The sequence below is a fragment of the Diabrotica virgifera genome, chromosome 2 (assembly GCF_917563875.1).
Source record: "Diabrotica virgifera virgifera chromosome 2, PGI_DIABVI_V3a".
In the NCBI taxonomy this organism is placed as follows: Eukaryota; Metazoa; Arthropoda; class Insecta; order Coleoptera; family Chrysomelidae; genus Diabrotica; species Diabrotica virgifera.
In genome coordinates, this window is record NC_065444.1 from 37,157,331 (window position 1) to 37,229,419 (window position 72,089).

The window sequence follows — 72,089 nt, forward strand, 5'->3', positions numbered from 1 at the left end:
AGAGCCCAATTTGAAAAATATATTAATATGTGGAAATTACTCTGTAATTAAATATACAATATTAAAAAAACGAGCCTGTACCGCCATTAAGAAGAACAAAAAAATACACTTTCTTCAAATAAACTTTTTTATCCGATGCCTAGATTTTGTGTCATTTTGGAACTACTAAAATTTTTTATTTCATTAGTAGTTCCAAAATGACACAAAATCTAGGCATCGGATAAAAAAGTTTTTTTGAAGAAAGTGTATTTTTTTGTTCTTCTTAATGGCGGTACAGGCTCGTTTTTTTAATCTTGTATTTAATTACAGAGTAATTTCCACATATTAATATATTTTTCAAATTGGGCTCTGTACCGCCATTCTTTATTATATTACGAATACGTGTGCCAAATATCTCGAAAAAATATTCAAAATTACAGCCACAATCTTATAACGCGTTTTGGCTACCTGTTGATCGCTACTGTATCACCTTAACACGTTAAGCGCCATGACGGACCCTAAGGAACAATGTTGGCCGCGTCCCACCATCAAATAATTTGAGCAAACTGAAAGTGACAAGAGAGTGACAATTAGTGACGTCACATCCTGAGTGTTCATTGTGGATAATAATGAAAAATTTTAATTTTAAATAAAGTACAAACAAGTTAGACAACTCAATACAAAAAATTTGATCAAACTAGACTGATAGTGAGAGCACAGATTTTTAGAATTTCAAAAAAACTGCAATTGTGACGTCACTTTGACGTACTTCCTCAAGTACGTCAAGTTTGCTCATACTGTTTGATCAAATTATTTGATGGTGAGACGCGGTCTTAAGAAGTTCCCCTTATGCCATGATGGGACGTAGGGCCCGTATTGACGAAACTGCTATGACAAAATGCCTTGGCCCGGGGGCATTATTTCAATATTGTGTCTGGCGATGAACGTGTTAAAAGTAAGCCCCATTATGGTTGTGATAGACGGATCCAGCTGCAGTGAACGTGTTAAAACGACTGTCAGTCAGTATTCAAATTTAATATGACGATCCTGAAGTTAGGCAGAAAATATAAAAATACTCTAGTTATGAGTTATCCTTAGACAAGGAAAGAAGAAGAGTGATCCATTGATTGAGGTTATGTTATATTTGACAGACTAAAGAATAATATAAAAGTGTTTAAAGTTTAATTTATTTTAGTTGATTGATATAATGTTTTGAATATATGACGGGAAGCATTTTATAAGGTAAGCAAATTTCTCCATTTGTCTGTTTATAGGAATAACTTTTTACAAACTAAATTGAATTATACCTTCTTAAATCATCAGAACCACTTTCTAAATGGTAAAACTGGGGTGTCTAGTCTTTGGCGAGAGTGCCACACTGTCCTCTAAAATAAATTAATGAATTTTCCATTTAGTTCAATGAGTAAACCTCCAAAATGCCTTAAGCAATTGGTATGACAGCTGAACATCAAGATCACAAGAAGACAGGTGGAAAAAAATGATAGTACCCCATCGTATTACAAGAAGGAGAAGAAAGATAAATTGTATGAATGTAACATAAGATAAAGGACACTATAATGCCTGTGTTAATTAACATGTTCCATGTCACTGTTCAAAACTGTTCCTGTTAATTCACATACTTTATTTGATAGCTTGTCTTATTGAAGTACATAGAAAGGCATATTATTTGAAACTTAAAAAAACAACAAAATCAACAACAATATTCTGATATCTCTTTTGAACTGCTACAGTGATTCCACAGTTATATACACAGACGCATCTAAATTGATAGAAGGGATGACTATGCTTATTTTTACCCTCAGGAGGTTCCAAATTCAAGTACAAACTTTCCAATGAGTTTTCAATTTTTTCTGCAGAATCATTAGCCATACTTGAAGCTTTAAGATATGTTACAAACTCTTGTATTAAAAAACGTTACTTAATTCTCTCAGATTGCCTTTCAGTTCTGCAGAACATAATAATACTTATTTACCAAAAACATTTATTAATCCTTATATACACACACCAGCAAAATTAAAGGAACACCTTAAAAATGGGACATGTTTGATGTCTGGTATTTCCTAAACCTGTTGTCCGATTTTAGTGATTTTTTAGTATGTTGTAGCCTTATTACTTAAGAATATCGGTGTAGTAATATTGTTGCTAGACAAGTAAATGTCATTTTATATCGGGTGTAAAAATCATACTGTGTTTTTTCCTTAAAGCTTGGAACACCCGATGGAATATTCTAGTATAATATATAAAATATTGAAATTAAAACTCAATTGTAGCCTTAGGCTTTCTTAAAATTTTCTTTTTTGATTCATTCGCTTAAGTTGGATAATAAAAAAGTTTGGTTCTTTAACAACTAGCCATGTTCTTCATCAATACATGGTGTTTCTAAATAAGTGCGACAAACTTTAAAGGGTAATTCTGCATGAAAAATTAATGACGGTTTGTTTTTAAACATATGTCAGTAAATGCTTCATTTCCGAGATATGGGATGTTGAATTTTTTATTACAAACTGACGATTTATTTATTGCTCTAAAACCGGTTAAGATATGCAAATGAAATCTGGTAGGTTTTAAGAGGAAGTTATTGTGCATTTTTTGACATACAATTAATCGTGCCGTTCAATCACCATTGGCGTGCATGCGGGATAGATCTAAAATGTATATACTTACCTGTTTGCACGCCAGTGGTGAATATAAAATTCTTAATTGTATGTCAAAAAACGCGCAATCACTACCTCTTATAACTTACCAAATTTCATTTGCATATCTCAACCGGTTTTAGAGCAATAAATAAATCGTCAGTTTGTAAGAAAAAATTCAACATCCCGTATCTCGGAAACGAAGCATTTGCGGACATATGTTTATAAAGCAAACAGTCATTATTGTTTTATACAGAATTACCCCTTAGACTTTGTCGCACTTATTTAGAAACACCCTGTACTAATGAATAACATGACTAGTTGTTAAAGTACCTAACTTTTTTATTATCCAACATAAACGAATGAATCAAAAAAGAAAATGTTAAGAAAGCCTAAGGCTACAATTGAGTTTTAATTTCAATATTTTATATATTTATGCTAGAATATTCCACAGGGAGTTCCAAACTTTAAGGAAAAAACATAGTATGATTGTTACACCCGGTATAAAAGAACATTTACTTGTCTAGCAACAATATTATTACACCGATATTCTTAAAGAATAAGGCTACAACATACTAAAAAAATCACTCAAATCAGACAACTGGTTTAGGAAATACGAGACATCAAACAGGTCCCATTTTTAAGTGTTCCTTTAATTTTGCCGGTGTGTGTAGTTTAAATGAAGGGTCAGTTAAAGGATTTAGCAGACTCTGGCTTCAATATAAAATTTAATTGGGTTAAGGCACATTAGGACTCAAAAATAATGAATATGTGGGCTACTTACATAAGACCACTGTAACATCAGGCACTTTAGTGTCATAGTCTTTATGTGCATCAGTTGCCATTACAATTAAAAAAAAACAGATTTCGACATGGAAAGATCAATGGAATCTTTACTGCTTCACAAACCATACAAGATACACCAATTTACAACCAGTTATTCCACAAACTACTTAGTTTAAGAGTCGTAAAGCTCTACGTAAATATGTAAGAATCATAAATCGCCTATGCACATGCATGTTATCCAAGTCATTTATTTGAAATAAATGCAATTGCAGACGTTAATTCCAAACACTGTGAAAATACACCAATTTACAACCAGTTATTCCACAAACTACTTAGTTTAAGAGTCTTAAAGCTCTACGTAAATATGTAAGAATCATAAATCGCCTATGCACGTGCATGTTATCCAAGTCATTTATTTAAAATAAATGCAATTGCAGACGTTAATTCCAAACACTGTGAAAATACACCAATTTACAACCAGTTATTCCACAAACTACTTAGTTTAAGAGTCTTAAAGCTCTACGTAAATATGTAAGAATCATAAATCGCCTATGCATGTGCATGTTATCCAAGTCATTTATTTAAAATAAATGTAATTGCACACGTTAATTCCAAACACTGTGAAAATACACCAATTTACAACCAGTTATTCCACAAACTACTTAGTTTAAGATACGTAAATATGTAAAAATCATAAATCGCCTATGCACATGCATGTTATCCAAGTCATTTATTTAAAATAAATGCAATTGCAGACGTTAATTCCAAACACTGTGAAAATACACCAATTTACAACCAGTTATTCAACAAACTACTTAGTTTAAGAGTCTTAAAGCTCTACGTAAATATGTAAGAATCATAAATCGCCTATGCATGTGCATGTTATCCAAGTCATTTATTTAAAATAAATGTAATTGCACACGTTAATTCCAAACACTGTGAAAATACACCAATTTACAACCAGTTATTCCACAAACTACTTAGTTTAAGAGTCTTAAAGCTCTACATAAATATGTAAAAATCATAAATCGCCTATGCACATGCATGTTATCCAAGTCATTTATTTAAAATAAATGTAATTGCACACGTTAATTCCAAACACTGTGAAAAACTGGGTGATCTTGATCATATATTTTTTGAATGTACTAAGTTTCAACAACATTCAAAACTCCCCTTCCATAGCCAATCTCTGCTGGCTACGGGCTTACAACACATATTAGATTTCTTGTCAGACACATGCACAGTTCTATAAGATTTTTAAGCTTGAAATTTTTCATGATCGTGTGGAAGTTTAGGTAAATTTGCATCCTTCGTTTATCGTAGATGTTATAATACTTTATCCGTGTTCCAGTATTGTTTGTGGATAAAAGTATTGATGAGCCCCTAGACGAGAAGCAAGTACTTCCATATGTTCCTTATCATATTTTCTTCTGTTAATTATCCTATTTTCTTCTATTAGGGATAGGATTGTGTATTTATCTGACTGGAGAATCTATTACAACTGGCTGAATGACTAATGTATATGCCAATTTAAAAAAACTTAGATATTAGTATTATGAGGATATGTTACTAAGTACTATGTAAAATATACTACATATTCAATATTTATGTCTATAATAATTTAATCACTTTACTTATATCTAATGACAAATAAGATCTTGATTAATAAAGGTTATTACTTTCAGAGCTTTTCAAGAATTTCAACAATAAAATCGAAGATAAAACATCAGTTCTTAGGAAACAATGGCTATTAACGAAGGAATGAAAATTGAATAGCCTGAGAATTGACAGGCAGAGATTGATCCTAATCAAGTGTTGCTAAGAAGTGCTAAAAAGTGATGAGCTCGACATCTAATTGTGAAGATCAAACCAACCAAGATGCAGCCAGTGATTTGTCCGATGAATCAAAAAGGATAAATTTAGATCTATGGGAGGAGTCCCTGTCTCCGGAGAATGATGATGTCTTGCCAGAAGTGTTGAAGTTCTCAGAATTGTATGAAGAAGACAATAGCCGCGACAGTCATGTAGTAAATGAGGTATTTATGTCTGATGTACCTAGTGATGAACTAAGTATCCTAGCAAGCAATGCCGATAAAGACAGTTTGCCAAAAACCAAAGAAAATGAGCAAGATGTAGAAAACGTTGAAGTAGACAAATGTGAAAATGGTGAGGCATTCACTAGTGATTATGAGCGAGATGTAGAAAACATAGAAGTAGAAAAACGAGAAAAGAGTGAGGGATTCGCCAGTAAGTACAAGACAGATGTAGAAAATGTAGAAGTAGATAAACATGAAAAGAGTGAGGCATTTGCCAGTGAGAATAATCCTTTCAAATCTAACACAGATAGCAAAAAACTGTTTACTCCTGGAAATAACTGGGCAGTTCCTGGTGAGTACAACCCCTTTAACACTACTGCAGATCGTTCCTTAAAAGAAAGGAATCAATTAAATTGTGACACCGTTAGAAAAAAATTCGCTGTTAGTAGTAGAAGTCAATTGATAGACTATGGAGAAATAAAACTACGGTTTGATCCCACTGAAATAAATCCTTTTGCCAATAAAAATAGTCAATGTAGTGAAGATACCTCCAGAAACAATTCCGTTGTTCGTGAGAGGAGTCAATTGATAGACTACGGAGAAATAAAACTACGGTTCATTCCCTCTGAAATAAATCCTTTTCAATGCATTATGGACCAATTGCATTATGGATCCCAAGGAAGAAGCCCTTTAACAAGTGGAAAACGTCAGTTGCATGGTGAAACCAAAGAAAGAAGACCTTTCATTACTGAAAAAAATCAATTGCGTCCTGAATTCCATGAAGACAACCGTTTGGGAAGTAAAAAAAGTCGCTTTTCAAGTGAAACCGAAAGAAGCTCTTTTGGGGAAAGCCAAAGAAGAGGACCTTTCAGCACTGAAAAGAATCAATATAGTCCTAAATTCGATGAAGACAAACGTTTGGGAAGTAATGGAAGTCGTTTTTTAAGTGAAACTGGGAAAAGCACTTTTAGCAGTGATAAAATTGAATTTCGGCAAGAATTAAATGTATTTAAGAGTGTCATGAATCGCCCAGAAATGCGTTGTGACGAAGAGGACACCGATAGAACGACATTGATTGTTCCTGAAGGATATCCAAGGAAAAAATTCACTAGATTAGAAGTTACAGTTTTAAAGGCGTTGCTACAGAATCACGTTGCACATATTACTCAGGAGGGTGCCGTGGGGCTAACGCTTGTACGCACTAAAATCCAAAACGGAACATGTTTGGTGCTATGTAAAGACCGGTACACGAAACAGTGGCTAGATAATCTAGTCCCGCAGTTAAAGCGATATAATGGAGAGCCAATGAGAACTTGGACAGTTGAAGGAAATTTGAAGGAATCTCGTACCACGATAAACAAGGGTAATTTAGTTAGAGCTAAGATTTGGTTTCCTCGTTCATGTATGATGCCAGCAGCTGTTGTTCTTCTACAAATAGCAGCTTTAAATCCTGGTATAGAGACAAATCATTGGAATATACTCAACAAGACTCCAAAGTATATACGCTTAGCAATAACTCAGAAAGACGTTGTTTGTCTTAAGAAGTACAACATGCAAGTGCGAGCTGCTGAAGGCCTGTTGAAAATAGAATTATACCAATAATAATTGGTAAGCTATTTTCTGCATTACAAAATATAGACTAATAGCCCATTAAATGACTGTTTTGGCGTGTATTTTTCAATGTCACGACAGATTTGCTTGAAAATTTGAATTCAAGTTCTACTTACCCTCCACTTCAAAGTTGGGCTTGTGCCGTTGGTTGCTTTTACTTGAGGTCTAAAAGTCACACCTTCTCGGGGGTGAAAAAACATTTTAAATTAAGCCCGGAAATGGATAACTTTTATTTTATAGAGTTTTTTGTCAATACTTTTCGAGTTTTTGCTAGTGAAAATATTTATTTTTCAACAAAAAAAAACATGGTTTCAGGCGGTTTTTCGCAAATAAGCTTTTGTCGAAAAAAAAATATTCCTTAAATGTAGAAAAAAATGTAGCTTATAAAAAAATGAAAAAATGGTGTAGGTATTTATGAAGTTTATCGATTCAGTAAAAGCAAAGTCATCATCATCATCAATGGCGTTACAACTCTTTGTGAGTCTTTGCCGCGTTTACTATTGCCTTCCATGTTTGTCGGTCCTGCGCCACTAATTCTCATTAGGTCTTTTCGCGGTGCACATCCTGAATGTACTCTGAACTTAACCCGGATACAAATATATGCGCAAGCGTGTCTCCGAATATATTCTGAATTTGTTTCTGCACGAACATTTTCCGGATGTTTTTTAGGTTGCCTATGCCAATTGCCTAATTCTTTATCTTTATCTACAACATAACATCGACAATCGACACCTTCGAGACAGGAAAAGTAATTTTACATAGGTATTTTAAAAAAAATTTGCATTTTTGGAACATTTAAAAGTCCTACAATCTCTTCCAAATCTTCATCACTTGAACTGAGGTTCATCATCTAAAAAGGTTTTAAAAATAAGAAACTGAAATACATAATACAATTTAAAAAATCTTACCTTTTACAAAATTTTTATGATAACACAACAATTTAAAATCTGTTAGGTTAGAAATAGAATCTCGAATCTCTAAACAAAATAAATAAATTCGTCAAATCAACTTCTGCACACATGTGCGGACAATAAATCCTCTCTTTAATCCCAGAACTTGTTGAACGCATTCCGAATACGTTCAGGACAAGTTGTTGCGCTCCGCGAACAGAGAACTTTTTATTCAGAGAAGGATTTTTCAACACTGCGAACAGCCAAACTTCTAATGCGCAAGCGTTCTTCCTCTGAACACGTTCAGGATGTGCACCACGAAAACACCTATTGTAGCACTCCCATTTTCTCTAGATCTTCTTTGACTGCATCTTTCCACCTTTTTCAAGGCTGCCCTACAGACCTTCTTTCATCTGGCCTTTCTCAGAACACATTGTTTATAAGGCGATTGTCGTTACTGCGTATTACATGCCCTGCACATCTGAGTCTATTGGCCTTTATAATATATATGACTAGATTTTCTTTTCCGAATAGAACCCTAGCTCTAGCTCGTTATTGTATTCCGAATAGAGCTCTAGCTCGTTATTGTATCTGCGCCTCCATTCATTTCTCACGCTGTCTCTGCAAGGGCTATAGACCATTCGAAAGATTTTACGTTCCCAAACCATCAATTTATTTACTTCTCTTTTTGTTATCGTCCATGTTTCGCTTCCATACGCCACTGCTGGTTGTATTATGGTCTTATAAATCTGGATTTTTGCACCTCGTGAAAGAAGTTTTGACTTCATTAGATGTTGCATTGCAAAGAAAGATCTGTTTCCTGCCATTATTCGCGTTTCAACTTCTCGCTCTAATTTGTTTTCATTTGTGATTGTTGCTCCTAGATATTTAAATTCTTTAACCACTTCGAAGTTATGATCGTTTATAGTAATATTTAGCCTTATTCGCCGTCGTTCTTGTTTTGAGACGACCATGTATTTTGTTTTGTCTTCATTTATTTTTAGACCGATGTTTAGTGCAGCTTCTTCAAAGCTCGAGAAAATATCGTTAATTTCTAATGTTGATTGTGCCTCTGCGTCTACGTCATCGGCAAAGGCGACTATGATTTTGCTCCCGAGCAGTTATGTCCGGTTAGGGTTAGATTTTTGAAGTTATACTTCTTTACTGGCGATAGAGGGTGATTTTTTTATATGTTAAAACCTATCAGCCCGGCGCATGGGCATTATAACTTTGTTCTGATTGGATGTTCAAATGACATGTCAAAAATTATCCGATATGGCAGCTGTGGTTTGGAGGTAAAGGTAAACAAATGTATAATATATTAGTTTTATTGTTGTGAGGACAGAAACAAAAAAGTTTATAATATTGTAGTGACTTTTAAATAGTTTTTAAAAGCAACAGGTACGTAATAATTGTTAATGTATCATGGGTATAAACCTACCTATTTGATCTGCCAAAATACATAGTATGTAATACTTTTATTTATATAATTTGATTACCATCAAAATTTCTATCAATATTCACCTAATATATTGTTTTTTTACTCTATGTTTTGTTGTATTTTTTCAATTCAAAATCATTTCAATTCAAAATTAAAATAATTTGATCAATTTTCAAAATATCAAAATATCACAAGTTTAATCCGTTTAGTTAGTCGATCTTCGTAAATAATGACACATAGTGTCCGTGGCTAAGCGGAGAAGGCGAATGAATTCCAATATCAACCGCTCTTATCAGCGCTGGTTCGAGTCCCAATAGAAACTTTCTTTTTTGTTTTTTTTAATACATTTTATGATTGTAAGTATATTTATTATATAATTGTATTTTCAGAAAATACGTATTTAGTTAAAAAAAATTTCGACAATTAATGTTCAGACATCATTTGTGGCTTGTTTAATGTGTTTGTGTGTGTTTTATTCTTTTATTATTTTAATTTTTGGCACTGTTCTAATAAAAATGTTTGAGAAGTAGTAAGTATAAATTAGTTTAATATTTAAACAAAATATAAATAAAAAGTATATTAATTTCGTTTAAATCATATAATAGAAGTATAACTTCTTACGTGCGTACAAAGTACACACACATTCTTTTTGGATACATTTTTCGCATGACATATTCTAAGGCCAGGTTACAACAATGGGAACAACGGATCTCCCTGTCTCATTCCAGAATTTACGCAGAAAGCATTTGATATTCCCCCCCCCCCCCTATTCCAACTTGTGCAAAGGAGTTACTTAAACACATTTGTGTTACCGCAGTTAGTTTCTTGGGTAAGGTAAAAGCAAAGTACACCTTCATAAAAAATTGTTTTATTCGTCAAATTCCAAATCGAATATTTCAACGTGAAATAACTAAAAAATGAAGCACTTTTCAGGAAAACTCATTAGAACTTTTTAAAATGTTAAAAGAAGCTTTATTTTTATTTTTTATAAAAGTTTCTTGCAACAAGACTAAGCGAGTTACGCCCAAAGTAAAGTTGGCCCCTTTCATTTTTTTGTTATTACACGTTGGAATTTCGATTTAGAATTTGACGAATAAGAACAATTTTTCATGAGCTACAACTTTGCTTTTACTGGGTCGATCGTCGATAGACTTCATGAGTACGCCTTTTTTCATTTTTTAAGATGCATTTTTGCCACATTTGAGGAATATTTTTCCGATAAAATACTTTTTGAGTTATTTGCGTAAAACCGCCTGGAAACATGTTTATTTTTGTTGAAAAATAAATATTTTCACTCGCAAATGAATCGAAAAGTAATGACTTAGGTAAAAAAAAGAATGTGTGTGTACTTTGTACGCACGTAAGAAGTTATACTTCTATTATATGATTTAAACGAAATTAATATACTTTTTATTTATATTTTATTTAAATATTAAACTAATTTATACTTACTATTTCTCAAACATTTTTATTAAACCAGTGCCAAAAATTAAAATAATAAAAGAATAAAACACACACAAACACATTAAAAATGCCACAAATGATTTCTGAACATTAATTGTCGGAAATTTTTTTAACTAAATACGTATTTTCTGAAAATAAAATTATATAATAAATATACTTACAATCATAAAATGTATAAAAAAAAAATAAAAGTTTTTATTGGGATTCGAACCAGCTATCAGCGAGGTTGGTATATTGGGGTTCATTCGCCTTCAACGCTTCGCCACGGAGGCAATGTGTCATTATGTGTGAAGATCGACTAACTAAACGGATTAAGCTTTTGACATTTTTGAATTAAATTAAATTCTTTTGATTTTGAATTGAAATGATTTAGAATTGAAAAAATACAACAAAACATAGAGTAAAAAAACAATATATTAGGTGAACATTGATAGAAATTTTGATGGTAATCAAATTATGTAAATAAAAGTATTACATACTATGTATTTTGGTAGGTTCAAATAGGTAGGTACCTATGATACATTTACAATTATTACGTACATGTTGCTTTTAAAAACTATTTAAATGTCACTACAATTATAAACTTTTTTGTTTCTGTCCTCACAACAATAAAACTAATATATTACCTTGTTACCTTTGTTTACCTTCATATTGAACAATTATTTATTATTGACAGATCATTTCAACACCCAATCAGAGCCCGTATAACGACTAATACCATACTGTCGGTGTGCGCATGCGCGCAGATCAATATAAATTCACCCTCAATCTCAATCGCGCCTAAAGAAGTATAACTTCAAAAACTCCATAGAACAAAAGTTGTTTAGAATTAGTCAGTTTAGGTATCTATTTCCGGACTAATTTTAAGTGTATGTTTTCTCACCCCCGAGTAGGGGTGACTTTCACCCTCAAGTAAAAGCAACCAACGACACAAGACCAACTTTGAAGTGGAGGGTAAGCAGAACCTAAATCCAAATTGTCATGCCGTATCGCCGTATTTCACGTTCATTTACTGGGCTATAAGTATGTTTTATTTTTTTAAAAGTAATTGTTCTTTCGATTTCTGACAAAACAAAAAAAATAATTTTTCAAATAAAGAATTAAAAAATATCACACGATAACCTCCGTGTTTTATATATAGATGGCGCTAGTAATAACTGTGGCCTAATTACTCCTGGAAACGAGCATTTAAAAATGAAAAATTACTGCCCGCTGTTTTTTAACTAGTGCGGCAGATTCGTGCAAATATTATAATAATGCATTTAATGATAAAAACATATAATTTGGACCACATATTCTACACATATAAACGTTCAAATTTAGATGGGAGGCCATCTCAGATTTTGCCTTTTACAAAAATGGCGGGCATTCAAAATGGCGACTATACATATGTGACTAATAGCACGATAACTTTTGAACGAGATTTCAGATTTCAACCAAATTTGGTATATAGGTTCTTTTTTTTATGTATAAGATTAAGATCTTGAACCGGAAGAATAGGTTTACCAGAAGTTGTGTTTTTCCTGGTTTTTATGTAAAAATATGTTGTTTTTTTTTTCAATTCTTTCACCCTGTATGTATTAATTTTTCAAAAAGTTAATACGGCCACTAAAAAGAGCGTAAAAATATTTTTTAGGGAATATTTTTATCTTTTTAGTTATGTTAATTACCATTTAATAAATGCAAAACGTATCTTCACATGTACCTATATGCGGCAGATTCGTGCAAATATTATAAGAATTATTGTGCATTTAATGGTAGAAGCATATTTTTTTGGACCATATATACTACACATATAAAGGTTCAAATTTAGATACGAGGCCATCTCAGTTTTTGTTCCTTTTACAAAAATGACGGGCATTCAAAATTGCGACCATACATATGTGACTAATAGCACGATAACTTTTGAACGAGACGTCAGATTTGAACCAAATTTGGTATATAGGTTCTTTTCTTGATGAATAATATCGAGGTGTTGAACCGGAAGAATCGGTATACCAGAATTTGAGTTTTTACTGCTTTTTTATGTAAAAATTTGTTGTTTTTTTTTCAATTCTTTCACCCTGTATATGCTAATTTTTCAAAAAGGTAATACCGGCGTTGAAAAGAGAGTAAAAATATTTTTTAGGATATATTTTGAACTCTTTAGTTATATTAATTACCATTTAATAAAATAAATAATATAAGATTGGAAAGAAATCCTTTGTAAAAGGTATAAAATTTTTTTTTATTAAAAATCCCTTAAAAGGGGCTACATCACAACAAAACGTTTTCGATTTTTATAAAAAATCATCATCAGTGTTCGATAAACTGGATGCTAGCTGAGCCACAAAAGAAAAATATCTGGGTAAAAACCCTTTACATATAATATAGATGCCTTAAAAGTGCATACTTCGATAAAAAGGCCTGTGATGGTCACATGGCAAACAGGATAAATGGCCTTTATCCTGTTTGCCATGTGACCATCACAGGCCTTTTTATCGAAGTATGCACTTTTAAGGCATCTATATTATATGTAAAGGGTTTTTACCCAGATATTTTTCTTTTGTGGCTCAGCTAGCATCCAGTTTATCGAACACTGATGATGATTTTTTATAAAAATCGAAAACGTTTTGTTGTGATGTAGCCCTTTTAAGGGATTTTTAATAAAAAAAAATTTTATACCTTTTACAAAGGATTTCTTTCCAATTTTGTGATTGATGGTATACAGCCAACTACAGGAAAACCTTTTCTTTTCCTTGTGAAATAATATAAGAATTATTGTGCATTTAATGGTAGAAGCATATAATTTGGACCACACATACTACACATACAAGGATTCAAATTTACATATGAGGCCATCTCAGATTTAGTCTTTTACAAAAATGGCGGGCATTCAAAATGAATCTGCCGCCCATAGGTACATGTGAACATACGTTATGCATTTATTAAATGGTAATTAACACAACTGAAAAGTTAAAAATATTTCCTAAAAAATATATTTACTCTCTTTTCAATGGCGGTATTACCTTTTTGACAAATTTATATATACAGGGTGAAAGAATTGAAAAAGAAACAACAAATTTTTACATAAAAAAACAGTAAAAGCACAAATTCTTTTAAACCGATTCTTCCGGTTCAAGACCTCGATATTATTCATCAAGAAAACAACCTATATACCAAATTTGGTTCAAATCTGACGTCTCGTTCAAAAGTTATCGTGCTATTAGTCACATATGTATAGTCGCAATTTTGAATGCCCGCCATTTTTGTAAAAGGAACAAAAACTGAGATATCCTCGTATCTAAATTTGAACCTTTATATGTGTAGTATATATGGTCCAAATTATATGCTTCTACCATTAAATGCACAATAATTCTTATAATATTTGCACGAATCTGCCGCATATAGGTACATGTGAAGATACGTTTTGCATTTATTAAATGGTAATTAACATAACTAAAAAGATAAAAATATTCCCTAAAAAATATTTTTACGCTCTTTTCAATGGCGGTATTAACTTTTTGAAAAATGAATACATACAGGGTGAAAGAATTAAAAAAAAACAGCATATTTTTACATAAATACCAGAAAAAACACAACTTCTGGTAAACCGATTCTTCTGGTTCAAGATCTCGATCTTATACATCAAAAAAAGAACCTGTATACCAAATTTGGTTGAAATCTGAAGTCTCGTTCAAAATTTATCGTGCTATTAATCACATATGTATAGCGCCATTTTGAATCCCCGCCATTTTTGTAAAAGACAAAATCTGAGATGGCCTCCCATCTAAATTTGAACGTTTATATGTGTAGAATATGTGGTCCAAATTATATGCTTCTATCATTAAATGCACAATTGTTTCACATATCGGCTGCACTAAACTGGAATATCGGGGGTAAGTCAATAGAAAAGGCGGACCATCTCGTGGGCATCGAAATTTTTTATGCGTCATGGTTTTTTATTAACATTTAAGCAAAAAAAAAATTTTTCATTCACTTCAGTACTGAACACTTGTTGTGAAAAAACTATGTATTGTAAATAAAAACGTTCGACAGACGACTTCCTTGAAAATACTTGCTCTTTAAAATGAGACTTTGTAAATTAAGTACTTAAAAGTGTTATAAACAAAAAAGTTATTGCAAGATAAACCATTTTTAATTTAATTTACCAAATCAGCGTTTTTTCAATTGTTTATGATTATTAAGATAAAGAATAAAAATCTTTTTTCTACAACCGTGTTAAAAATGCAATTTTTAGCACTCCATACGAGCTTTAAAAATGCTACTTTAAGGCACTAGTGCTTTAAAAAAATTTTAAGGCACTGCAGTTCGTATTGACCGTATATGCAGTTTTGATGTAATGTCAAAAAAATATAAAATTGGAATGTCAGTCAAGTTCAAGTAAAAGTTTTTGTAGATATTGTCCTGTAGTTACGTTTGTAGAAAAAATATTGTATGATATGCGTGTTAAAAAGTACATTTTTAAGGCACTCATGTGAATTGCAGAACTCGCTTTCGCACATTCTGCAAACTATCACATGCGTGCCTTAAACGTGTACTTTTAACACTTATATCATAAATAACTATTAAGGACACTTCACAATGTTTTTGTGTAGTTACTATAATATGTGCAACAGATCGGCCCGATCGGTCGAGTAGTTTTTAAAGAATAGGGAACTTGCATATATTTTTTTATTACATAATAATGTTTAGTTTTGTATAAAAATGAGATTTCCAAAATTTCACGCTTCAAAAACTCATAATAACTTAGAAGTACAAGTTTAAAGTGTTCTGTATTTTAAAATAGTTCAAACTACCCGTGACGTCACATAGTTTAACTATATGGTTCCGTTTATGGTTATATTTGGGTATATTCTTCTGCTTCTTCTTTAGTTTATTGGCCTCCACCTACTTGGGTATTTAGCCAGCTCGTCGTCGCGGAATAAAGGAAAACTATTTATATTTTAATGACATTTATCGTATGTCATTGTAATAATATATACCAGTTACTAGTCAAATTAAGCTCATTGGTACCTCGAGCGTACATCCATGTTCAAAATCACGTCTTTTTCATATGTTACTATGACGGATTAATTTATAAAGGGTTTATACCCAAATATTTTTTAATTTGGTGGTTAGCGTGTTAGATTTTGAGATTACACTGATGATGATCGGTCAACCGATTGAAAACTAGTTATGTCTTTGATGTAGCCCTGTATAGGGATTTTAACAAATATACCTTTTATAAAGGATTTTATGATATACCAGTTTGTTGAGATTGGAGTTTGATATAGTTATTGAAGGAAAGGAAAGAAGGTTTACTATGGAAAATAAAACCATTTTGTAAAAGTACAAATTTTCTATGAATAGTTCGAACGATCAAAAACACTTGTAACGTCACATAACTGCATTTTCTACTGACGTTTATAATGTCTAATTTAAAATTATATACAATTTTGTTTACTTTGTTAGTTCAGAATGTAAACATATTGGGACCGTGCAAGTTCGTCAAAGCGACACCTGGTTTCTACGCTCAGCAACATTATTCGCACTTTTAATTATATTGGCCAATTATATTAGTCCTGGTTACTCGATAATTGCCAAGGCCATAGTCCAAAAAAATAAGATTCAGGTTATGTTATTAAAACTTAAACAATTGTATTTAGTAAATAAAATTAGTTATTAAAATGCAGTACTGCAAGCAAAATACAATTAATTAAATTTATCTTTATATAATAATTGCATATCATATCAATATTGTGGAGCAATATATAATTTTTCTTCATCATTGACAGTGACAGTAGATATGAAATATACGTCAATTTGACAATTTCAATTGACAATGAATTATTTAAGAAAGTTACAATATTTCTCCACTATTCTCGCACGCTCGTTTCTCGCCTCCCCTCCAAGTACTTGCACACCGCGAATAGCCCGAGGACGTCACGACGCGTTTTGGGCTGGCTGGTATAATTTGAATTTTTAGTCGTCTTTAGGGGCCAAACGAAAAACAAACAAAATTTTTTAATCTTTGATACATGTTTTAAATTATGTTCTGTTGTGATTTATAGCATTTTTTTCGAATTTAAAATTTTATGCAACTTCCCTATTCTATTTGTTTATTTCATTTGAGAAAAAAAATCGTTCATTTTTGGATGTATTTGGATCTACTTACAGGTGTTTAGAAGGTTTGGTCTAATTCTCTTCGTAAGGTCTCAAATTTTCATGTTTTTAAAAATTATATTAATTTTTTTATGGTTAATTTACAAATAATTGATGATTATATCGAATAGCATGACCTACCAAAAGGGAAAGTTCCCTTAACTTTCCTAACTAGCATGTTTAATGGGTAGAATTTGTCAGGGGGAAATTTCCCCATTTTCCACTCCCGTAGATCCGCTACTGCCTGTATCTATAGGTATTGTATAACTAGGCATCCTTTCTTAAACAATGCTATAGGTTTATGATTGTTTTGATGGGTGTTTTGAATTGGCTTAATAATAGCCAGTGGAATCTCTTTATTATACAAGAGATATAGTACATATTTAAATCTTTCTGTCAAATGCCTTCTTTAAATCGATCAAACAATCTGTTTTATGACGAATTTTGAATCTGTACACGACCTTTCCGTATGGAAACCATACCTTTCCAGTTATGAACTGATTTATTCCTACTTGCAAAATTTTAGTTATACGTTTCAGAGTAGTATTTAGCCAATTGATACCTCTGTTCTTTTTATGTTGTTTCTTATCTCCTTTTTTATTAATGTGATTAGCTCGCTTGTCTTCTATTCTTCTGGCATTTTTGTGTCTTAAATCTTGTTCATTGATGTTGTCGGTTCATCCGTTATTACAATGGTTTGTTTTTAAACCAAGAGGAGTGATTCAAATTTACCGCGCTGTAATGCTTGTTTGTAATTGGTCCAACCGCAGGCAAGTTTACTCCACTGTTATAAAATTTTGACACTAATGACATTTATCAAATTTTGACACTTTTGGCATTTCATAGGTTAATTAAGTTATATCGGCGATTTTTTGTGTTTTTTGTGTTATTCTCTTAATTTTTAGATTTATAGCCTGCTTTTATATAAAAAGCAGTTGTTTTTTAACTCTTTAGCGACATATTAATATAATACAATATTTATGGATTACCGTTTTAGGGCAGACATGATCAACCAAAAAAGAAGATGTATTTGATGATTTTTCTAGTGACTTTCTTGGGTGTGAATCTGTCTTTTTAGTTTACTCCTCCTGGTTAAAATGATTGGGTGCATTCAGCAGACGCAATCGCTAACTAATCGATTAGTAATCGATTTGTGATTTACATGCTGAATGCCACAATTTATGTGGCATTCAGCAGAAAATCACTAATCGATTAGTTAGCGATTGCGTCTGCTGAGTGCACCCAATGTCATTTGTTTCGAGCTTCTGTCATATGTTGTATAATCTGCGTATAATATTAACATGCACGGATTATACGACATATGGCAGAAGCTCGAAACAAATGACTGTGAATGAAAAGCCCTATTAGGTCGACTGTTGCCAAAAACTTCTATTTTCATAAAACCAGAGTTATCGAGTGGGATGGGTTCTATTGAATATTTAAACAATTGTTTTTTGTTTTAGTTCAAATAAAATGGCAGCTACCATTTTCAACGTATCTATATATAAGGAAACAGATAAGTAATTCTAATGGATGTTCTTCAAGACAGAAAAGTTGGTTTTGTTTATATAAGAATAAAAATTGTATTATGTCCGTGACATACTTATATTTCTATATAAATAAAAAATGTTATTATCGAAAAGTGTTTTCTTTATGGGAAATAATAATTTATAGAAAAATTGCGCTCGGTTTCATAATCAGTTAAAGTGGACTTTAAATTTTAAGTTGGTACCTTTATCAATGCAATTCATATGGGTAAATGTCAACTTTAATGTGAACTTTAGTTGATTATGAAACCGGGCGTTAATCCAGTGACTTCTAATGAAGAAGAGTAATTATAGGGCTTTTCATTCACACTCATTTGTTTCGAGCTTCTGTCATGTGTCACATAATATTAATATATCTACGTCATACGTTATTGGTATAATGATACAAACCTTAGAATATAAAGGCTGTATGACACTCTACATTTTCTTGTATCATTTCTAATATCGTTTCTGATATGTCAAAAAAATGCATAGTGTCATACACAGATACAAGAAACGATACAAGAATTTGAGTCAAGGCTGTATGACACTATACATTTTCTTGTATCATTTCTAATATCGTTTCTGAAATGTCAAAAAAATGCATAGTGTCATACACAGATACAAGAAACGATACAAGAATTTGAGTCAGACACAGATTCTTGTACAAGAACTGCGCCAATTTCTGCGCAAAGAGCAAAAACGTAAAACCCGCTGGTAAAACATCGAAAATGTCATAATTACTTACTCATAATGGCGGCTGAAATGAAAATGGGATCATGTATTGATGAGTTTATTTGTGTTTTTGTAGGTATTATTTATAAATCTTATATTGATACTTAATATACCGTTTGGTATGGACTACTGTTCTACTAATAACCATATATTTAGCTCCTAGTAAAGTTCAAACTATAAATTTAGGTTTCATGCAATAATTCTAATGCAAATATTTTAGCACAAATTCAAAACAAAATAAAAACACAAATAATCAACCTCAAACAGTCAACGTAAAATTCTGGTTAACATTAAATGTTAATTAAAAGTTTATAAATTTTATAAAATCCTTAAAATCAGCTGTAGATGCAGTACTACCATAACGTGACACGGGGTGACAAACAAAATATCGACCAATCACGTGCCGAATTTCATACAATTTTCGATACAAGAACTTGCATAGTGTCATACAGGGCACAAATGTACGTACAAGAAACGATATTAGAAATGATACAAGAAAATGCATAGTGTTATACAGCCTTCAGACACAGATTCTTGTACAAGAACTGCGCCAATTTCTGCGCAAAGAGCAAAAACGTAAAACCTGCTGGCTGGTAAAACATCTAAAATGTCATTTACTCATAATGGCGGCTGAAATGAAAATGGGATCATGTGTTGATGAGTTTATTTGTGTTTTTGTAGGTATTATTTATAAATCTTCTATTGATAGTTAATATACCGTTTGGTATGGACTACTGTTCTACTAATAACCATATATTTAGCTCCTAGTAAAGTTCAAACTATAAATTTAGGTTTCATGGTGCATAATTTTTTACAAAATACAATAGCTCCTAATTTGGATCAAATTGAAGATAATTATAATGCAAATATTTTAGCACAAATTCAAAACAAAATAAAAACACAAATAATCAACCTCAAACAGTCAACGTAAAATTCTGGTTAACATTAAAATGTTAATTAAAAGTTTATAAATTTTATAAAATCCTTAAAATCAGCTGTAGATGCAGTACTACCATAACGTGACACGCGGTGACAAACAAAATATCGACCAATCACGTGCCGAATTTCATACAATTTTCGATACAAGAACTTGCATAGTGTCATACAGGGCACAAATGTACGTACAAGAAATTATACAAGAAACGATACAAGAAAATGCATAGTGTCATACAGCCTTAAAATAAACCAGGAAGGAGTACAATCCGAAATGACTTCGAGCCAGGAAGGAGGTTGCAAATGGCAATCAGCTGTCAGATTTGCTTTCTATCTCCAGTGAAGTACCTTTGAGAGAGGGAAGAAAATAATTTCTTAACGATTTTATTACATCTTTGATGTTAAACAAACAGCTATAGATCAAGAGAAAATACGTATTAATATAATATTTTGTTGAAAAGTCAGTTAAATAACATTTTATTATACTAATAACTTCTATGCACACAGCTGATCCAATACACAAACACCTTCTACCTCCTTGACAAAAACTTATGAGTCATCCACAGACGTTCAAGATGGCAGGTTCCGCTAGAAATTTAAGGTGATGTTGATATATGACAGACTCCTTCCTGTTTATTTCATAGAGTTATATATTAGCATAGAGAGAGTGTCATTCAGAGCGAAGTGACGACACCATCTTTTTTATTTGGATTAGTGCTGTTTCGCTCTTACGCATAGTAAAGCTGCTACAGTTGTCCTCCTCTTCCGTGCCTATTTCACACTGAATGTCATCATATATTTTAGATACAATGTGTTAGAAAGAGATGCAGCAAACCAGTCCATGAGATCTTGTCGTCAGGAAGCGTGGAAGGTAGGATCCCTCTATGTTAATATATACCTCTATGGTTTATTTTATATTCTAAGATACAAACCAGAGACATATGACGTAGATATATTAATATTATGTGACACATGACAGAAGCTCGAAACAAATGACAATCGATGAAAAGCCCTATTGTCTCAAATTATGAGGTATGTCAACATCATGTTTGTAAGTACAGTATTTCTCATGATCATTTTTCAGTGCCTAACAAATGATAGGAAAAAGGGTAAGTCCGTGATAAAAATGTCACCGACGAAATGTAATCACCGACGTGCCTTTTTTTCTGTCACATACAATTTAATGCGTTAGAAAGAAATCGAAAAACTGTGACGCACTGAAAGATGATCATGAGAAAAACTGTATGTTAAAGAATTTCCGATACCGGGAATCGAACCCGACCATCCTGGGTGAAAGCCAGGTATCTTGGCCACTAGACCATATTGGATGTTATGTTTGTAAGGTGAGATAATGGCAATTCAGATAACAATGTAGCATGTAGATTCTATTAAAAGAAGTTACCCATTTAAAATGAGTCATATTTAATCACTTCTAAACTACATTCAACAGATATGTGGGTACTAGACATGCTGTTACCTATTTTAAGTAGTATGCACCTCTATAAAAAGAACCTATATTTATGTTTCCTTCAGTCGATTTTTTGAACTTAATAGTTATTTGCAAATTAAGGTCAAAACACGGTCAATTTTCGCGTTTTTTGTCTATCAGCAAATTTGAAGCATTTGACGCAATTTAAAAATAAAAATCGACCTGGGATTTATTTCCAAAATCGCCTATTCATGAAAAAATGAATTTATTCCAACCTTTAGCTCACTGTATAATTATTCATTCAATAAACTTCGTAAATATGATTTTCTTCGGTGGTGAACCTGTTAAATTAATTATCTGGCAGTGAACGTGTTGGTAGAAATACATAAAAATGTTAATGTTGCCTCTGAAGTTAGGTACGATGTCAAATGTCAAATATTTTTGTTACAGCTGACACTAAATAAAAAATTCTTAATTTTTAATTGATTTAAACGAAAATAGAACTATATTTTTCTGTGTATGTATTAGAACATCAATTTGTGAGTATTAAAAGTATAATTGTTTTTAAACTGTGTAAAAATATTTTATTTGTTTTAGTTGAGGTTAAAACACAGTACCTACATGGCTTTAGAAAGAATGTTAGGATAAATAGACCGCAAAAAATCCTGCTAAGGTAAGCTCATCCATTCTTTTTCTGATACCAACACCAGTTTTTTATGTATTAACGGGTTAATTATCGGTACACTAGAATAGGTAAAACCATAGAATGTTACTAAATCTGGTGGTAAAAAAATGTTTCAGGATGATTAATTGTAAGAGTGCCCCGAATCGTGATTCGTCAGGGCTTCTTTAGTCATGATTTGAGTGCTTATATCTTTGGTTGGCAATCATACTTTTTCACAGTTCTTAACGTCTTTGGGTAAACTGTTCAAAAAATAGTATTTTCTTATGTTTTTATACATCCTTTTATTTATACCTGCATGTCTTGTAGATAATTATAACTCTCACAAGGCGGATTATGGTGCCTTGAATAATTATTTGCTTCAGATCAATTGGATTGAGTTGTACTGTTTAGAGGATGTAAATGACATTTTAGATGCTTTTTATTCCATTATTTGGAACGCAATTGAACTTTTTGTACCAAAGATACCTATCTGTAAAAAGATCGAATTTTCCTGTTTGGTTCTCATCTGAACTTAAGAGTAAAGTCATTGCCAAAAAGATTGCGCATAAAAAATATAAAACTACAAATAAGTATCACCGCTATATTGAATTTAAAAATTTGAGAGATGAATGCTCATCACTCACTGAACAGTCTTACAATGCTTACGTTTCAAAGATGGAAGTGAGAATAAATGAGAACGCTGGTGAATTTTGGAAGTTCATCAAAAATAAAACCAACGGACATGGTGCTCTCCCTGGCTCTATGTTTCTAGGTGAGGAAAGTGAGAATGACAAACAAAAAATAACAGAGTTGTTTGTGAAACATTTTGGTACTGTATACAGCACTTTTAATGGTAAATCTCTGGATAATCTGGAGAGTAATGAAATTTTCTCACAACAGCTGGAGGTGGAAATTAGTAACCTCGAAGTCACTTTTGACAATTTACTGAATGTGTTGTTGTGATTAAATGTCAATAAAGGGGCTGGCCCTGATTTGATATCGAATTTGTTCCTAAGAGAAAATGCAGTGTCCTTGTGTGAACCATTAAGTATATGTTCTTAATAAATCTCTCCAGACGGGAATTTTCCCGAACAAATGGAAACATTCCTTTGTGTGTCCTATTTTCAAGGCAGGAGATCATAGTGATGTCAAAAATTATCGGCCAGTTTGTATTCAGTCAGCCTTATCTAAAGTATTTGAAAAAATGGTTTTGCCAAGTTTGGATAATTGTTTTATGAACATTATTACAGACAACCAACATGGATTTGTAGGCGGACGTTCTACTCTCACTAACCTCTTTTTGTATATCGATAGTATAGGTACAGCAACGGATGAGGGTTACGAGGTGCACTCTATATACACAGATTTCAGTAAGGCCTTTGACCTACTAGATCATAATGTCTTAATTACAAAGCTCAGAAACTTTGGTATCACTGGTTCTTTATTAGCTTGGTTTACTTCATATTTGCAAGGAAGAACATTGCAAGTAAGATCAGCAGGATGTGTTTCTAATGGATTTGAAGCCGTGTCAGGGGTTCCGCAGGGTTCCCATTTGGGTCCTAAGCTTTTTCTGTTGTTGGTAAATGATATTGGTAGGAACTTTAAATCTGAATATCTGATATTTGCAGACGACTTAAAGATATTTAAATGCATTAGGTCAGAATCTGATTGTGAGGGTTTGCAGAGAGACTTGGATTCTTTAGTACATTGGTGCCAGGAAAATAATCTTAGATTGAATGCTTCGAAATGCTCATATATTATTTTTTCACGTAATAAGACCACCAGTGATTTTAAATACAAGATAGGAGATGTGGATTTATCTAGGGTTCAGGTAATTAAGGATTTAGGTGTGTTACTGGATAGTAAGCTAAGTTTCGTGGACCATTATGATGCCATTATTGCGCATGCTAATCAGACATTAGGGTTAGTCATCAGAATGTCATATGATTTTAATAATTTGTTTGTAATTGTGAGATTGTTTTTGAGTTATGTTCGTTCATTACTAGAGTATTGTTCAGTGATTTGGAGTCCAAGTTATGAGAATCACAAATATCGAATTGAATCGATTCAAAATAAATATCTATCGATTCAAAATAAAGATATCTAAATATAGATATCTGCGGTATAGATTAGGTACTAGAGGAATGCAATTGAATTCCAGTCAGGTCATGCAGATGTTTCATTTGCACCGTCTAGAGGATCGCAGGCGATACTTTGACCTTAATTTCGTATTTAAGGTGTTAAATGGTATTATTGTTGCACCTAGCATTCTGGGTCGAATAGATTTTTATGTTCCAGCTAGGAATTTGAGAAGATGTCCCTTGCTATCCGCTAGATCGTGCAATACACGTCATGCAGAAAATATGCCTTTAAATAGAATTGTTTCTAGTGTAAATGAGTTCCCAAATATAGACTTTATGGGAGTCACACTAAATGCTTTTAAAAGGACTATTTCACGTAAATTATTTTAATTTGATTTTAATTTTTTGATGTCGTTAGTTTAATTGTAAGTAATGTAAGTTAACTTGTGTTCAATGTTTAATTTTGACTTTTAATTTTAATTGTAAAATGGAGTTTTCCGTCAATAAATATTAATTTAATAATATGTGGAAATTGTTAATTACATTTATTGTTAACTTCCAATCTGCTGTTCTGTTTGTCTCTTACTATACACTTTTTATATCGTTTCTTTTAACACCTTGATGGACAAAACATGTATAGGCGTCTAATTTCCATTGATGTAAGCTGACACAACATTTACGGACGACATTTTTAAAATAACGAGTTGTGCATGTACAAAATGCATCTATAAATGAATATGAAATGTGACACAACATACATGATCGTTGTCCACATGCACATGTTTACAAAAAAACTCATTGTTTCCATGTACTAAAAGTGCTAAAAGAAATTCAGCAATTTCCCTATTCTACTTGGCGAAATTAATATAGTGTCACGACACTTGCTTATACATTTGACGCACTGTCCGTCAACGTGTTAAAAATATTTTAAGATGCTTTCGTGTTTTATCAATGATTTATTGATTTTTATTGGAAACCCATTTAATAATATAAATAATGAAGTATGGCTTACAAGGTTTTTTGAACATGCGAGTTTAGCTTTACATTATACAAATCTGCAAAAAATGCATTTTCCAAATCTGCAAAAAATGCATTTTCCAATTTTTGTGGTTTACGAGGTATTAGAACGACACAGACGATATATTGAATTTAAAATGGTTTTTCTCAAAAATTCCTTCACTGAATATATGTCGTTTTTAAAATGACCAACTCATATATTTTACACATAAAGTGCTCAAGGTGTCAAGTAATAGAAATTTGAGGCTATGAAACGTTTCTACTATCCACCAATGTCCAGTTATTAGAATATCCCGATTATAGGAATACTTTTTCTTGGCACGAAGGCTATTCCAATAAGCGGGTTTGATTGTATATTATATTTTTAAACATTTTGATTATTCCTAGAGATATCTCTCTTTTGTACAATACAGTTGAGTCCGCGAGTCTTTACCCGTGCGTCATCATTTAAAGCATACGAAATAAGTCGGAAATCTATTTCATGCAACAACAACTGACAGAAAGTGGCTACTGTTCCGATTACGGGTTTTATTATAAAATTTGACGTTATCAAATATATAGAATGTCAAATGTAAGTTTTGCTTCAAAATTTTTTTGCAGAATTACAGCTACATTTGAAGTAGCTTAATAAATTCTTTTATTATTATTGATTAATAAATAAATAAACAATTTATAAAAAAATTCAATAACATTTTATTTTTGTTATTTTATTCACTTTGACGGAAATCTAAACACATTCATTTCTTTACTGTGTGAATGACGTTAGCTTTGTATGTTTTAAATATTAATTGCCAAAATATAATTATTTACCTTAAAATTTCAAAGTCCAATATAAAATTAGTTGTGAAAACAACTGTTTGTGTAACAAAGAAACTTCAAAACGCAAAAATTCGACAAAAACCGCAAAAAATTCAACTGACTGACAGCCACAAAAGTAAACAAAGCAGAAACGTCAACAATTTTTTTTTCTGATTCTGGCCTTGGTTTAGAACTAGAACCTTTAGCCACGTAATTGTATAACTTGTCACTAACTCAGGTGTAATATGTAGTGTGTGTGTGTTGAGTAAGTGTCTTGTTACTTTGCAAAGTCGACGTCATTGTCTTTGCAAAGTCGACGTCATTGTCTTTGCAAAGAGACGCTAATTGTATCCGAACGTCTGCGGTCCCTCCGGTGAGTACCGATCCCACAAGGACAGAAACTATTTTCATTTAATAAATTTATAATAAATGAAAAAATTCCTGACCCTGGTGGGATTTGAACTCACTACCATTCGGAACTTTCGATCCAAAGGTTAGGCGCTCTTACCACTGAGCCACAGAGGGGGTACGTCAACAAATTGTGCTTAAAATATGAAAACATACCGAATCGCCTTTTTTTTGTACCTATCTCTTTTCAATGCACTCAGTCCAGATGGTTCATAAAAATAACATGTGTTTTTACTTAATAACAAACGGCAGCTGGTTTGTCATGAGTTTCATGCGTGGAAGAGAATGATGCTAGATAAAAAGTATGTGTTTTATCTCGCCAGGTATTAATGACGCACGGGTAAAGACTCGCGGACTCAACTGTATGTGTATAACATTTTTTATACAGTAGGAAAAATGAAAGAATACCCATGCGTCATTGATGATATACATACGAATCAAACCAAAAATTTCTAGTCAAAACAACGTCTAATAATACTGTAAAAAACGGATGTGACTACTACCCCACCGTGGATTTTTCGCTACGTAAATGTGTCAAAAATTTTTTGTGATGTTCTTTTTCTGATAATACCCATATATTTATTGGTAATAAATGTTACTTTTACTACCGTAATTAATTATTTGATATAGATTAATAATACAAAAATAATGAGTAAGCAAATACAGGGTGTCCCGGAAAATAGTGCGTTCCTTGAAGGTATAGGTAGAAGGCACTATGTAGAACAAAAAACTCTTATAACATTTTTTTCTAAATGCAACCGTTTGACCAAAAAATTAAAATGTATTTTGGTATGTAAATTTAAATCTGACAACTATGTGCGGTACGCAAATTTAAGCATAGACAGTCCCATGTAAATAGATAGAAGATACTAAGATACAACAGATAGTTTTAAAGAATCCTGTTTAGTGTTTAGTGTCAATGCGAAAATGTTTTCGAATAGTGAGTGTATTACCTATTATGTTATTACCTATGAATGGTGTTTGTGAAAGGTTACTTGAAACATCTATTCGGTATAATAATTATTTTCAAGTAAGTACAACTTAGTTATTTCAGTTCACAAGTAAACAAATTACTGAGACATTATCTGGTGTATTTAAGTTCCACTGTAAACTATTAAAACTATGTAATTCAGTTAAAGCCCTCAGCAGTACTCAGCATTCAACCCATTTAAACCTTACTAAATACATAATACTAGTTTAGTTAAAAGACGTGTTTTTATGTTAAAAGATGTGTAATTCGTTTAAAATTATGCAATAGGTATTTCAATACATTTCAAAAGAAAATAATTTTAGTAAACAAATAGTAAATACGTAAGTATTACCTACTATTAGGTTGGATTATTTTAAATACTTTTAATCACAATCACAAACGAGTTTTTATTATGTTATTATTCCGTAGTGCGTTCGATGTTGCCAGTTTATTAAAATTTCCAAACATTAAAATACAGGTATATGGAAAACAATGTTAACTTTTTTTTGGAAACGGCTAACTTTAGAGAAAAATGGTATAGGACTTTTTTGTTCCAAATTGTGTATTCTCTCCATACCTTAAAGGAACGCACTATTTTCCGGGACACCCTGTATAGTATTATGAATTTATCCATGTTAAAGTTGCCGGACGTAAATAGTAACAGGAATTTTAAAAATATCTTTTATGTCAGCTGCGTTAAGTGACTTAAATGAAAGTAAACTTAATGAATTCAGATCATTTTGGTATCCAGATCATTTTCCACACATTCGTAAAAATATACTTATCTGTAATTTTATACACTATGATTGAAAAGTCAGAGTAATATGTACACGTTTGGAAAACTCATAGATAGAAGTTAATCATATTGACAGATGATTACTTGCAAATTTTATTGACTTATTTTAATTAAATAAATACTTACCAAACCAAAAATACAATATAATATCAAAATAGCTTTTAAAAGAACTGAGTTTATGCAAGTAAATACGACTGATTATTAAAATTTATAAACTCTAGCGAATCTAACCCAGTTTCACTGTCAAAGTGACAGAAATTGAATCTGTCAGATTATAGTTGACCAGCACGATTACTCGAATAGTAGTTTATACAATCATTATCTCTACTGATGTTGAATATTTTTCTAAGAATGAAATTAGAAGTACAGAAATAGTCAAGTGTGAGTTTAAATTTTTTACTAAATTAATATAACTACGTTGAACAATTGTATCGCCATCTCACTCTGTCAATTATAAATATGTAACTGTGTATGTCTTAGATAACGTTTTTGCTTAGTAGACAACACTTAATAATCTATCTCTCTCGTTTGTTATTTATAGAAAAAGGCAGCATATCTATAATATGTGCTTGATATGGTCGTTCATGGGTATTCTTTCATTTTTCCGACTGTAACTTTTCTTAAAAAAATGTTTTACAATCTAAATGTTAGATTATCTTATGTATATTACTTATTAATGGACTATGTATTCACTCGATGGATTATCAAATGCACCTTCTATGTTGGAAATTGCAGCAACAGCAACTTCTTATGGTGTAAACTTCTTTCGAGTTCCGACACCAGATTGTGCAGGGTGGCTTCACCTGATATATTATATCAGCCGCAATGCACAATCTGGTGTCTGAACTCGAAAGAAGTTTACACCATAAGAAGTTGCTGTTGCTGATATTATCTGCTTGATACGCCCATTGCCGCTGGTGCAGTGGGTTTTTATTAAGATTGTTTTTCATGATATATTCATTCAAAATTGTTTCCATTGTGTTCAACATGAATGAAGTCAAACCGTTAAACTCATAGGTCTGTATGATTTTGCTAAGGTGTAATCTGTGTTTCCTTGTTTTGGGACTTATAATTTTATTTTCAATGACTCTTCAATTAGCCTAGGAAATATGCCATTTGGTCCAAAGTTTTGTATGGTTCAAAAGTTTTAATATCCCATCTGACCTTGTGAGAGCCAAAAATAACTACGGAGGTCTTTCAGTTCCTTTTGGTTGGGTTAAAGTTTGCTTGATAATAGGGAACTTACATTAAATTTTAAATTCGAACAGATTGCTATAAATCATAATGTAGCATAATTTAAAATATACACTGCACGTCAGAGAAAACGGACACCCCAAAAAATGGGTCATTTTTGATGTCTCGTATCTCCTAAATCTGTTGTCCGATTTAAGTAATTTTTTTAATATGTAACAACTCTGTACTCTTTAACAATATCGCTGTAAGAATATTGTTGCTAAACAGGTAAATTTTCATTATATACCAAATAACCAAACTGTGTTTTTTCTCAAAGTTCGCAACACCCTGTGGAATATTCTAACATTTGTAAAATACTAAAATTAAAACCCAACTATAGCCTCAGGTTTTGTTAACGTTCTGTTTTTTGATTCATTAGCTTATGTTGGATAATACAGAAGTTACGTACTTTAACAACTAGCCATGTTCTTCATCAGTACAGGGTGTTTCTAAATAAGTGCGACAAACTGTAAGGGATAATTTTGTCTTAAAAAATAATGACAGTTTGCTTTATAATCGTATGTCCAAAAATGCTTTGTTTCCGAGATACGGGATGTTAAATTTTTTCTTACAAACTGACGATTTATTTATTGCTTTAAAATCGGTTGAGATATGCAAATGAAATTTGGAGGGTTTTAAGACGCAGTTATTGTACATTTTTTGACATACCATTACTAAATTTTATATTCACCAACGGCGTGCATACGGGTAATATGATCGGTCATACTACCCGTATTCGCGCCAATGGTGAATATACAATTTTTAAGAGGCAACAGTAGCGATCAATAGGTAGCAACAAACGCGGTCCAAGATTGCGGCTGTAATTTTGAATATTTTGTCGAGATATTTGGCACACATATTCGTAATATAATAAAGAATGGCGGTACAGAGCCCAATTTGAGAAATGTGTTAGTATGTGGAAATTACTCTATAACTAAATAAAATATTGCAAAAAGGAGCCTGTACCGCCATTAAGAAGAAGAAAAAAAAATAAACTTTCTTCAAATAAACTCTTTTATCCCATGTAGTGATGTTAGAAGAGAATATTCTCGGCCAGAAAATTCTCTCGAGAATATTCTCGGCAAAAATTTTCTATATTTTCAAAAACCGAAACAAAAATAAAAACTAGATACGGGTCAAATTACTATAATTTAAAAAAGATGTAGGTATATTGTTTTTGCCAATCCCATGAACCACTAGCAAAGTTGTTTACAGTGTCAATATATATTGTTTTGGTGCAATAATAACGTGCAAATATTTAGAATGGTGTTCATTTAAGCAGAGAAGAACAAGTTGAGGAAACTGAATTTGTAGATAATTTAGCAACTTTAAAATATGGTGATAAGTCGGCTGAGATAATGGCAGATTTAGCACTTTATCGGTCTAAGGAGGGATTTTCTGGAAAATCATACGTTGTAAAATCAATTGAAAACCTAGACTTAATCATATGGTGAAAAATTACATGTTTCGGAACAAAATTAACTAAAATAGTAGTTGATATATCATCCAGTGCAGCGACTGAAAGTAGTTTCAGTACTGATGGTTTTTTTTATCCACTTCTCTAAAAGAAGCCGGCTCACTGCTGAACGGGCTCATAAGGTAACTTTTATTGTTCACAATTGAAAATTGTTAGACGTAGACCAGTCCATGACTGAGCTGGCCATTCGTGAAAAACAAAATCCCACAACTCATCAGTACATTGAAATGCAGATTGTAGATGACTAGGATGAGCTAATGATAGAAATATATTCTGAATCTGAGGTCTCATTTTTTATTAAAGAAATTTTGTGTTTTCTGTTGTTTTTGTATTTTTTTATATACAAAGAACACTGTTGTTTCGTCTCATAATTTTGTATATAAGATCATGATTTTTAAAATCCTATTTTTCATCTTCAACAATATTCTTAAGTGCGCCATGGGGTTCATTCTCAGAAAATTCTCCATATCGAGAATATTCTCAGATTTTTCATTCTCGAGAATTTTCCAACACTAATCCCATGTCTAGATTTTGTGTCATATCGGACCTAGTAAAATTTTTTATCTCTAACAAGAAATCGAACATATTATAAGTAAATAACTGATTAGTCAACATAGAGAAAGTGTCTGTCATTTTGACAATCCTGCGTCAGATTTCTGTTCTGTTATCTGCATGGGGATTACGAACACTCTACGGCGCTATCCGCTCCGAGCTTCGCTGGTATCGCCACCTACCTAAAGGATTACTAGTATAACTTTTACCGGAAATTTTCTGGAAAGAAAAAAGTGTTGCCTATACTCTGTGAGTTTCGCTGGTATGGCTGCTATCGCCATCTAACGGTTGACTAGTGTTCCTATTTCGGCCGGAATTTTAAAGAAGACAGTAGAAAAGCAAATAATAGTTGTTTCAAACTTATTATTTAATTCTTATCGTGTAATATTTACAACGTAAAGAAGTAATTGGATTGTAATCGATAATTAATAGCAGTAAGTACAGAATTTATTATTCATTATGATTATTTTTAAGATGCATTTGCATATCGTTTTGACGTTTATGTTGACAACTAATATTAGAAAAAATTTATTCTGCAAAAATATAATAATTTAATATAATTATAGTATATACTTCTTAAATATTAACTTATGAATGACAGTTAACGGCATCCTACGTTTGCCGTGATTGGTCGTTATCTTCACGCATTCAGATTTTGTTTCAGGATTGGATTGTAAAATTGAAACCGTCAAAATTCGAGAGTGTGCTAACTGATCCTTTAGCTCAAATTTTTCTACCGTTTTAAAATTAAAATTGTGTTTACTTACTTTTTTCTAATTGCATCAATCCATTTTTGTCGTTGAATCACCTTATGCTTAGCGACAGGAAAGTTGTAGAATACACAGTTACTATTGTAACCAGTATTTCGACACTCTTTAATACAACAACTTTCGTGAGACATTTAAAAGCTATAATATGCAACTCTTAATGCAGAACGTCAAAAAGCAAATTTCCAGTAAAGTTTACAAACTTGTCACAATGGCGCTCGCGAATTCTTAATTATCCCCTCTACCTACGAGCTCACAGCGTATAGTAAAACATGGCGGATACGATTCGTATCGAGTGTTCGTAATCCCTATGCAGATAACAGAACAGAAATCTGACACAGGTTTGTCAAAATGACAGTGACACTTTCTCTATGTTGACTAATCAGTTATTTAGTTATAATATGTTCCATTTCTTGTTAGAGATAAAAAATTTTACTAGGTCCAATATGACACAAAATCTAGGCATGGGATAAAAAAGTTTATTTGAAGAAATTTATTTTTTTCTTCTTAATGGTGGTACAGGCTCCTTTTTGCAATATTTTATTTAGTTCTAGAGTAATTTCCACATACTAGCATATTTCTCAAATTGAGCTCTGTACCGCCATTCTTTATTATATTACGAATATGTGTAGCAAATATCTCGACAAAATATTTAAAATTACAGCCGTAATCTTGGACCGCGTTTGTTGCTATCTGTTGATCGCTACTGTTGCCTCTCAATTGCATACCAAATTTCATTTGCACATCTCCCCCGGTTTTAGGACAATAAATAAATCGTCAGTTGGTAAAAAAAAATTTTAACATCCCGTATCTCGGAAATCAAGTATTTACGGACATATGTTTATAGAGCACACGGTGATTATTTTTTCATGCAGAATTACCCCTTAAAGTTTGTCGCACTTATTTAGAAACACCCTGTACTGATGAAGAACATGGCTAGTTGTTAAAGTACCTAACTTTTGTATTATCCAACCTAAGCTAATGAATCAAAAAAAGAATGTTAAGAAAACCTGATGCTATAGTTGGGTTTTAATTTCAGTATTTTATAAATGCTAGAATATTCCACAGGGTGTTGCGAACTTTGAGAAAAAACACAGTTTGATTCGTACACCCGGTATACAATGAAAATTTACCTGTTTAGCAACAATATTATTACAGCGACATTTCTAAAGAGGACTATAACATATTAAAAAAATTACTTAAATCGGACAACAGGTTTAGGAGATACGAGACATCAAAAATGACCTATATTTTGGGGTGCCCGTTTTCTCTGACGCGCAGTGTATATCAAAGAAAAAAAGTTGTTTTTGTCTTTCGTTTGGCCCCTTAAAACGATTAAAATCAAGGGAAAATTCACATTATAGCAGGCAGTCCAAAACGCGCCCTTATTAGTCGTGACGTCATAAAGTTAAAAATGTTATGATATTCGTTTATTTGTATTTTTACATAAACTTACGTGCATAGAAATCGGCCCACTTAAATATTTGATCATTTTTGATGTCTCATATTTCCTAAACCTGTTGGCCGATTTAAGTGAGTTTTTGAACATGTTATAGCCTGATACATTAGCAATACCACTGTAATAATATTGTTGCTAAACAGGTAAATTTTCATTGTATACCCGGTGTACCAATCAAACTGTGTTTTTTTCTCAAAGTTCGCATCACCCTGTGGAATATTCTAGCATTTATAAAATACTGAAATTAAATCCCAACTATAGCCTTAACATTCTGTTTTTTGATTCATTGGTTTATGTTGGTTAATAAAAAAGTTAGGTACTTTAACAACTAGACATGTTCTTCATAAATACACGGTGTTTTTAAATAAGTGCGACAAACTTTAAGGGATAATTCTGCATGACAAAATAATGACAGTTGGCTTTATACACGTATGTTCGCAAATGTTTCGTTTCCGAGGTACGTGATGTTGAATTTTTTCTTATAAACTGACGATTTATTTTATTGCTTTAAAACCGGGTGAGATATGCCAATAAAATTTGGTGGGTTTTAAGACGTAGGTATTGCACATTTTTTGACATACAATTAAGAATTTAATATTCACCATTAGCGCGCGTACGTGTAATATGACCGATCATATTACCCGTATGTACGCTAATGCTGAATGTAAAATTCTTAATTTTATGTCAAAAAATCCGCAATAACTATCTCTTAGTCTTAAAACCTACAAAATTTCATTTGTATATCCTAACTGGTTTTAAAGCAATCAATAAATCGTCAGTTTGTAAGAAAAAATTCAACATCCCGTATCTCGGAAACGAAACATTTACGGACATACGTTTATAAAGCCAACTGTCATTATTTTTTCATGCAGAATTATCCCTTAAAGTTTGTCGCACTTATTTAGAAACACCGTGTATTTATGTAGTTGTTAAAGTACCAAACTTTTTTATTATCCAACATAAACGAATGAATCCAAAAACAGAATGTTAAGAAAACCTGAAGCTATAGTTGGGTGTTAATTTCAGTATTTTATAAATGCTAGAATATTCCACAGGGTGATGCGAACTTTGAGAAAAAAACACAGTTTGATTGGTACACCCGGTATACAATGAAAATTTACCTGTTAAGCAACAATATTATTACAGTGGTATGTATTGTTAAATAATCAGGCTACAAAATGTTCAAAAAATCACTAAAATCGACCAACAGGTTTAGGAAATATGAGACATCAAAAATGACCAAATTTTTAAGTGGGCCGATTTCTATGCACGTAAGTTTACATGAAGACCTTGATAATGAACTAAAATATGTCTTTAATGTCCTTTCATCATGCATGTAACCACTTTATTATTAAACGCCGTTTCTTATCGACTGGTAATCTAATAAATATTTTATTGGAGGTTTTAATGGTTGTATTTTAACACAATGGTACTAAGCGAACTTTGTATCATTTACTTTTAATTTTCCATAGTAAAAACACACAATAGGGAACTTGCACATTTTTTTATTACATAATAATGTTTAGTTTTGTTTAAAAATAAGATTTCCAAAATCTCACGCTTTAAAAATTCATAATAACTTGTGTGTGTGTGAGAGATAAGTAATCTTGTATATCTGGGTACTCATATTAATGAAAGCTGGAACCCTAGTACAGAAATAAAAAGTAGAATTGCCAAAGCAAGAACAAGTTTTATGAAATTTAAGAAAATCCTGTGCAGTCATGATCTAAATTTGGAACTTCGCATAAGAATGGTCCGATGTTATATATTCCCAGTACTACTTTACGGGGTTGAAGCATGGACACTGACAGAATCGCTTTTAAAAAACCTAGAAGCATTTGAAATGTGGGTCTACCGCCGTATTCTGAAGATCAGTTGGGTAGAAAGAGTCACAAACGAAAGGGTTTTGCAACGTTTGAATAAAAGTTGCGAAGTAGTGAACACGGTTAAAAGGCGCAAATTGGAATACTTTGGTCATATAATGCGTCACCCAGAAAAATATGACATACTTCACCTTCTCATGCAAGGTAAAATAATGGGAAAAAGAAGTGTGGGCCGCCGTACAACTTCTTGGCTTAAAAACCTACGCCAATGGTTTGGGAAAACTAGCACTGAACTATTTCGTGCGGCTGTAAATAAGACAATGATTGTTAATATGCTGCGCAACATGAGAGCCAACGATCGACAAGCGGTCTCGGCACCTTAAGAAGAAGAAGTGTGAGAGATCCTGGCATCAGACAAAATCTATTTGCCACAAAACATGTAAATTCTTAATTACATTAAATGATTTCATATTGTCTATTAATTTCTAAACTATACCGCTATTTTTGAATTTCTGATAAAATTAATGATCGAATCTAGTACCGCTTTATCTGAGGAAAAAAGGAGAGCTGTAATATTTAGTGGCAATGGACACTCGTGATGAATTAGTTATTGATACAGAATTGAAGAAGATTGAGAGTTCAGAGAACATTCTAGAAATATATGATTTAGATCACCAGTGGGTACATTGTTACAACTCATAATAACTTAGAAGTACAAATTTAAAATCTTCTTTGATTTAAAATAGTTCAAACGACCCGTGACGTCACATAGTTATACTTTATTTATGTTTGTAGTTATATTTAGGTATATTCTTCTTCTTCTTCTTTAGTTCATTGGTCTCCACCTACTTGGGTATTTGGCCAGCTCATCGTCGCGGAATAAGGGAAAAATATTTATATTCTAATGACATTTGTATCGTATGTCATTGTAATAATATATACCAGTTTGTTGAGATTGGAGTTTGATACAGTTTTTGAAGGAAAGGAAAGAAGGTTTAATATGGAAAATAAAACAAAACACTATAAGTGTTGTTTAGTGCCATTTTGTAAAAGTACAAGTTTTCTATGTATTTAAAATAGATCAAACGATCAAAAACACTTGTGACGTGACGTAACTGTATGTTCTACTGACGTTTATAATGTCTAATTTAAAATTATATACAGTTTTGTTTCCTTTGTTGGTGCAGAATGTAAACATATAACCATATGACGTCACGACGCGTTTTGGGCTAGCTGCTATAATTTGAATTTAGAATCGTCTTTAGGGGCCAAACGGAACACAAAAATAACTTTTTTTTATCTTTGATACAATTATATTCTGTTGTGATTTATAACATTTTTTTCGAATTTAAAAGTTTTGGAGAACATGAAGACAGGAGAAATGTCATTACAAAATATTACGATATGACGTCACAAGGGTTCACGCGCTTTTTCGATCGTTTGAAATGGTTAATAACACAGAAGATTTTAAATTTGTACTTTACCGCCAACCTGATCGAGCTGGTATTGGGATTCACAGCATCCATTATTAAGCATCCAATTAAGAGCAAGACACACTCTTTTAAAATTTAAATGTCCTTGGTAAACAAACAAATGTTTGTTTATTATACATATTACGTGACCCAGATTACTCCACACAAGTGTACCAGTTGTCAATCCTGCGGTGTCAGCGATTCAATATTACATATTCCTAATTCATGGCCAAAGCCGACTCAGCATAAATAATATCAACACTTTCTCTTTTATTTATATACACAGAAAACATCGGGAGGCATTCTAATTTCATTGCGTGATCAATCATCATTGATAATTGAGATACACCAGAGGGTGAACGTACATTAGCACACCAACTCTTTACAGTCGTACTCCGAGTTGATAATAAATGAATATACTGTGAGTAGTGTTACTTCATCAACCCCTATCGTAGGGGGTAACTACCCCCAACCACTCTGAGATGGTCCAGATGATGTAGAACTAATATACCAAATTGCATAAAGCAAGGCCAATAACCAAGCAAGCAAATTTGTACTTTAAGTTATTATGAGTTTTTGAGGCGTGAAATTTTGGAAATCTTATTTTTAAACTAAACTAAAGATTATTATGTAATACATAAAACAAAAATGTGTAAGTTCCCTATTATTACCACCAAACAGTCAATTGCGTCGATCCTGGGAACTTTACGCTTACAAGATGCTCTACTCTAGAGTTTCCTCCGCTGTACCTGTATACTTCCCATTTAACTGACTTAAACTTATGTTATATCTTTTAAGTATTCCGTTAACCCTGTCACTTTCACCTAGTCACATGACTTATTGGAGTTTGATAAAAAAAAAACAGGATTTGGTGCAAAGGTCTGACCAGGTGCTAGAGACTAACGTGTTTCGTCTGATCTAAGAAGAAGAACATGGGCATTCTATACTTCCCTACATTCGTAATTTATACCCATAATTAAGAGGATGGGTACGTATTTTCGGCTGCAATGCTATTCAAATGGTGATTCATTTTTTTTTAATCCTGAGAAAACTAATCAGTATTTTTGAAAAATTTAAACGAAGAATGAAAGCTTACGTTATTAGCGAGGGCCGAAAGTCCCTGAGAACTTCTATAATGTTTATTTTAATAAGTTACAGGGGTGAAAAACTAAGATAAAATGTAGTGTGATTTTTAATTTCAAATATCTCATTCGAAAGAAACTTCTTATATATTCTAAGGGACTTTCGGCCCTCGATAATAATTTAGTCTTTCATTTTGTGTTTAAATTTTTTAAAAATAATAATTAGTTTTTTCAGGATTCAAAAAAAAAATGGACACCATGTCTGTGGTGATATTTTCCAAATCGAACATTCGCTATCTTTGTCATACAACGCACTCAATCGAATATAATCTTATGACAAGATTTTGATATAGCAGTTGATTCTGCTACTGCTTTTTAACGCTTTTACGATGATAATAAAATCAATCAAAGAGTTGTTTATTGAATAGTATTGATAGTGTATTTGAAAAATAATAATTGATTTAAGCCGTACAATTAATAAAAAGTTATTTATTGTTTATATATTATTTATGGAAAATCTAAGTATTTCAAGTCATTAAAGTTCAAATAAAAGTATTATTTTATAAGAGTTTGTTCCGATAACCATAAATAGGTACGAGTTTAGCTATAAAATAAAGTGCCCATGGTGGCATAAAACGTAGTAAATGCTAATGCTTCAAGTACGTACTACATTTTTGAAGATTTCACTACACTTACAAAGCATTTGCTTTTCTCCGTAGTATTTGCCACTATTTACCAGATACATAGAAGAATGTACTAGGCTTTTGAAGTATGTGCTTGTTTAGTAGTATTTTGCTTCAGTTTAAGTGAAGTTGGTGGATGGACGTCTTCGGCGTAGGTATTTTTTTTGTTACAATATGGCAGCATTTATGAATGTGTGTCATAGAAAAATTTACAAACTAAGAAGATTCTTAATTTTTGGGGTCATTCTTTTATCAAATAAAATTTAATAATTTAGATAGATTTTATACATCATATTTTCACTATAAATTTAAAATTAATTTGGAAAATACAAAAGTAATTAATTTGATTTATGTAAAAAAGTACTTACTTCAATTGAGCTAACCGTCTATTTCTTCGCTTTTCAGTAACACATTTCTTGTAACAACGTCCCATATTTTAATTTACGCAAATAAAGAAATAAATAAAGTCTTTATAAATTAATTGAGTATTCGCGGTGTGCAAGTACTTGGAAGGGAAACGAGAAACGACCGTGCGCGAGTCGCGGAGAAATATTGCAACAGCTTAAATAATTCATATTGTCAATTGAAATTGTCAAATTGACGTATATTTCATACCTTCTGTCATTGAAGCAGAAAAATTATATATTGCTCCACAATATTGATATGATATGCAATTATTATATAAAGGTAAATTTAATTAATTGTATTTTGCTTGCAGTACTGCATTTTAATTACTAATTTTATTTACTACATACAATTGTTTACGTTTGCATAACATAACCTGAATCTTATTTTTTCTTCTTATTATTTTTTTGGACTATGGCCTTGACAATTATCCAGCAACCAGGACTAATATAATTGGCCAATATAATTAAAAGTGCGAATAAAAGTACAGAGCGTAGAAATAGAGGTCGCTTTGCCGAACTTGCACGGTCCCAATACCTAATACTACATTTATACAACGCAGTCTTTCACATGCTCAAACCTTATCTAAGCTTTCCATGGTAACAGTATATTATTAAAATAACTTTACAACTTTTTTTATTTTTCGACTATTTGTATAGTATATAAATAATGGTAACCATTGAATACATAATTAGTGAAAAAATAATCCTATCATTTGTACAAGTAAAGGTTATCCAATAACATTCAAAAACTGAACGAAACCGAAATAGCCATCTCTACCTTTCTAATGATAATGTCACTGCCAACCTAATGTTTACATCTGCAGTTTCCATACCAGTGAGAATTTTACTACACGTAATTTGCCGTGTTAAGACAGAAAAAGTACGGATAGCCGTAAAATTTTTGCGAATTATGTACCCATGGCCTTACGTAATATTATTGAGTAAAATCATTTTTTTACAAAAAAGTTTAATTTTATCGTGTAAGATCCCTAGGGAATTTTGTTTAATAAAACGTTTTTTTTTTCAGAATTTTTCAAGCATTGAACACTGAAAAGCTGGTGAAGAGCACTGAGGTTAAAAATTAAATACTGTCAAAATGGATGCAATTAATACATTTGGACAACGACAAGATTCATGGTCAGGAGATTTTATGGATCCCGATCAACAAGACAACCAACCGTATGGCGGAAAATCGCGAAGGGAAATCATTGAGGCAATGTTAGACGCGAATAGCTTTTTATTACCAGAAGCTAAAATGAAAACACTGAAATCGTTTTTGAGCATACCTCAACCCAACGATTGTATAAGAGATCCTGTTAAAGATGCTGCCTATTCTGATAAAGAATCTTGCGGAGTACATGGGGTCTTGCCATGTAATTTGGATGAAAAAAGAGGATCATCTAAGTTTACCGTAGATAATAAAAATTCATCTTCTCGTGGAGATAGATCGAATGCAGCTGAAACTCGAAATGAAAGAAATCAATATCGTCGCGAAACCCGAGATGTCGGTCCGCGTAACCGTCAAAGAAGTCCTTCTGACCGTGAAAGAAGTTCTCTAGAACGAAATGGAAGCTCGCATAGTCGCCGAGATGCCAGAAATACGTCGCTGGAAAGAAGGGCGCGTATAGATGAGAGAATAGATTTTAGACCGCCACTAGATAATCCTTATGAGCCAGATAGAGTTGAGCGTTTTAAGGATCCATTTAAATACACCAACCATGCAAAAAAACGAGGTAGAGAGTGTCTTGAAGTATATGGAAAAACGTCATGGAACTATGAAGAAGAAAGCAGAAACAAAAAAGCGAGATATGAAGAGGAAGATCGCAACGGAAGTTACCTTTCTATGACAAAGCAACATGAAACGATAGACCCGTCCGTTTTAAGACAGGAATCGTATATACATAGTGGAAAAAGCCCTTTGGGATATGATCGGGCTTCGAATTTGTATGGACAGATACCTACTTCCGGCGGCGAAAGAAGTCAAGTCAGTCGTGAAACCCGAGGAAGAAGCCCTTCCACGAGCGAAAGAAGTCAACTGCACCAGGCCACCCGTGGTAGAAGTCCAGTCGGCAGTGCAAGAAATAGTGATAGGCGGAGAAGAAGCCCTTTTACTAGTGAAAGAAGTCACTCGAGTCAAGAAACGCGTGGAAGAAGCCCTTCCACGAGTGAAAGAAGGCAACGGCACCAAGCCACCCGTGGTAGAAGTCCAGTCGGCAGTGCAAGAAATAGTAAAACGCGTAGAAGAAGCCCTTCTACTAGTGGAAGAAGTTGTTCGAGCCAAGAAACGCGTGAAAGAAGTCAACTGCACCGAGCAGACCGTGGACGAAATCCATTAGCCATCGGGAGAAATGTCTTTCATGGTGAAACTCGTAGAAGAAGCCCTTCTACTAGTGAAAGAAGTAGCTCGAGACAAGAAAAACGTGGAAGAAGCCGCGAAAGGGATCAATTTCGTCCTGAATCTCGTAAACTAAGTCCTCTTAACCATGAAAGAAGTTCTCTTGATCGAAATAGAAGCTCGGATAATGGCCGAGATGTCAGAAATAGGTCGAGGGAAAGGAAGACGATCATAGATGAAAGAATAGATTTTAGAACACCACGAGATAATCATTCTGAGTCAGATAGAATTGAGCGTTATGAGGATAGATTATGTTATCCTGGTGAGGATGTTGCAGCTTCTAGTAAGCGTGAGACTGAATTAAGATATGGTAGAGGTTTTAGTGGTAACTGCGACGCTCTTATGGATAACGGGTATTTGAATTATAAGAGGGAGGATATTATTGACTTATGTGTAGACGAGGATGAACCGCCCTTCCATAGAAAGTTGATGGAAGACGGAGGATGGAAGAGTGCAATGGAGAATAAGACGATAGTTGTTCCCGAACGATTTCCAGACAAACGATTCACTGAATTTGAAACAAGAATATTTTATACTTTCATATCGTCACACATCGCGTCTACTATACCGAAAGGAATTGAGAACCCACAAATTGAAAATGGTACTTTCGTGGAAGGAGCACTTATCATCACGACTAAAGATGAGTACTCGAAAGTGATGCTTGAAATTGTGATTCCGAAGCTAAAGGGATATAATGGTACTAACTTCAGAATCGCACACATAAATGAATTATCACCCATAGCAATTAGCACCATGATGGCTCCTGGGCAGTAAACGCTACTAAAAATATATCGACTACGTGAGTTCAACAAACTCAGGACCAAAGGGTTCCTCATGCTCAAATCCCAAGGAACTTTAAAGCCAAAACCACGGTTCCTAAAGCAGAAGGGCAGGAATTTCTAGAAAAAATCCTAACGCCGAAACACCAGGAAGTTATAAACAAAATCTCCCAAGTCTGTCAGAGAACCACAAAGTCTGCGGTTTTGTTACGATACCCAACATCCAAATCTGACCTAGGTCCACCCTGACTACCCATACTTAATGGTACTATCTAACTTCTTGAATAGACGAATGTCCTTCCCGTAAAACATGTCTTCGTTCTACCCTGAGGGTACCGCTATGAATGCTTGGAACAAAGAGAAAAGACAATTTTATTTTCTCTTTGTATCATGCTATGAATGTACTAAAATGGAAATTTCGAGAAATACGAGCCGGCTTCGATGGAAGATCGAGAACAATGAAAACATATATACAGGGTGTCCAGAAAGTCTCCTGATAAAGGAAGACCGAAGATTCCTCAGATAATTTTAAGACAATTTAATCCAATTCTCTTAGCCCGAAAATTCTTCCCAAGGCGCATCAAAGAAACATGAAACGTAAATTACGTTTCATGGAAATAAAACACTGTTAAACAAATATACGTCCGGCCATTTATGAAACTCTCCGAAAATAAAAATGTGTCATGAGCATGAATCACTCTCGTTTCATTGGTAGGCGGACTTTGAGATTTGTTTAGCAGTGTTTTATTTTCATGAAACATGTTTCACGTTTCATGTTTTTCGTTTCATGTTTCTTTTGTGTGCGGCTTGCCTTAGGGAGCAAGAGCTCGTTGAAGATGGAGTCTTGTAATTAGTTTTTTTTTAATACCTCCAGAACGCTTCCATTTAGAGAACGAAACCCGGTACGTCTATTTATCTTGCAGTGATTTCATCCATGAAAATCCATTCCATCAATTGCGAATTTCTAATACCGGTCATAGACGTCCGTTTTGGATAGGACAACGGTTATTTTATCGCATAACTTTTTTGCCTTTAACTTTTAAGCATGTCTCATTTTTTTTTTCAAATTCAAAAAACGACAAATTTTCAAATCGATTTTTCTAGAAAACGGTGTATCCTACCGACTTAAAGCAAGAGTACCTTTTAGTACTAGAATACCACACAATTTAATAATCCAGTGTCAAAAATGCTTAAAAGTTAAAGACAAAAAAGTTATGCGACAAAATAACTGTTGCCCTACCCAAAACGGACGCCTATGACCCGTACTAGAAATTCGCAATTGGTGGCATCGATTTATCTCTGGAAGATAAGTAGGTGTACCAGTTTTCGTTTTTCTAAATAGAAGTGTTCTGGAGGTATTTAAAAAAAAAACTAATTGCAAGACGCCATCTTCAAAGAGCTCTGTCTCCCTTAGGAAGCATTTTTGGACTAGGTGAATTGGGTTAAATCGTCTTAAAATTAGTCTTTGTTGTAGTTAAATTGTCTTCGATTGTCAGGAGAGTTTCAGGACACCCTGTATAAATAAAATAATTTGAAACGCTCATTCAGTCTGAATACTTACTTACTTTCCGTGTCCGGAACACCAACAGCTTTAAATTATATATTTCCAATGGTTGGCCACGTAGATAGCCCTGTCATTTGATAAAATTAAGTCTTCTTTGCAGGTCTCTCTCATCTCTGTGCATGATAGTAGATGTCGGCTGGTCTGAACCGCGCCACAGTCGCAGGTATCGTCCTCCTGGTATCCCCATTTTTTCAGGTTACTAGCACAACGTGAAACGCCGGTTCTTAGTCTGTTTAGCGCTTTCCAAGTCGGATACGGTAAATTGTGTCCAGCAGCCATTTCCTCTGATGGAGGAAAATGTGTTGTGGTAGCTGACGCTTGCCATAGGTGTATTCGGCGCGTCTCTGGCGCTTCGGGGATGGATCTTGATGGTTTCAGAAAACCTTTCCGATATCTTACGTCTACTTGGCTGAGTTTTTTGGTCATATAAGGGGTGTCTTCGGTCCGTCTCCTGCTTTTTTCGTTCTAACTCTGACGTGACCTTCTTCCTGATAGGTGGTGGGGCAATCCCAGCTATGAGGTATACCTCTTCGATAGGTGTCGGTTTCAGGCAACCCGATATTATACGAACCGTTTCATTTAGAGCCACGTCGACGTTCTTTGTGTGAGCAGAGTTTGCCCATACTGGAGCTCCAAACTCCGCGGCCGAAAAACATTCTGCTAAGGCAGAAGTGCAGAGAATGTGTGGTTGTGCTTCCCATTTTGTGTTTTTTAGCTTGCGGATGATATTATTTCTGGCACTTACTTTCATCTTGACAGTGGTATTGGTAAGACAGAGTTCTATCCAGACGTACGCCGAGGTATTTTGGCGTCTCGTTGTGTTCCAGCATCTGACCACGCCATTCCACCTCCAGCGACCTTCGAACATGCTTGTTTCTAAGGCGGAAAGCACATACCTGGGTTTTTGTGGGATTGGGTTTCAGATGGTTTTCATCGTAGTATAGAGCTAAGTCTCCCAGGGCATCTGTCAGTTTCACTTCGACTTCATCGAAGCTTCTTCCTTGAGCTGCCACAGCTGTATCATCTCAGCGTAAATAAATTGCCTTGTTTGTTGGTGTATGGGTTGGTCGTTGTATATGTTGTATAGAATCGGCTCGAGGACACTTCAGTGTGGGAGCCAATTTTTTTGGTCCCTCCACCGACTGGAGCGTTACGTAGAAGCGTCTATTCTGGAGGAGACATTTCACTAACATTGTTAGTCGGAAATTCTTTGTAGTTTCGTAGAGTTTTGCGAGTAGCCGTTGATGGTTAACCGTGTCATAGGCGGCAGTTAGGTCTATGAACGCCACTCCTGTTATTTCTTTCCGTTCAAAACCATCTTCAATATATTGGGTGAGATTAGGAATTTGACTGCAGCAGCACTTTCCGGGTCTGAATCCTGATTGTTCTGGATAGAAAATCGATATTGGTTGTACGCGTTTTTAAATCGGGAAGTATGTACAATAGGAAAAATGAAAGAATATGCATGCGTCATCGATGATATGCATACGAATCAAATCAAAAATTTCTAGTCAAAACAACGTCTAAACTAAGTTAATACTGTAAAAAACGGATGTGACTACTACCCCACCGTACGATTTTTCGCTTTAAGTAAATGTGTCACAAACTTTTTGTGATGTTATTCTTTTTCTGATAATACCTATATATTTATTGGTAATAAATGTTACTTTTAATACCGTAATTAATTATTTGATATAGATTAATAATACAAAAATACATAATGAGTAAGCAAATAATATAGTATTATGAATTTCTCCATGTTAAAATTGCCGGACGTAAATAGTAACAGGAATTTATAAAATGTCGTTTATGTCAGCTGCATTAATGCCCGGTTGCACCAACAGATCTTAAGCTTAAGTCGAGAATATAAGAATTCATATAATATAATTATAATATATTACAATAAGAATACCATAATATAATAATAGATATAATTGATAATAGGGTAAGAATCTAAAATTATGGTGCAACGTAAGTGATACTCAAGGAGGCCCTATCTATAAGTAGAGCTTAGCTAAGATCTGTTGGTGCAATCAGGCATAAGTGACTTAAATGAAAGTAAACTTACTGAATTCAGATCATTTTGGCATCCAGATCATTTTTCAGACATTATCTGCAAATAAATGTACATTCGTAAAAATATACTAATCTGTAATTTTATACACTATGATTGAAAAGTCAGAGTAATATGTACACGTTTGGCAAACTCATAGACGGAAGTTAACCATATTGACAGATGATTACTTACAAAGGGCCTAGCCGGGTAAGATGGTGAAAATTGCCCCCAACTCAATTTAAATTCCATATAGGTCACTTTTTATCACATATAGAGGAACTCACTTTCTGAAATTTTTAGCCCCCTAGGTGGTCATGTGACCCCCCTAGAGCCTAATTAGGCTTTTTATGTTTTTATTTTTTATCTCAGCCGCGTCAAGAGCTAGCCAAAAACTTTATTTAAAAAAGTTGTAAGTTTCAAAAAGATCTATATGAAAATTTTTTTTTTTTAATTTTTTGGCGGGAAATTCGAATTTTTAGAACAATTTTAACCTTTTAAATAACTCTGAAAAAAAAAACTAAGACACTCGTTTTTACGAAAATCAATTATAATGTGTATTGTTGCACAATGTTGTTTAAAAATAAAAAACCGCATTTTTTTTGGTTTTTTTTTTTCGTTTTTTGATATAATTTTATACATATTTTTCAAAAAAGGTAACACCGTCACTAGAATAGGTAAAAAAATGAAAAATAATTGGGGTTTGCTTAATAAATTTTTTTTGTAACGCCATCCATTTTCAAGATACAGGGCGTTGAAGGAAACAAAATTTTACACATTTTTTACGATTTTGCCGAAACTACTGGCAACATTGCAATAAAATTTGGCAGGTTTTAAGAGGTAGTTATTGTGCATTTTTGCCATATAATTAAGAATTTTATATTCATCATTGGCGCGCATACGGGTAATGGTCTGAATTTTTAAAGGACAAAAGATGGTACGCCACTGACATATTTCAAATTAACAATCATTTTTGAATTCCTCGTTCCATTTGTGACAAAAAATCTATCTTCCCATTTTTTCATACTCCGCGCCGTTTTGTTGCAAAAAATAAAATATCTTAACGCTTCCAAAGTATTCGAATTAATTTTTATTCGCGGTGTGCAAGTACTTGGAAAGGGAAACGAGAAACGACCGTGCGCGAGTCGCGGAGAAATATTGCAACTATCTTAAATAATTCATATTGTCAATTGAAATTGTCAAATTGACGTATATTTCATACCTTCTGTCATTGACTTAGAAAAATTATATATTGCTCCACAATATTGATATGATATGCAATTATTATATAAAGGTAAATTTAATTAATTGTATTTTGCTTGCAATTTTGCATTTTAATAACTGATTTTATTTACTACATACAATTGTTTACGTTTGCTAAACATAACCTGCATCTTATTTTTTTCTTCTTATTATTTTTTTGGACTATGGTCTTGACAATTATCCAGCAACCAGGACTAATATAATTGGCCAATATAATTAAAAGTGCGAATAAAAGTACAGAGCGTAGAAATAGAGGTCGCTTTGCCGAACTTGCACGGTCGGATGTACGAGTTTATGTGTGTAGATGTAGAAACTACTAGAAGTTCGAATGCTTTGTAAGGATTAAGATCTTTTATTTTTTGAATAAAAATGGCGCGTCGTATGAAAAAATAAGAGGATAGATTTTTTGTCACAAATTGAACGAGGAATTCAAAAACGATTGTTAATTTGAAATATGTCAGTGGCGTACTATCTTTATTCTTTAAAAAGTTCAGACCATTACCCCTATGCGCGCCAATGATGAATATCAAATCCTTAATTGTATGTCAAAACATGCACAATAACTACCTCTTAAAACCCGCCAAGTTTTATTACAATGTTGCCAGTAGTTTCAGCAAAATCGTAAAAAATGTGTAAAATTTTGTTTTCTTCAACGCCCTGTATCTTGAAAATGGATGGCCTTACAAAAAAATTTTATAAAGCAAACCCCAATTATTTTTCAGGTTTTTACCTATTCTAGTGACGGTGTTACCTTCTTTAAAAAATATGTATAAAATTGTATCAAAAAACGAAAAAAAACCGAAAAAATGCGGTTTTTTATTTTTAAAGGTACGTTTCACCAATTTTAAAAATCTGAAAAAAATCAGGGTGAAAGATTGTGCAAAAATACACGTTATAATTGATTTTCGTAAAAACGAGTGTCTTAGTTTTTTTTTTCAGAGTTATTTAAAAGTTTAAAATTGTTCTAAAAATTGGAATTTCCCGCCAAAAAATAAAGAAATTTTTTTCATATAGATCTTTTTGAAACATACAACTTTTTTAAATAAAGTTTTTGGCTAGCTCTTGATGCGGCTGAGATAAAAAATAAAAACATAAAAAGCCTAATTAGGCTCTAGGGGGGTCACGTGACCACCTAGGGGGCTAAAAATTTCAGAAAGTGAGTTCCTCTATATGTGCTAAAAAGTGGCCTATATGGAATTTAAATCGAGTTGGGGGCACTTTTCACCATCTTACCCGGCTGGGCCCTTTTGTTGACTTATTTTAATTAAATAAATACTTACCAAACCAAAAATACAATATAATATCAAAATAGCTTTTAAAAGAACTGAGTTTATTCAAGTAAATACGACTGATTATTAAAATTTATAAACTCTACCGAACCTAACCCAGTTTCATTGTCAAAGTGACAGAAATTGAATTTGTCAGATTATAGTTGACCAGCACGATTACTCGAATAGTAGTTTATACCAAGGTTCATAAATAGACCTTGGTCCTAGGGACCTTGATTTATACAATCATTATCTCCTGATGTTGAAGGTTTTTCTAAGAATGACAGAAGTACAGAAATAGTCAAGTGTGAGTTTAAATTTTCTACTAAATTAATATAACTACGTTTTGTATCGCCGTCTCACTCTGTCAATTATAAATATGTAACTGCGTATGTCTTGGATAACGTTTTTGCTTTGTAGACAACACTTAATAATCTATCTCTCTCGTTTTTTATTTATAGAAAAAGGCAGCAAATCCAAAATATGTGCTTGATATGATCGTTCATGGGTATTCTTTCATTTTTCCGACTATGTACATACATATGTATGTAATATATAAATTATTTATTTATATTTTAGTGTAAATAGTGTTAGTGTAAATAAATTCAAAATAAGTAAATAAATTCAAAAAAAACTAAGTGAAGTAAGTGTTAAAATTCATGAATAAATTAAAAAGACTGTTGATTCTGCACTGGTCGCGCATAGTCTGTCAGACCCCATATTTATTTATTGTATTGTTTGTAAAATTTCAAAAAGTTTAATTGGTTCTTCTTAAGTACCTATACTGATTTAAATTTTTTTTTAATAAATAATAAACTAATTTTGTATTTTATTACATTTCATCTACATAACACAATTGTCAAATAACTGTCAAAGTGTGGACACGAATTTTTATTCTCCGCAGTTTAATAGTTTGATTTTAACGATACAAACGAGCAGTTCTCGGTGTATTGTGTGTTATTGTGTTAATTAGTGTTCCTTTTGTTAATTTTCTTTATTGTTTATAATAGGTAGGTTAGGTAAGTGATTAAAAAAGTATATAATGGATGAGACCTCGGGTGGCACTTCGCCACCCGAAAATAAGGACGCAGAGGAGGATAGGTATGTAAATAATTTTATAGATTTAAATAATAGATATAAAACTGAGGATAAAGGTCCATATTTTGTATATATTGAGAGTACTGATAAGCATTTGGGAAGAATTTTCCCAATCCGGATTGGTCACGTTTTGTTGACTGACAATTATATAAAATCCGATGTTCTTGATATCAAATCGATTGGTCTTAATCGCGTTAAAGTTATTTTTAAGTCTTATGAAAAAGCTAATTATCTAGTTAATAATAAAATTATGTCTAATAATAACTTAGTAGCGTATATACCCAAATTTTTTACACACAAGAAGGGTGTGTTGAGGAATATTGACACATACTTTTCTGAGGAATATTTAAAAAATGCCATAATATCTAATAAAGAGGTGGTTCAAGTTCAACGCATGAAACGAAATGAACTTCCTCAAAATATAACAATTAATTTATGCAATTTCTCTGTAGAACCATATCGATACATTTTTGGCAAAGTAACGTAAGTGACATTTTTGGCGAAAATCATGTTTTTCCATTAAACTAACGCTATTATTGTTTAGAAGGTACTGCCAAAGTGTAGTAAGCCTAGAATGACTTTAAACATAATATGTATAGGCTTACTACACTTTGGCAGTAACCTTCTAATCAATAATAATGTTAGTTTAATGGAAAAACATGATTTTCAAAAATGTCACGTTATTTTGCCAAAAATGTACCTATTGATATATATTCCCCGTTGTTCAATGTTTTAATTGCCTGCGATATGGGCATTCTGCCAAGCAATGTAAAACCAAATCTTCTCACTGTCGAAACTGTTCTAGCCTAAATCATACGTCAGACTCTTCTTGCGAAAAATTCTGCATTTATTGCCAAAATAATGAACACTGCTCTACATCCAGAGATTGTCCAGTATATAAGAAACAAAAAAATATCAAACAACTCATGGCCAGGGAAAATATTACATTTAAAGAAGCTGAAAGATTGCATGATAATCCATCTTATGCCAAGATTTCTACAAATAATAGATTTTCAGTTCTTAATAATTCCACTAATTTTCCCTCTCTGCCACTCCCCAGTACGTCCCAAACTCCAAATTCTAGCTTTTTGCTACGTAAACCCATTGTTCGAAATACTTCACCCAAAAGACAAGTGAAAAAACGTAAGCCATCTGCTCCGGAGTCTCCACCTATTTCTCCGTCTCTGCCTACTTCTTCCCATTTTCAATCAAAAAAAAACCAAATCTTCACATAATCCCATCATACCAAATCCTCACAGAGATGACTTTATCCAATATAAGGAAAAACTAACAAGTCAGATAATAACCGCAGTTAAACAAGTAGTTAATTCAGATTCATCCGAAACAAATTACAATTTAGAAGAAAATATTAGAAATATGATCTCTATATTAAGTCCTTCAAATCTAATTCCAGAAATCGATATTGAATCTTGTTCTGATGATTCAATCCACTAATAAGATAAGTACACCCAATAGTAAAAACATTAAAGTTATCCAATGGAATATTCGTTCTTTCTCTAAAAACCATCCAAGTTTATTAAATTTTTTACACAATAATCCTGTAGATATTATAGCTTTATCAGAAACCTTCAAAAAACCAAACCATTCTTTTAAACTAAAAGGGTATAAGATTATCCGACAGGATCGTGCAAATGGCTTTGGCGGTGTTGCCATTGCAGTTCGCCAAGACATTAAATTTATAAATTTTCCTATTACTTTTGCATATAAAAAAGATTTAGAACTTTGCGCAGTTAAATTTCCGTCCTTAAATATCATACTAGTATCGGTGTATAAACCACCTAAATTAAATGTTTCTAAATCAGATTGGTCAAATATCTTTCGGCAATTTAATTCTCCTGTTATCTTCTGTGGCGATTTTAACAGCCATCATACACTTTGGGGATCTCATATTAATAAAGCTTGTGGTAATCAATTAGTAGAAGCCTTAGATGACAATAACTATGTTGTTCTCAATAATGGTAAACCAACTCGAATTTCTCGTCCAGAAGAGCTACCTTCGGCGGTAGACATTACATTTTGCTCTGCTAGTTTGGCTAGTGATTGTTGTGTATGGGATGTACCAGATGCGTTAGGTTCAGATCATTGCTTAATCAAATTTGAAATTATTAGGGATAGAGTTATAATAAATAAAAATCCAGCATCTAAATGGAATGATAAATTAGCTGATTGGTCTGCATACTCCACTATACTGGAAAATTCGTTAATTAGTACAAACCAAAATCTAAACTCCAATCTACTAAGCTTCTCTATTTTTATGGAAAAGGTCTCAGAGGCAGCATCCGCAACTATTCCCCTAAAAAGAGCAAGACAACAAGTAACTCAACATCCAATATGGTGGGATACCGAATGCTATGATATGTTTCGTCGCAGAAAAGAAGCCCTGAACCAGTATAAACGTGTCTCAAACTGTACAAACTATTGTCAATATCAAAATGTAGCTAGTCAAACTAAATTACTATTTTCTAAAAAAGCTCGAGATAGCTGGATATCTTTCATAAGCAATATTAATAAAAACACGCACCCTACTAAAATTTGGCAATTTATAAAAAAAATATCAAACAAAGACTCAACGGGATCGGGCAGTATATTAGCTGATATGGTGGACGATTTTTTTGAGTTTTTTATTCCCAAATTTGCATCAAATAAAATCGACTTCAGTAAATTCAATAGTAATGTAGCATGCAATGAATCATTTTATATGCCTATCAGTTTGGAGGAATTACGATTACCTAGCAATCAAACAATCTAAAAGTACAGCACCGGGTTTTGATAGCATTACATATAAAATGATTGAATACTTGCCTGAAATTGCTAAAGGAATTCTTTTAAATATTTTTAATAGTTGGTGGTTGCAAGGATTATATGACCAAAGTTTAAAAAAAACTGTAATTTGCTTACTTGCTAAACCCAACAAAAATTTAAGTCTACCTAACTCTTACAGACCAATTTCATTAATATCATGCATTACAAAAACATTTGAGAGAATTATCAAATTAAGAATGGAATTGCATTTTGAAAGTAATTGTTTATTACCTATTAATCAGTTTGGATATCGCAGAGGCAAAGGCACCTCTGAAGCATTAGCTCAATTAGTTTCCAACATTCAGAATGCACTTTCCGTTAATCTTATAACGGCATGCTTGTTTTTAGATATTAAAGGGGCTTATGATACTCTGGATATTGATATTTTAACTGTTCAGCTCATAAAATACGGTCTAAATTATAAATTCGCACAAAGAATCACAGATTTGTATAGGGACAAAGAAGTTTTCATTCGAGATTCAGAAAATCACATTTACGGCCCTCGATTATTATCAGTCGGAATTCCGCAAGGTTCAGTCCTAAGTCCAGTACTTTTTAATATCTATACTGCAGAATTGCATGACATGTTAAATGAAACAAATAATACAATTAAAATTATTCAGTATGCAGACGATTTCTGTATTTACAGCAGCCGTAAATCATATAATGAGTGTTTATGCGATTTGGATCTGATAATGCAATGTGTAAAAAGATGGTCTATGGCTTTTAATTTCACGTTATCCCCTGAAAAATCTAGCATCACCTTTTTCACTAGACATAGGTTAAGTTCCCCTACCAGTATAAATTTAAGTAATGTTGATATTAATGTATCCTCTCACCATAAGTATCTGGGCGTGGTTTTGGACAAAAAACTAACCTGGACACTCCATGTGAATCACATTATCAACAAATGCGAAAAAGGTTTAAACATGCTTCGTTGCATATGTAAAGCTAGATGGGGTGCTGACCCAAAGATAGCATTAATGTTCTATAAATCGTATATTCGGTCAATCATTGATTATGGATGATTTTTATATGGTTCATCGTCAAAATCTAATTTATCAAAAATCGATCATATTCAGTATAAGGCAATACGTATATTTGCGTTTAAGTCAACGCCATGTGCTGCAATTCTAGCAAAAGCGCAGGAACCTCCTCTAAACCTTAGAAGAGAATTCTTGTCTAATAAGTTTCTATTAAAGACCAGGACTTTAGACTCACATAAATTATTAAGTAAAATTAACAGTCTCACTGAATATAACTTAACAAATTCTTATTGGAGAATTAAAGCTTCTCCCCCTCTTACAGATGCTTATCTAGAAACTAACAACTTTAGCATTAACACTAAACAAATATTACCCATATATAACCTTTCTATTGAGGAAATCGCAATCTTTCCAAAGATCATAAAACCTACATATAGAAACTTACCATGCCAAAACAATAAAATTAATCTTATCTGAATTTTCTAATTATAAATACATCTATACAGATGGTTCAAAAACATGTAATAGTGTAGGTAGCGCTTATTATGTTTCTAATATAAAAAGTGGTAATTCTTTTAGACTACCTAAATGTACATCTATCTTCACTGCCGAACTTTATGCTATTGAAAGAGCCCTAACTTACGCGGTTGAACAGAACTTTGGAGACACGGTTATACTATCAGATTCTTTATCTGCTCTTGGGGCAATATCACAACCAATAACCAAAAAACACAACAATGAGTTGTTATGCCATATTAGAAAGACAATCGCTCGATTTAAAAATAATAGTAGTGACTTGGTCTTTATCTGGGTAAAAGGACATGCTGGAATCAAAGAAAATGAGATAGTGGATGAAATGGCAAAGAATTCGGCAACTTTAAATGAAATAGTAGATTTAACAATCTCCAGCGATTACATTCCAGAATTGCATAAAAAATTAAGAAAGAAATGGGAAACTATTTGGCTTAAGTTTGTACAAACTTCGAGGAATCCATACACTTACATATACCCACAACTTCCGCAAAATATCCCACATATATTTGATTATCACGTTACTCGGTTTTATTCCACATCCCTAAGTCGCTTAAGATTAAACCATGGCAATTTTCCTGCACATTTAGCTAAAATAGGAATGCGTATCAACTCTCTCTGTTCATGTGATAACTACTCTACTGCAGATTTAAATCATATAATCTTTAATTGTGAACTTAATAAAAACCATACGAAAGCACTAATTGCTAGACTTCAGGAGCGGAATGTAAGTTTACCGCTGAATATTTCACATCTACTAAGCTTCAATACCAAAACTATTAATGATATTATCATACAATTTCTTAAAGATTCTAAAATAAAAATTTAATATGACATCTTCAATCTTCAACTTTCAAATATCTGTGGCAAAAAGTTTATCTAATGCCATCCCCTCTTTGTGAACACACACACACATCTACATAAAGTAAAATAGATATTTTACTGTACATAAATATAAAAACGAAAACCATTATTTATTACATATTACTATATTCACTGGCAGATCCAGAAATTTTCTTTGCGGGGGGGGGGGGGGTCATGAATCTTGATGCTGATTACTTTTATCTGATGCAAGGTCACTTTTAGTCTTACCACCAATATGATAAGTCTGTTTTCAAATATTTTGTAGGGGAGGTCATGACCCCGTGACCCCCCTGGATCCGCCAGTGACTATATTATATAATATCTAAAAAGACCGATAAATTCACCAAAATTGATCTAAGAATATCAAAATATACATCAAGACACATTTACAAACATAAAAAATACACGAGAAAATTAATATCATGTAGCTGGATATATACCATAAATCACAAAAATAGTTAAATTCCTTTGTAAAAGGTATATTTAAAAAAAATCGCTAAAAAGACTACATCACAACGTTTTCGGAATAATAATTCCATCATCAGTGCTTACCACAGGTGACATTACATGTTTGAACCACGGACTTCAGTTGCTATATACTTGAAGACCGTTAAGTGAGGTCTACTCACTGGATATTGCAACCCACGTGGAGAGAGTCATGTGATGCCTGGTAATTAAATCCAGGAATATTTTAAACATATCCAATTTTATAGTATCATCATCAATGGTGCTATGAAAGAGCCTCGACCTTCCCAAGTATATTACGCCAGTCAGTCCTATCCATTGCCAACCGTTGTCAGTTTGCTGCGCCTATTTTTCTCCCATCCTCATCTACTACACTATCCTTCCATCTGAGTTTTTTTCTACTTCCCACAGGTTGAAATATTCGCTCGAAATAGTTAAGCTGTCTTATCACAAGACGAATATAATGGTAGAAAATGGATTTTGAAAGAGCTGTAAGTCATGCTGAAACAGTACACAGTTTGCGTGTTAGAATATTTACAAGGTCATAGCTCTTGTGAAAATCCAAGGGGATAACAACGTTTTCTTCAAAATCTGGCATCCTTGTATAGAAGAAGGATGTACTCCAGTAAAAGTCTGCATACAATTAAATTTCTGTAACTATTAAAAATTATTATTATAGTTTTTGAAATTTATTTTAGAGGCCGCTACCTGAGGCCGATTAAAAGTCAAACATGACTCTCGTAACTATCCTTTCTTAAACAATGGTCCACTAGAAAACAACCTATAGCCGCGGCAGCGAACGTGTTAGAAATGCAAGAAAGTATTGAATTTGTGGGATTCTGACCCCACTACTTTCCGCCGTGTAATTTGGGTTGCCTATATAAACTTGAATCGGCGAAATGGGCCTTCGAGTTATTTAAAAAATATTATAGCCGCATTCTCATTGAGTCGACCAACAAATCGAAAAAGCTTCACATGTCCGGGTTTGGCCTGTACACGTAAACGTGATTTAAGAAGACATGTAAAAAGTTCGCAGTAAGCAACCCAAATTACACGGCGCAAAGTAGTGGGTCAGGATCTAGAATCTAGTAATTTGTCGCCTCTGAAGTTAGGTACATTCTTGTCTCAAGTCAAATGTCAAATAGTTACGCTGGTTGCTAGCATAGAGGTATATATTAACATAGAGGGAGCCTACCTTCCGCGCTTCCTTACGACAAGATCTCATGGACTGGTTTGCTGCATCTCTTTCTAATGTCCACTTACATCAACAATAAATTGACAAAGTTAGTCAAGGCCAATTTGACGTGTACAAAATGTATGGTTTGTAAAATAAAATGAAGGAATTTGATGAAATAGAACAATTGGATATGTTTTATTTTGTCAAATTTCTTTATTTTCTTTTTATTCACGGCAAAATTGGATGTAGAATTGTGTTTTGTATCAGTCAAATTTGACCTTGAAGGAGTTGGTCAATTTCTATTCAATTTATTGTTGATGTAAAGTGCACTTTACATCAACAATAAATTGAACAAGAAATTGACAAAGTTATTCAAGGTCAAATTTGACATACAAAACACCCAATTTTGCCGTGAATAAAAAGAAAATACAGAAATTTGACAAAATAAAACATATCCAATTGTTCTATTTCATCAAATTCCTTCATTTTCTTACAATCCATACATTTTGTACACGTTAAATTTGGCCTTGAATATCTTTGTCAATTTCTTATTCAATTTATTGTTGATGTAAAGTGGACATAACCACACATAACACATTGTCAAGGTTCATAAATAGACAGGTTGCATGGTAACTTTCCACCAATCAGCGTCGAGAATCTAATGGCGGGAGTGACGTCACCCAGAATGCTGCATTCAAATTCATTCACTTCACTCATTGAAATGAACTCGGAAAGTAGGAATGTATTGAAAATGTGTATATTTAAAAAAAATACGTTTGGATTTTTAATAACTATTTATTTCATATATTCGTTAAAAAATGTGGTAGATACCTGTAGAGTTACAAAAATCATAGAATATAATTGCAATTAAATATATGCAGTAGAATAGCATTACTACTTAATTAAAGCAGAAGGAGATTCTTTCTTGTGTATATATGGGACTAAATCATTCAAATATCCTAGGTATATTAATAATGGGTTGAATACAATTTACTTTTTTAAATGATTTTGAGTAGGTATATAATAATTTTGAATTGGGGATACTGCATGTAGTACATTATTGTAAATTCCTCCTAACATGTAAACCATGGTGAAAAAGAGATTCAACTAAAGATTTATGTATCAAAATTAGTAGTTTTTCCCTTAAGTTTAACATAAGAGCATCTGATTACGTTAGGTACTGGATTATAATATCTAAAACTATTAAAACATTATGATTCCATTTAATAGGTACCTGTGAAATTTTACATTAACAGTAAATTATAAAAAAATACAATGTCAGCGCAATAAAGGGAATTTTGCCCATTTTATATATTCATTTAGTTTATAATTGTTTATTCAAACGATCTTCAGATGGCTGCAATATTGGTTATAATTTTATATGAAACAATTACATATAATAGATCTATTATCTATAGACGTAATTAGATATATTGTTCAATAAGTCTAAGCAGATTGTAACCTACACAGATGATGTAAACTTGATGTGAAGAACCGCAAGAGACATTACAGAACTGTAATGTCTCTATACACGAATGTCCTTTACTATACAATACAGCAGAAAGAAAATCCAGTAAAGTAAGTAGGTACTTAATACAACCACATTAAAATGTATCTTAACACTTGTAAAAGAGTTTTCGGTTAAAGTTATTATACTAAAAACACTTAATAATATCTATAGATACATTATATCTTAAGATATAAACACAAATTAAAACACTAACGATATTTAATAACAAAATATAGCCTCCAAACCACGTATCCTATTATGTTTACAAACAATTCGTAAAATTGATCGTCTGGGTGACGTCACGATGACAATATTTCATTTGTCAATGTCAAAGTTACCATACAACCTATGGTATAGGGACCTTGACACATTGTATCGAAAATCTATGATGACATTCAGTGTGAACATAGGCACGGAAGAGGAGGACAACTGTAGCAGCTTTACTATGCGTAAGAGTGAAACAGCACTAATCCAAATAAAAAAGATGGTGTCGTCACTTCGCTCTGAATGACACATAGAGGTATATATTAACATAGAGGGAGCCTACCTTCCGCGCTTCCTGACGACAAGATCTCAGAGACTGGTTTGCTGCATCTCTTTCTAACACATTGTATCGAGAATCTATAATGACATTCAGTGTGAATTTAGGCACGGAAGAGGAGGACAACTGTAGCAGCTTTACTATGCGTAAGAGTGAAACAGCATTAAACCAAATAAAAAGATGGTGTCGTCACTTCGCTCTGAATGACACTCTCTCTATGCTAATATTTAACTCTATGGAATGACACTCTCTCTATGCTAATAGGGCTTTTCATCGATTGTCATTTGTTTCGAGCTTCTGTCATATGTTGTATAATCTGTGTATAATATTAATATACACGGATTATACGACATATGACAGAAGCTTGAAACAAATGACTGTGAATGAAAAGCCCTATATATAACTCTATGGTTGCTGGTTGTAGTAGAATATAAAATTATTCTTTTTTAATTTTTAAGAAGTGTTTTGATGAAAATAGCTTTATAAATTTCTGCATTTTCTTATAATCTTGACTTTGTATAAACGACTGATGATTTCATAAAGAACTTCTTAAGTGACCATTTAATATATTGAGGGTTAGACATTGTTGGCGACATTCAAAAAGTTTTGAAATTTGCTGCTGCAATTATGATATTAATTGTGAGTATTAAAGTAGAATCATTTATTTAACAGTGTGTAAACGTATTGTATTTATTTTAGTTGATGTGAGGATTTAGTAGATGGCAAAAAGTCTTGTATAAGGTAAGGTATGCTCCCATTCTTTTTTATGGAATATTGATTTTTTATTTATCTATTAGTAATGGGTTAATAATAAATAATATACTAGAAAGGGTAAAACTATACACTGGCTACTGGCAAACGAAAATCATGGGTGTACCACTAAAGTCATTAAACAAAGAAACATTCTAGTGTAGTTAACCCAATGAACTGTCAATACTGATGGAATGGCCCCGTCCCATTCAAACAGAGAAGCGAGATTGCGGCCAACATACAATGGACCAACGTAGGAAAAACAAGTATTTTAAGACAACTGGTTCTTTAATATATTATTCCCTATGATTCCTCGAACACTGTACCGGCCATCTGTCTATTGATACAGGTTGAGTACATTACTGTGCAGCACACCTGTACAGGTAAATATATCGAATTTAAAATAATTTTAAGATGAAAAATTTTTTGTCATTACTTTTTAACAGGTTGATTGCCGACTACTCCAATCGCAGTGAGCCGGCCTCCTTCGATGATGCTGGCTACTCCGATCGGAGTATAGATCACATAGTTGAAGTAAGGCTCACGGAGTAGCCGGCGTTACCGAAGGAGGGCGTTTTGTCTGTCAGCAATCAACCTGTTAAACGTTATTACAAATATGAATTATAATTGCCAGACATTTCTGTGGTTTAAAAGAAATGACAAAAAAAAATTTCGTCTTAAAATAATTTTAAATTCAATATACAGGGTGATTAATTATTTATTTATTTATTAACGGGATAAACCCAATACATACAAAATACAATAAAGCAGAGCTTTCGTCATAATAATGAAAATATAAAAATTAGATACATGTAAAACTACAACTATTAAACACAAACATAAAAAATAAAAAATAATATAAATTATTTTCAAATGATGAAAACAACTGAATCAATTACAACAGTTAAATCTATTTAATTTTTTTTAATTCAAAATTCAAGACGCTTGAGTTCTTGTTTAATAGAGGAAATTGAAGAACCAAACAGCTCTATTAGATGACTAAACTTGTTTCCATACAGGGTCAATCTACTAATTGGTGCATACTGACCATAATTTGTTTGATAAAGCTCAGTAGATCCACTATAGTAATACAGTGGAACCTCGATTATCTGTCTCTCCATTAACCATCACCTCTGTTAACCGTCAGGGTCCGAACATAAGTTGTATTGAGTACATAAGCAAAAAATTTAGTCATCAATTTATTTTTTTTTTAGCATTGTGATAAGCCAAACGAAATTGGCTGAAATGTACAGTCATAAATGAAGTTATGGCTGAATCAACTGTGTTGTTTTCGTTGCCTAAAGATGACGAATGGTTAATTTGTGATGAGGACGCAAATGACTATCGATTGCTGACAGATGATGAAATTGTTGAAATGGCAAAACAGAGGCTGACGAAACAGATTTAGAAGCTGACACAAACTTGGAATTTGACGGTGGGGATGTCGATGATGCTTTTGCAACTGACAAAGATTTGCCTAAAGAAGCTAGAGAAGCTGCATCTCACATGCAACCATTCATCGAGTGGTATTCTCGACAAAAAGAATCCAATAAAGTAGATTGCATGATCTTGCCGAATAAGAAAATCAGCCCTTGCAAAATGTGAAGCATCAGTAAAACAAACAAAGATTTCAGAATATTTTAAACCAAATTCGACAATATTAACACGAACACAAATTTCTCCTATATCATCAAACAAAACATACAAATAAAATTTGAGAGTTTTATTATCAATTTTTATTACTTTTTAATGTTCTGTTAACTGCCTTTTCGATTAGCCGTCATACCCTTGGTCCGGTGCCCTGACGGATAATCGAGGTTCTACTGTAGATAGCAATAAAATTTAATAACAAAAATTGTAGCCAACTTTGAGCTTCACATTACAAAATTAGTTAGAATGTTACAGGGTGTTGGATAACATAGCGGTAGACCAAACTGTTTTTTTTTTAATGGAACACCCTATATTTTATTTTATATTCGAAATCCTCGTAACTTCCTCATCACAAAAATATAAAGGTTTGTTATGTTATATAGGACTTTTACAATGTTATACACAATTTTCTATGAAAATCGTAACAAGTTCAGCTCCCTGTATAAATAAAAATAAGCACAACAGCAATGGTTTATTGGTGCAATATTTTTTTGTTATTTGTGAATTTTTTTAAGAATTGTTGATATTGCTCATTTTCTTTATATCGAATACAGAGTGAGTCAAAATGTAAGTACATTATTTTCTCACAAATTTTAAATGGAACACACTGTATTTTAGATCACTATCGAAAGTACCATTACCTTACTTTAATTTTTGTATAATATTCCCTGTCTAAGTTTGTTAGTTTTCGAGATATTTTAATTTTTCAGAGCAAGTTATTAATTAGGTATATTTAAAATTACTGACAAAATAATGTACTTGCGTTTTGACTCACCCTGTATTCGATATAAAGAAAATTATAGGCTATTGATTATATTCAAAATAAGATAGCTAAAATGAACTACAACGTTAACAGGGTTTTATTATTTCATATGGTCAATGGACATCTATCTATGAAAAAACTGCGGAGTGCTACCATTTATAGGGGTGCGTTTTTGAGAAATGGGTGAATTAGTCCCTGGGCACAGGTTACATTAGGGTGAGTTCTATGCACTTTTGGTACAAACATAATACAAACATAAAAATTGTTCCTGGTTAAATTTTCTATCTAAATATCACTTTTTAAAGTCAATGATACTTTTTTTTACAAAAATATATTCAAAAGAAAAAGCACAAAGAAACCCAAAAGAAAGAAATTTTGTTTGTTGTCACATAACTTTTGTCCACGAAGATATAGGTATAGACATTGCTTTACAGAAAAAAAGCCTACATATTTCTTCTTTAAAATGTTGTTTAGTAGAGGTAATTAGGATTTATAGTTTTCGAAATATGATTTTTCACAGTTCGCCACTCACAGCAATTTTGGACAATTTTCCTTGTTATTTCGCAAATATTGTTCTGTAACTTTTTTCTACGTAACTTTAGGTATATGCAATGGTACACGTAATAGGAATAGAAATCAATTACCTTTAAAATGATCTACTGTATAACGTTGTACGACTTTTTTTTTAAAGAGATTATGGTTTTTCAAGGTTTTATACTTTTAATGATTTTTTATAATATAATATAAAAATAAAATATTATTATATATGTATAATATAATATTATATTATATATTAAATATTATATATTATATAATACCCAATATAAAAAAATATTATTCTCTACATTTTTTTAAGATTATTTTTGAAATTTCTCATTATAACTTTTTTTTTCTTGTTCATGAATATACTATATATTGCTCAATAAAGAGGGCTTACTTTCTGTTCTTTAAAATGGTGTATCATCTATATTTAAATAACATGTAATGGAAACCGAGTGATCCTTTGATATTTTTGTACCTGTATTATTTAAAATTATTTCTTTTACAAAAATTACATAAACATTAGTCTTAGAAAACATCACTTCAGTTAAAATTATTTAAACGTTGACATTTAAAAATTTTTCAAAATCAAAGTCCATCTCTTCGTTAGCATTAGCTTCAATATCTTCCTCTGACACCTCAGTTATCTTAGAGTTCCCACAATTAGTACCCATGCACATGCACCCTTTGCAGAATATTGAACAACTAATTCCTATCTTCCTACAAGCGCAGTTTTTGTACACTCTTTGGTACATTTACATGCTATTTTTTCAAGCAAAGCTTGTGGTGCAAGTGCTTTGACAGTAAATATTGGAATTAATCCATATTTTGAAGTTTGCCCGGCCGAGTCAAGTGGATCCAAAGTATTACCTATAAAAAATAAGATTCAATCATAACACACAATCACATAAAAAAGTTATAATGAGGAATTTAAAAAAATAATCCTATAATCAAAAATCGTTGCAAGTACTTATTACATTTTGAAAAAGCGTATTATTCAAAAATAATCCTAGAATTTTTTATAATACACCATTTTAAAGTAAACAATAAGCTTTCTTTGTTTATTATATAATATATACCTAAATGTAGAAAAAAAAGTTATAATGGGAAATTTAAAAAATAATCATAAAAAATATAAAAACTCGTTAAAAGTATAAAGTCTTGAAAAAGATAACCTCTTTAAAAGTAGTGGTATAACATTATACAATAGAACCATTACATGTACCATTGCATATGTCTAAAGTCACGTAGAAAAAAGTTACAGAACAATATTTGCGAAATAACAAGGAAAATTGCCCAAAATTGCTGTGAGTGGCGAATTTTGAAAAATCATATTTCGAAAACTGTAAATCCTAATGACCTCTACCGAACATCATTTTAAAGAGAAAATGTGTAAGTTTTTTTTCTGTGAAGCAATGTCCATACCTATATCCCCGCGGACAAAAGTTATGGGACAAAAAACAAAATTTTTTTCTTTTGGGTTTCTTTGTGCTTTTTCTTTTGAATATATTTTTGTAAAAAAAAGTATGTTTGACGTTAAAAAGTTATATTTAGATAGGAAATTTAACCAGGAACAATTTTTAACCTTTCGTTACTCGCGCCAACTTTTTGTGATCGGATACTCGCGCACGGTGCAGGAGACCGGGTCCAAAAATATGGGTCAGCAGTGTTTTAAAATTATTTTTTTTTTTGCAAAATTGTGTACGATTAAATTATTTAATGAATATATGATCATATAATTTTGTAGATATGCGTTTGTGTTCACATTATATTACTTTAATCAAAAATTTAATAATTTTCATTGTTATCCATTTATATGTATATACAAAAACTTTGGAAGTGAAGAAAAAATTGAATATGGTTAAATTTGTTTACTAAGAACTTTAGATCTTAATTCAATACACAAAAAAATTAAAAATAAAGAGTAATTGTAGTAACAAAAAAAGTTATAAAAATTAATTAACGTTTTTAAAACATGAAATACACAATGGTGTCACATTCATTGGAACAATGGTGTTCCAAACACAGATATTTTGAGCATATTTGGCAGTAAAACTTTGTTTTTCTATTTTTCTTCCAATCACAAACAGCACAGCGATCTGAAGTTCCTGGTGTTACGACTGGTACTTGTTCTGTTGGTAAACCACATATCTCCCTAAACCTCATTCTGATGGTTCTGGGTAAGTTATATATTTATATTTATATATATAAATATAAATAAACTAATCTATAAACATTGAAAATAAGGAAAAGATCTTAAATTACCTTACTAATTAAAAATATCGATGTGTGATCCAAACACAAAAATTGGTGCACAAATACTCGCACACGGTGTACGGGACCGTGTTGCGTAATAACAAAAGGACAGTACTATTTTTTACACTGCGAACTGACTTTACCCACAGTTGATTGACCACTGAAGAGGTATACGAAGTAGCCATTCAAAATCCCCACTACAAGCAGAGTTACAGGAATTTATTTACAGGCCCGGTCTCCCACACCGTGTGCGAGTAACGGAGGTTAAGTAGATGTGTTTGTACCAAAAGTGCATAGAACTCACCCTGATGTAACCTGTGCCCAGGGACTAATTCACCCATTTCTCAAAAACGCACCCCTTTAAATGGTAGCACTCCGCGGTTTTTCATAGAGATTCATTGACCATATCAAATAATAAAACCCCGTTAACGTTGTAGTTCCTTTCTATAGTACATAATCAATAGCCTATTAGCAATATCAACCATTTTTATAAATTTTGACAATCAACAAAAAAATATGGCAAATAAACCATTGCTGTTGTGCTTATTTTTATTTATACAGGGAGCTGAACTAATTACGATTTTCATAGAAGATTGGTTACAACTTTGTAAATAAACTGTATAACATAACAAACCTTTATATTTTTGTGATGAGGAATCACTAATCAATCACCATGATTTTGTATTTACCTGTACAGGTGTGCTGTGCAGTAATGAATGCAACCTGTATCAGCAGCCAGATGGCAGGTACAGTGTTCCAGGAAGCATGGGGAACAATATATTAAAGAATCAGCTATCTTAAAATACTTTCTCGAAACTAGCTCTTAGACCACAAGAGAGAGGTCCTAGAGAGACGGAGCTCCTCAGGGAAAAAAACGTTCAGATTTGAATGGAGTGCATTCAAAATATACTGACTTTCAAGATTAAAACAGGTTTAAAATAATTAATTTGATTAACTGAAACGGGATAAACGCCTGGTATTATTAGATGTATTGTGTAATTATTATTATTCTAAATAAATCACCAATTTTGAGAAATATAAATATATTACAATATAATATATAGAAATAGGCATGCTTTGTTGATACTGAAAATTTTACATAGACAGTCACTTAAAATTTTACATAATTATGGACAAAGGTTACATAGAGTCAGACAATAACAGTAAAAAATACAATTTACTGAAATTAAATAAATCATCCATATTCAAAGATTTGATGCTGTCCTGTGTGGAACCTACAAAATTTTCGAGGTTTGTAATCCGATCATTGGAACTCTCTTCTTCATTAAAAGAAGTACAGTGGAACCTCGACAAGTTGGATTAATCGGGACCGTGGCCGATCCAGCAGGGTCCAGCAGCTTCAAGAAGGGGGGCGATTGGCTAAATTTCTATGAAAAATAAATGAATGCTTTTATAATCTTTATATAATATATATTATATTATAACTTGGCTTGAGAGGGGAGCCGATCGTCCTCCCCTGGATCCGCCACTGGCCGATCCGGGTTATCGAAAATCTGGATTAGCTGGAGAATATAGAAATTATTAATAAAATACGATAATAATACGAAAATTGCACAAACATGAAATACATATGCACAGTGACAGTACATCTAAATTACGTACAGTTGTATACAGAATTGTTTATTTCTTGGTTAAAAAACTTAGTCAAAGTGAAACAATGATTGTTTTGTCTGACGAACATCGGTCCGGGTTATTGGAGGCCGACTTAATGGGGTTCCACTGCACTGTATTGGTTTTAGTCTTTCTTTTTGGCATCTTAAGTAATTTTTTTGTGTATCATTTAATGACAATGACAAATCAACAAAACAGGGTAACACAAGTACATAGAATAAATCTAAGTTCATATGAAGAATACAGGGGAAAGACAAGGAATGTCAATTTTTTATGAATTTTGGCTTTTCTCGCCATGTGGTAGCCAAACCTGAGAACTATTGCCTAGCCTATCGGTACTGTACAATAACCAGAAGATCAGTTTATATAAAATTTCTAAGAATTTGTATCCAGGCGAGGAACGAGGATTGTCCACACGCTACTGAACAAAAACAAGGAATGTCAGCAGATTTTGGGTGCATTATTAGATAAATAAATTAACATAGATTAATATTATATTAAGGTTATAGAATAATTCTAGAATTCTGCTAAGAATCTCCTAAGTAGTTTTTAGATATCACCAACATTAAACCTTTAATGGTGTTTATCTCAATATTTATAAAATGTGACATTCTGTGTTTTTCCCTCGTACTCTTCATATAAACTATAACTATATTCCTACAACTACCACTATCAATTAAAAGCAAAAAACAAATCAATCTAAACCACAAATCTAAACGTTGTTTACGAAAGATGGCGCATATCTTCCCTCGTTCCCTGACTAGCGCTGTCTCATTATAGCTGCATTCAATTCGCTTCTTACCCATGCCATCAGTATTGACAGCTCGTTGAGTTAATCTTTGATTTAGGATTATGACTTATAACAAGTCAAGTTATTTTGGTTAGGTTTAGAAACAACAAAAAATAAAATCAAATTAAAATTTATAGGTACAGGGTTATTCTCTATATTTTGACCCTGGTACAGGGTTATGCCCCTGTAAACTGCTTTATTTACAGAATTAGAAAAAAACGTAAAATACAAAAGTTATTAGATTTTTAAAATATGATTTTTTGACATATATAACATACTAGTGATGTCATCCATCTGGGCGTGATGACGTCATTGACTATTTTTTTAAATGAGAATAGGGGTCGTGTTCTAGCGCATTTGAAAGGTAATTCAATTCTCTATTCAGTAATATAAACATTAAAATAATTAATTATATAGGATGTCCAAAAAATTTTTTTTTAATTAAATTAATTGACAAAAAGAAAAATGTATGTAATTTATTTAATTTAAAATACATTTTCCTGCTGTTAGAAAACAGATTTTTGCTTAAATTCAATGTTCAAACTGCCAAGAGGCAGATAGTGGCAGCTTGAACATTGAATTTAAGTGAAAAGTAATGTTTATTTGTTGAATAAATATTTATTTCTGTTTTCTGACAGCAGTAGAATGTATTTTGAATTAAATAAATTACATACATTCTTCTTTTTGTGTCAGTTAATTTAATTAACAAGATTTTTTTGACACCCTGTATAATTAATCATGTTAATTTTTATATTACTGAATAGGGAATTGAATAACCTTTCAAATGAGCTAGCACTCGACCTCTATTCCTATTTAAAACAATAGTCGATTACGTCATCACGCCCAAATGGATGACATACGATTTACGATATATATGTCAAAAAATCATAACTTAAAAATCGAATAACTATTGTATTTTACATTTTTTTCTAATTTTGTAAATAAAGCAGTTTACAGGGGGTCAAAATATAATGAATAACCCTGTACATGTGTCTGATCGTCTGTCTCGCAGCGCCGCAGTCACAAGAAGGCGAGGGAAGTTTACCCCATATGTAGAGGGAGTCTGCGCAGTTTGTTCATAGTTTGTTCTAATTTGATTAAGGGCTGCCCAAATCTTATGGGGACGTTCAAATTCGCTAGGTATTTCTATGATGTTCGGTAGACTATAGTACTGCGGATCTGTCTTACTTTCCCAATCTTCTCTCCATTGGGTATTTAAGTCAAAATTGGATTGCCGCAGAGCTTAAGTATATTTTAGAAGGGGTAACCTAGATCAGACACAGTTTCCAAGAATATCGGGGATGTCGTTGTGGACTAGAAGCTGGTGACTGTACATTATTTTGTTATATTCTTTAATCAATGCATGTTCGCGACGTAGGTTGGGTGGTGCTATATTACTAAGGGCAGGTAGCCACATTGTAGGGGTGGGCTTAATTGTGCCTGTTATCATACGCATAGCATGGTTTAGTTGAGTGTCGACCAGGTGAGTATGCCTGCTATTTAGCCACACTAGTGCACATTATTCTGCCACCGGATATATCGGGCCAAGAGCAGAGCTTCTTATGTTTTTCAGTTTTGCTGCTGTTTTCGTCAGGTGTTCTCTGAATGTGAGCGTTCTGTCTAGAGTAACCCCAAGGTATTTTGGGTATTTATTGTGTTTAAGTTTGTTATTAAAATACACTCCCAATAAGGGGGTAGGCGCAAAATATTGGTCCAATGCTTTTTAAATCCATTCATTTTTTTTTTCGAATCCTGAGAAAACTAAAATATTTTTGAAAATTTAAACGCATAAGGTTAGATTATTACCAAGAGCCGAAAGACCCTTAGAGTAAACAAAAAGTTTCTTTTGAATGAAATATTTGAAAAAAGACTAAGTTTTCACTCTAATGGCATATAAAACAACATAATGCTATTCTACATCCTACCAGAGTGAAAACAATGGGAACCTTCTCTGGTTACATCTCCGAGGCTTCTACAATTTGCAAGCCATACGGATGCTGAGACTAAGGAAGATGAGGGAATTCTACAATTTACAATTCACGTCCCATCTGCTCAGCGCGGTAAAGTTCCAACGAGAATGGTTCCCTTCGTATTCTAAACAGAGTAAATGTAAATCAAAAATGAATAACCATTTTCAGTTTCGTTGCAAAACGAAAATACAGCCGCATCATATATTCTAGTCCAATCAGAGAGTGCAGCAAGCACCTCTACCGGTTTCGAAACTTATTAGTCTCTCATCAGGAGGCACATATGCTGCTCTCTCTGATCCAACCAAAACAAACCCCAGCGTGCAATCCCGGATTGCAACGAACGAAATGGCATAGATGCCCTAGCGGCAACAAGTTTTCACTCTAATGGCATATAAAACAACATAATGAACAGAGAAGGTTCCCATTGTTTTCATTCTTATGGGATGTAGAATAGCATTATGTTGTTTTATATGCCATTAGAGTGAACACTTAGTCTTTTTGCCAGCAGTTGCCGCTAGGGCATCTATGCCATTTCGTTCGTTGCAATCCGGGATTGCACGCTGGGGTTTGTTTTGGTATGATCAGAGAGAGCAGCATATGTGCCTCCTGATGAGAGACTAATAAGTTTCGAAACCGGTAGAGGTGCTTGCTGCACTCTCTGATTGGACTAGAATATGGTTCGGCTGTATTTTCGTTTTGCAACGAAATTGAAAATGGTTATTCATTTCTTAAATATTTGAAATTAAAAGTCACACTAAATTTTCTTTCTTTTTTCACCCCTGTAACTTATTAAAATAAACATTATAGAAGTTTTCCGGGACTTTCTGTCCTCGGTAATAATGTAATCTTTCATTTTGCGTTTAAATTTTTCAAGAATACTTTTTAGTTTACTTAGGATTCGAAAAAAAAATGATGCATTTAAATAGCATTGGACCAAGCTTTTGCGCCTACCCCCTTAAATCGGTTGAATAGTATTCAATATATCCCTAAAAAGAACAGAAAAAATATTCATGAATCACTTTGTAGAACGAAAGCTAGCCACATTTTACCAAAGAAATTTGAGTTCAAACGCTTTATTTTGATGTTAACTATCACCCATTAGCTAATGTCCGATTAATTATGGGACACCTTGTATAAGATCCCTACGAAATTTTGTTTAATAAAAGGTATTACTTTCAGAATTTCTCGAGAATTGAAACCTGTCTTAAATCTGGTGAAGAGCGTTGAGGATAAAAAACAAATACCGTTAAAATGGAATTTTGGCGAAAGAGAAATGGGTTGAAAGGAAATTTAGTACATCCTGATCGACAAAACAAGAAACTATCTGCTACAGCTCAGCGAAGGATGTTAATTGAGGAAATGTTAGCTGCTAATGGCTCTTTATTTTCAGAAACTGATAAGAAAATACTGACCTCTCTTGTAGGTGATCAAAATCAACCTAAAGAATGGGTCAATCCAATGTTTAAAAATACCGTTTATTCTGATAACGAATCTCGCGAAGTACATGGGGATCTGCCATGTAATTTTAATGAAGATCGGAACGCAAGATGGGACCAATGGGATGAATCTGGGGCCGAAAAGCCTGAAACATCTTTCTTGTCCTCATTCTCGGACCAGGATCCACCTGAAAATCAAAATCAAAGAAATCAATTTCGTGGCGAAACCCAAGGCGTAAATCTGTTTAACCCTCAAAGAAGTTCTTTTATACAAGAAAGGAGCCCTGGCCAGGATCCACCTGAAAATCGAAATCAAAGAAATCAATTTCGTGGCGAAACCCAAGGCGTAAATCTGTTTAACCCTCAAAGAAGTTCTTTTATACAAGAAAGGAACCCTCTTAACAGTGAAAGAAGTTCTTTAGACAACAACCTCTCTGGCCCACAAAGGCGAAGGATGGTAATTGAGGAAATATTAGCTGCTAATAGCTCTTCATTCTCAGAAGCTCACAAGAAAACACTGAACTCGCATTTTAGTGTTGAAGATTGTGTAAGAGGTCCTTTTAAAAATACTGGCTATTCTGATAAAGAATCTCGCGGAGTATGTGGAGACTTGCCATATAATTTTGACGAAGAAAGAAGAAACCATGAAGATCGGAACGCAAAGAACGTTTCTGGGACATCTTTCTGGTCTAATAATCGAAATGAAAGAAATCAATTTCATCCCGAAACCAGAGATGTAAGTCCGTTTAACCCTCAAAGAAGTCCTTTAATATCAGAAAAGAGTCCTCTAAGTCTTGAAAGAAGTTCTCTAGAGCAATATGGAAGCTCGAATAACCAACAAGCAAAAAATGTTTCTGGGTCATCTTTCGGGTCTAAAAGTCGATTTGAAAGAAATGAATTTCGCCCCGAAACCCGAGACGTAAGTCCGGTTAACCCTCAAAGAAATCCTATAATACCAGAAAGGAGTACTCTAAACTTTAAAAGAGGTTCTCTAGAGCAATATGGAAGCCCGAATAACCAAGAAGCAAAAAACGTTTCTGGGTCATCTTTCTGGCCCGAAAATCAATTTGAAAGAAATCAACTTAGTCCCAAAGCCCGAGACGTAAGTCCGAAAGTTAACCCTCAAAGAAGTCTTTTCATACCCGAAACGAATCCTCTAAACCATGAAAGAAGTTCTCTGGAGCAATATGGAAGCTCGAATAACCAACAACAAAGAAATCAATTTCGTTTCGAAACCAGAGAAGTAGGTTTGCTTAACCCTCAAAGAAGTCCTTTTATACGAGAAAGGAGTCCTCTAAACAGTGAAAGAAATTCTCTAGAGCAATATGGAAGCAATTCTGGTAACAATATTGAGATACTAGATTTTAAACCACCACAAGATAATTCTGGTAACGGTATTGCACCTTCAAAGGGTAACAATTTCGGACCAATTCCCAGGGGTTGCGTTCGAGTAAAAATGTGGATTGGTAAGGGAATATCCTTCTCAGATCCAACGCGTATTGTGAGGCAACTGTCACAGCAAAATCCAGGTCTAAGGACGAAACTTTGGACGGTTTTACATGTTAAGAACAATCCACAGACGGGCTCTACATTCCTGGTACAGATAAAAGAGAGCGATCTCACTGTTTTACAGAACTTCAACATGGCACCCTATATTCATAAGAAAAA

The 72,089-nt window shown here is 32.8% G+C and overlaps 3 protein-coding genes across 9 annotated transcripts in view; all 3 read left to right on the forward strand.

Moving 5' to 3' along the window:
* Positions 1–878: 878 nt before the first annotated feature.
* On the forward strand, positions 879–18,647 carry LOC114342175 (uncharacterized). Its single transcript, XM_028292964.2, has 3 exons — positions 879–1,221; positions 5,105–7,063; positions 18,469–18,647. The coding sequence occupies exon 2, from the start codon at positions 5,258–5,260 to the stop codon at positions 7,055–7,057; it is 1,800 nt and encodes a 599-aa protein (XP_028148765.2). The 5' UTR covers positions 879–1,221; positions 5,105–5,257; the 3' UTR covers positions 7,058–7,063; positions 18,469–18,647.
* A 3,414-nt stretch (positions 18,648–22,061) lies between these two features.
* LOC114342174 (serine/arginine repetitive matrix protein 2-like) lies at positions 22,062–49,459 on the forward strand. 2 transcript variants are annotated; one of them, XM_028292962.2, is made up of 3 exons: positions 22,062–22,167; positions 22,226–22,301; positions 40,345–49,459. In XM_028292962.2, exon 3 carries the CDS (start codon positions 40,414–40,416, stop codon positions 42,484–42,486), a length of 2,073 nt encoding a protein of 690 aa, XP_028148763.2. In that variant the 5' UTR covers positions 22,062–22,167; positions 22,226–22,301; positions 40,345–40,413; the 3' UTR covers positions 42,487–49,459. The 2 variants fall into 2 exon arrangements, with proteins under 2 accessions (XP_028148763.2, XP_028148764.2); XM_028292963.2 differs by having other exon boundaries at positions 22,066–22,145.
* Positions 49,460–59,018: 9,559 nt separating this feature from the next.
* Positions 59,019–72,089, forward strand: part of LOC114329640 (GATA zinc finger domain-containing protein 14-like) — a 71,697-nt gene continuing 58,626 nt past the window's right edge. For 4 of the 6 annotated variants that reach the window (XM_050643589.1, XM_050643586.1, XM_050643588.1 and 1 more), the window contains exons 1-3: positions 59,019–59,273; positions 59,334–59,375; positions 70,165–72,089. The exon at positions 70,165–72,089 is cut by the window's right edge and continues 59 nt beyond it. In XM_050643589.1, coding sequence (XP_050499546.1) covers positions 70,237–72,089 — 1,853 coding nt within the window. In that variant the 5' untranslated portion in view covers positions 59,019–59,273; positions 59,334–59,375; positions 70,165–70,236. Of the gene's footprint in view, positions 59,274–59,333; positions 59,376–70,164 lie in introns of those variants that run through there. The other 2 variants (XM_050643583.1, XM_050643584.1) reach the window with 2 other exon arrangements.

Coding starts and splice junctions, on each gene's coding strand:
- LOC114342174 (XM_028292962.2), top strand. CDS start 40,414: ATGGATGCAATTAATACATTTGGACAACGACAAGATTCATGGTCAGGA.
- LOC114342175 (XM_028292964.2), top strand. CDS start 5,258: ATGAGCTCGACATCTAATTGTGAAGATCAAACCAACCAAGATGCAGCC.